At 52.2% G+C, this 58,219-nt stretch overlaps 1 protein-coding gene across 1 annotated transcript; it reads right to left on the reverse strand.

Annotated features, from left to right (window-relative positions):
* Nucleotides 1–21,740: 21,740 nt before the first annotated feature.
* LOC138801947 (cytochrome c oxidase subunit 6A, mitochondrial-like) lies at nucleotides 21,741–30,516 on the reverse strand. The gene is made up of 3 exons (XM_069985043.1): nucleotides 30,408–30,516; nucleotides 23,785–23,927; nucleotides 21,741–21,840 (listed from the first exon to the last, which is right to left on the reverse strand). Exons 1-3 carry the CDS (start codon nucleotides 30,514–30,516, stop codon nucleotides 21,745–21,747), a joined length of 348 nt encoding a protein of 115 aa, XP_069841144.1. The 3' UTR covers nucleotides 21,741–21,744.
* Nucleotides 30,517–58,219: the final 27,703 nt, after the last annotated feature.

Below are 58,219 nucleotides of genomic sequence, written 5' to 3' on the forward strand. Positions count from 1 at the left end.
TCCAGTGAGCGGCCGTTCTGTGGGCGGAAATGCCTTGTTGATGCCAGAGGTCAGAGGAGAATGGGCAGACTGGTTCCAGCTGATAGAAAGGCAACAGTGACTCAAATAGCCAACCGTTACAGCCAAGGTAGGCAGAAGAGCATCTCTGAGCGCACAGTACGGCCAACTTTGAGGCAGATGGGCTACAGCAGCAGAAGACCACACCGGGGGCCACTCCGCTCAGCTAAGAACAGGAAACTGAGGCTACAATTTGCACAAGCTCATCGAAATTGGACAGTAGAAGATTGGAAAAACGTTGCCTGGTCTGATGAGTCTCGATTTCTGCTGCGACATTCGGATGGCAGGGTCAGAATTTGGCGACAACAACATGAAAGCATGGATCCATCCTGCCTTGTATCAACGGTTCAGGCTGGTGGTGGTGGTGTCATGGTGTGGGGAATATTTTCTTGGCACTCTTTGAGCCCCTTGGTACCAATTGAGCATGGTTGCAACGCCACAGCCTACCTGAGTATTGTTGCTGACCATGTCCATCCCTTTATGACCACAATGGACCCAACATCTGATGGCGACTTTCAGCAGGATAATGCGCCATGTCATAAAGCTAGAATCATCTCAGACTGGTTTCTTGAACATGACAATGAGGTCACTGTACTCCAATGGCCTCCACAGTCACCAGATCTCAATCCAATAGAGCATCTTTGGGATGTGGTGGAACGGGAGATTGGCATCATGGATGTGCAGCCGACAAATCTGCGGCAACTGTGTGATGTCATCATGTCAATATGGACCAAAACCTCTGAGGAAGCTTCCAGCACCTTGTTGTATCTATGCCACCAAGAATTGGGGCAGTTCTGAGGGCAAAAGGGGGTCCGACCCGTTACTAGCATGGTGTACCTAATAAAGTGGCCAGTGAGTGTATATATATATAAACCTATAATCATACACATATATATATATACACCTATAATCATACACATATATATATACACCTATAATCATACACATATATATATATACACCTATAATCATACACACGTATATATATCAGGGGAGTTTCTATAACCGGGCGGGCCAGGCCACCGCACGGGGCGCCGAACGCTAGGGGGCGCACGGCAGGGCTTGACAAGCCACCCGGACTCACGGCATCATCAGCACCCCTGCTAACCCCCTTCCCTAAGGGCGGTAAAACGGACCCCCCGGCGGCGCCCCCTCCTTCTGGATCTCCCCGCTCACCTCCCACATCTCCCCCCTCACCTCTAGGTGCCGCTTCTGCGGTCCTGGAGGGGGCGGCAGATTCTCAGGCAGTGTTCCCTTTAAGCTGCGCGGTGTGCGGCCACACAGCTGAAAGGGAAGCCCTGCACACTGCCGCCACACACGGCTGCCCGCTCAGCCGCTCAAAACTGTAAAAGTAAGTGGCAATGCGTACAATGTACTCACTACAGTACAGGAGGAGCGAAATCCCTGCTCCTGTACGTACATTTCGTAGCTTATTACGTAATGTGCGTACAGAAGCAGGGTCTCCCTGCTCCTGTACAGAAGAACGGCGCACGTCCGCGGGCCGTGCGTGATGACGTCATTTCATCATGCACCACCTGTAGGAGAAGACCTGTAAGCCGCAGACTACAGGAGGATGAGGCCGATCAGCGCTGGAACAGAGAACAGGTGAGTGTTTTTGTTTTTCTTTAAACGTAGACTTATTATTCGGACTTTGGGCATTACTGTGGAGACTGAGGGGTTAATGCAAGGGGTCCGAGGGGGGTAATTTAATATACATACAAGGGGGAGGTGGAGTTATATTGGGGGCAACCAAAGGGGAGTATGTATGGTGATATGGGGGGAGTACAGGAGGACATTACTACTATATGGGGGCAATGCTGGGGGACATTACTACTATATGGGACAATGCTGGGGGACATTACTACTATATGGAGACAATGCTGGGGGACATTACTACTATATGGAGACAATGCTGGGGGACATTACTACTATATGGGGACAATGCTGGGGGACATTACTACTATATGGGGGCAGTGCTGGGGGACATTACTACTATATGGGGACAATGCTGGGGGACATTACTACTATATAGGGACAATGCTGGGGGACATTACTACTATATGGAGACAATGCTGGTGACATTACTACTATATGGGGGCAATGCTGGGGGACATTACTACTATATGGAGACAATGCTGGGGGACATTACTACTATATGGGGACAATGCTGGGGGACATTACTACTATATGGAGACAATGCTGGGGGACATTACTACTATATGGGACAATGCTGGGGGACATTACTACTATATGGAGACAATGCTGGGGGACATTACTACTATATGGGGACAATGCAGGGGACATTACTACTATATGGAGACAATGCTGGGGGACATTACTACTATATGGGGGCAATGCTGGGGGACATTACTACTATATGGGGACAATGCTGGGGGACATTACTACTATATGGGGACAATGCTGGGGGACATTACTACTATATGGGGGCAATGCTGGGGGACATTACTACTATATGGGGGCAGTGCTGGGGGACATTACTACTATATGGGGACAATGCAGGGGACATTACTACTATATGGAGACAATGCTGGGGGACATTACTACTATATGGGGGCAATGCTGGGGGACATTACTACTATATGGGGACAATGCTGGGGGACATTACTACTATATGGAGACAATGCAGGGGACATTATTACTATATAGGAAGTGCAGGGGGGCATTACTACTATATGGGGGCACAGCATACTAAGGGTAACTCTCATACCTACTGACTACTGCACCAAACAGCACAATTATTACATTTTGAGACCCTATAAGTGGGAAAAGGGAAGAAAGTTGCTGAAGAAGTGCAAAGATTGAGATGTTTGTGTCGCAGGTTCTGAAGAGACGAATTCTAACTGCAAGAAATCATCATGGAGGTCCGGGCCAGAAGGAGAGGAAAACGAAAGTGACGCCTCAGATCAAGGAAGACTTCACCTGTGAGTCACTGAATGATGTTTTTCTATTCAGGAGAACATTATTTGTCAGGGGTGCGGAACTGCTCTATTCCATAATACACACACTGCTTCTTCCTATCAACCCGAATCTTGATAATAGCCCCCCTTTCTTCCCCAGGACTGAAGGGGGGGGGGGGGGGGCGTTTTTATCAAGAGTCGCCCTGTTGCCAAAAAGACCTAGAAACTGCCTGTCAGAAGGGACAAACACAACCAGACAGTGGGCCCTGAACTGAACCCGCCCACTGTCACCTGCCTACTTGCCTCAGTCGACCCTAGGCGGTCGCGGACAACCACGGAGACGTTCCCTACACTGCGTACGTGACACACTAAACAGGACAGACAGACAAACACAATAAGGAGTAACGGAACAAGCCAGGTCAAACCACACGGACAACGCAGTACAAAGTCAGGAACCCAAGGATAGTCAAAAAGTCAGGCGGAGGTCAGAACACGAGTAATCAGGCAGAAGGAATCAGGACGGGGTGCGCAGGAATAGGACGGGGGGAGCTGGGATCAGATGAACTAATAGCCAGCGATTACCTACTGGCACTGCTTGAACTTTATACTGGACCAGGAGCCCGGACCAAAGGCTAATTGGTCCGGCCTCCTGAGTCCAGTCCATCTGCAGCTGGTGCACTGCAGGCTGAGTGGCCGGGCGACCTGTCACTCAGCCTGAGTGCAAGACACAGCAGCTGCGTGTCGGCCGGCCGGCTGTCAGTCACGTGAGACCACGACGTCCCCGGTTGCTAGGGACGCCGTCGGGTCTCCGTGACGTCACTCGGCTCCGGCGGGCGGAGCAACGGCGCGCTCCCGAGCCGACCGCCGGAGCCGAGCTAGGCTGAGACGCCGCTGGAGCCAGGTAAGGTAAGTTCCTGACACTGCCCTGATATATATACACCTATAATCATACACATAGATATATATACACCTATAATCATACACACACACACATATATATATATATATATATATATATATATATATATATATATATATATATATATATATATATATTGTGGCACGGTTGGGCTGTAAGAACAGTTCTGGGCCTCTGGAGTGGGAATTGGAGTTCAGGTGGAGCTCCTGGTGCAGATACTTCACTCCAGCCTTAAGGCCCTATTCCACCAACAGATCTGACAACAGATTATCTGCCAAAGATTTGAAGCCAAAGCCAGGATCAGAGAACAGGTCATAAAGGAAAGACTTGATTTCTCCTCATTTTAAATCCACTCCTGGCCTTGGCTTCAAATCTCTGGCAGATAATCTGTCGTCAGATCTGTTGGTGGAATAGGTCTATAGAGCTAATGAGGCTCTGAGACCACCTGGTGATGGCGGCTCCCAGGTGATGGTGGCTCCCAGGTGATGGCGGCTCCCAGGTAATGTCTCCCAGGTGATGGCGGCTCCCAGGTGATGGTGGCTCCCAGGTGATGGCGGCTCCTAGGTGATGGTGGCTGCCAGGTGATGGCGGCTCCCAGGTGATGGCGGCTCCCAGGTAATGTCTCCCAGGTGATGGCGGCTCCCAGGTGATGGTGGCTCCCAGGTGATGGCGGCTCCCAGGTAATGTCTCCCAGGTGATGGCGGCTCCCAGGTAATGTCTCCCAGGTGATGGCGGCTCCTAGGTAATGTCTCCCAGGTGATGGCGGCTCCTAGGTGATGGTGGCTGCCAGGTGATGGCGGCTCCCAGGTGATGGCTCCCAGGTGATGGCGGCTCCCAGGTGATGGAGGCTCCTAGGTGATGGTGGCTGCCAGGTGATGGCGGCTCCCAGGTGATGGAGGCTCCTAGGTGATGGCGGCTCCCAGGTGATGGAGGCTCCTAGGTGATGGTGGCTGCCAGGTGATGGCGGCTCCTAGGTGATGGTGGCTGCCAGGTGATGGCGGCTCCCAGGTGATGGCGTCTCCCAGGTGATGGCGGCTCCCAGGTGATGGCAGCTCCCAGGTAATGTCTCCCAGGTGATGGCGGCTCCCAGGTGATGGCGGCTGCCAGGTGATGGCGGCTCCCAGGTGATGGCGGCTCCCAGGTGATGGCGGCTCCCAGGTGATGATGGCTCCCAGGTGATGGCGGCTCCCAGGGTGGGAGAACACTGGAGTGCTAGGCCTGTGGGAGCTGCAGACAAGAAGTCTGGGTGAGACCAGTGGATCTGGTAGTGTTGAGCAGAAGTGACAGCTAGGGAAGTTGTGGTGTTAGTCAGTGGCTAGTTGGCCTAGGTTTTATTTTATTTGCAGTGTTGCTTATGTCTTGTGTTTTTCTTTGAACCAATAAATAAAGTGACTGAGGTCAGTATAAAACCGTACAGCGCTGACTGGACTGCAATTTATGATGTGCCAACCGTCTCAGAAGATGACGATCCCAGCAAGTGAGTAACCCCCAGATTGTCACTATATATATATATATATATACACTCAGCGGCCACTTTATTAGGTACACCATGCTAGTAACGGGTTGGACCCCCTTTTGCCTTCAGAACTGCCTCAATTCTTGGTGGCATAGATACAACAAGGTGCTGGAAGCTTCCTCAGAGATTTTGGTCCATAGTGACATGATGGCATCACACAGTTGCCGCAGATTTGTCGGCTGCACATCCATGATGCCAATCTCCGTTCCACCACATCCCAAAGATGCTCTATTGGATTGAGATCTGGTGACTGTGGAGGCCATTGGAGTACAGTGACCTCATTGTCATGTTCAAGAAACCAGTCTGAGATGATTCTAGCTTTATGACATGGCGCATTATCCTGATGAAAGTCGCCATCAGATGTTGGGTCCATTGTGGTCATAAAGGGGTGGACATGGTCAGCAACAATACTCAGGTAGGCTGTGGCGTTGTAACCATGCTCAATTGGTACCAAGGGGCCCAAAGAGTGCCAAGAAAATATTCCCCACACCATGACACCACCACCACCAGCCTGAACCGTTGATACAAGGCAGGATGGATCCAAGCTTTCATGTTGTTGACGCCAAATTCTGACCCCACCATCCGAATGTCGCAGCAGAAATCGAGACTCATCAGACCAGGCAACGTTTTTCCAATCTTCTACTGTCCAATTTCGAAGAGCTTGTGCAAATTGTAGCCTCAGTTTCCTGTTCTTAGCTGAGCGGAGTGGCCCCCGGTGTGGTCTTCTGCTGCTGTAGCCCATCTGCCTCAGAGTTGGCCGTACTGTGCGTTCAGAGATGCTCTTCGGCCTACCTTGGCTGTAATGGTTGGCTATTTGAGTCACTGTTGCCTTTCTATCAGCTGGAACCAGTCTGCCCATTCTCCTCTGACCTCTGGCACCAACAAGGCATTTCCGCCCACAGAACTGCCGCTCACTGGATGGTTTTTCTTTTTCGGACCATTCTCTGTAAACCCTAGAGATGGTTGTGCGTGAAAATCCCAGTAGATCAGCAGCTTCTGAAATACTCAGACCAGCCCTTCTGGCACCAACAACCATGCCACGTTCAAAGGCCTCAAATCACCTTTCTTCCCCATACTGATGCTCGGTTTGAACTGCAGGAGATTGTCTTGACCATGTCTACATGCCTAAATGCACTGAGTTGCCGCTATGTGATTGGCTGATTAGAAATTAAGTGGTAACGTGCAGTTGGACAGGTGTACCTAATAAAGTGGCTGGTGAGTGTATATATACACTTATTATCATACACATACGCGGTGACATCATACACATACGCGGTGACATCATACACATATGCGGTGACATCATACACATACGCGGTGACCTCATCATACACATAAGCGGTGACATCATACATGTACACTGTGGCCTCATGAGATATTCCGGAGCTTTGCTTCTTTATCGGCCCTGGAAGCTGGGGAGAACGTGTCCAGGAACCGAGAACAATGGAGCTGAAATTAGACATCAAACTGCTGATCCGGTCATGGAAGATTCCCCACTGAGCCGACCTCATGCCTGTTCTCCTGTGTCAGGGGGAGGAGCAAGGACCCCCACCACTAAGAAACCTGCCAGTAATTCACATGTATTGTACACTGGTGCACTGGGTAAATGCTCACCTCAGTAAGGTGACGGGAGAGGGGGGGGGGGGCGGGGAGAGGGGGGCATCCGGGAGAGGGGGGGGGGGCGGGGAGAGGGGGGCATCCGGAAGAGAGGGGGGGGGGGAGCGGGGAGAGGGGGGCGGTCCGGGAGAGGGGGGGCGGTACAAGAGAGGGGGGGGCAGTACGGGAGAGGGGCGGGGCGGGAAGAGGGGGGCGTCCGGGAGAGGAGAGGGGGCGGGGAGAGGGGGGCGTCCGGGAGAGAGGGGGGGGGCGGTATGAGAGAGGGGGGGGCAGTATGGGAGAGGGGCGGGAAGAGGGGGGCGTCCATGAAAGGGGGCGGGGAGAGGGGGGCGTCCGGGAGAGAGAGGGGGGGTGGTACGGGAAGGGAAGGGGGGCGGTACGGGAGAGGGGCGGGAAGAGGGGGGCGTCCGGGAGAGGGGGGCGTCCGGGAGAGAGAGGGGGGGCGGTTACGGGAGAGGGGCCTGAAGAGGGGGGCGTCCGGGAGAGGTGAGGGGGCGGGGAGAGGGGGGAAGTCTGGGAAAGGGGGGGTCCGGGAGAGGGGGGGTCCGGGAGAGAGGGGGGGGGGCAGTACGGGAGAGGGGAGGGGCGGAAAGAGGGGGGCGTCCGGGAGAGGGGGCGGGGAGAGGGGGGCGTCCGGGAGGGAGAGGGGGGCGTCTGGGAGAGAGGGGGGGGGGGGGGGGCGGGGAGAGGACCCCGGGGCTTCCACCAGATTAAACCCGGAAGCAGGTTCAGTCCATTAGGAGAGAGTGGGGAGAAGCTGTGTGCACCATAACCCTCCTTATACAGGTGCATATAAGAATGGAGAACATGCAGCATCCCAGTATGTGCTGCACATTCTCCATCTCCTGCTTCCTCCTTCCTTCACTGTCGGGTCAGAGAAGAGGGGGAGGGACTAAAAGTACGGCAGCCTGATTGGGCCAAACAGCAGCTCTGCTCCCTGAAGCCTCATGCTGCCTGCTCTGTGCTGTGCCTTCCCTGTCTTCTCCTCTCAGTGCCCCCCCCCCTCATCTCAGTGCCCCCCTCATCTCAGTGCCCCCCTCATCTCCTCTCAGTGCCCCCCTCATCTCCTCTCAGTGCCCCCCCTCATCTCCTCTCAGTGCCCCCCTCATCTCAGTGCCCCCCTCATCTCCTCTCAGTGCCCCCCTCATCTCCTCTCAGTGCCCCCCCCATCTCCTCTCAGTGCCCCCCCTCATCTCCTCTCAGTGCCCCCCCTCATCTCCTCTCAGTGCCCCCCCTCATCTCCTCTCAGTGCCCCCCTCATCTCAGTGCCCCCCTCATCTCCTCTCAGTGCCCCCCTCATCTCCTCTCAGTGCCCCCCCTCATCTCCTCTCAGTGCCCCCCCTCATCTCCTCTCAGTGCCCCCCCCATCTCCTCTAAGTGCCCCCCCCCATCTCCTCTCAGTGCCCCCCTCATCTCCTCTCAGTGCCCCCCTCATCTCCTCTCAGTGCCCCCCCTCATCTCCTCTCAGTGCCCCCCCCTCATCTCCTCTCAGTGGCCCCCCCCCCCCATAGTGCTGCCTGTGCTGCCCCCCCCCCCTCCTTCCCCCCCAGCTGTATTCCTGTTCCTGCTTCCTGCAGCCCCATGCTGGATGGAGAAGATCCAACATGACAGATCCAGCCCAGAGGTCAGTGTATAGCAGCGCTTCTCAAACGTTTTCTACTGGAGCCTCACCAGACTGACCAGGAGGGCGCCTGGGCCTCACTACATGTGGTGACAGTCCATTTATAAGCTGAAGATAGTGCCAGGGCCGCCTTTCACCTGTCTCTCAAGCTCGGTGTGTGTGTGTGCGTGTGTGTTGTGTGTGCGCGTGTGTGTCTGTGTGTGCGTGTGTGTGTGTGCGTGCGTGTGTTGTGTGTGTGTGTGTGCGTGTGTGTGTTGTGTGTGCGTGTGTGTGTGTCTGTGTGTGCGTGTGTGTGCGTGTGTGTGTGTGCGTGTGTTGTGTGTGTTGTGTGTGCGCGTGTGTGTGTGTGTGCGTGCGTTGTGTGTGTTGTGTGTGTTGTGTGTGCGCGTGTGTGTGTGTGTGTTGTGTGTGTGTGTGTGTGTGTGTGCGTGCGTGCGTGTGTGTGTGTGTGTGCTATTGTATGTGTGAGAAGTAGGAAGATATATTTGGGGTAGAGTCACTTGTGGTTTATCTGCTGCAAATTTTGCACATAAAATCTGTGTGTGGTAAATCTTCCCCATATACAGGAGCAGCAGATCTATACACCTATAGGCTATGTTCACACAACGTATATTTTCATAAAACCATGGCCGTTATACAACAGCGATGATTTATACGAAGATATATGTTACCTTGCTGTGTATGGGATCCCAGCCGGAGCGTATACACATATATACATACACAGGGTATACACTCCGGCCGGGATCCTTGGCGGCACCGCAAACAACTGACGTGTCAGTTTTCTGTGGCCGCTATTCACTGAATAGCGGCCACAGAAAACCATGTCAGTGCAGACTATGCCGCTCGCTCCATAATATGTTGTGGGGAGTTCTGACGCGGACGCATACGGATTTGCCCGCATCAGAACCCTGTGGCCCTAAAGATCATCCGTCTTGTACTGCAGTAGCGGCCAGGATGATCTTTTCAGAGACCGGCCGTTCTGTGACCCGGCCTGGTCATGGAACGGCCGGTCTCTTACAGAGTGTGCACATAGCCAAACACAGCATGACAGTTTTCATCTGGGAAATACAGAGGATTTATTGGATTTAATTCCTAAGATTGTCAAAATCTGCAATAAATCCTGTGTGCTGCACCTTCTCCTGTAGAAAGACTGCAGATCCGCACTGCTAACAGCACGGGACGGCGCAGAGGTAACAGCCAGTGGGGGCAAGATGAATCCTACATGCTGACACTTCCCCTTTAAAGTTATTGTACCAATTCACGTGCTAATTTTTTTTTTACACCACCTGGTTGGCGCCAGCGCAGAGATCCTGTTGGCTCCGTCCATTTTTCAAAACACCTCTTAGTTTGCCGGTTTCTTCTTGTCCATCGGCCTGCTGTATGCACTAGAAGCGGACCCGGCGCCCCCAGTATAACACTATCCCCTCCCCTCAGTGATGTGCCCCCAGTGTAACACTATCCCCTCCCCTCAGTGATGCGCCCCCAGTATAACACTATCCCCTCCCCTCAATGATGCGCCCCCAGTATAACACTATCCCCTCCCCTCAATGATGCGCCCCCAGTATAACACTATCCCCTCCCCTCAGTGATGCGCCCCCAGTATAACACTATCCCCTCCCCTCAGTGATGCGCCCCCAGTATAACACTATCCCCTCCCCTCAGTGATGCGCCCCCAGTATAACACTATCCCCTCCCCTCAGTGATGCGCCCCCAGTATAACACTATCCCCTCCCCTCAGTGATGCGCCCCCAGTATAACACTATCCCCTCCCCTCAGTGATGCGCCCCCAGTATAACACTATCCCCTCCCCTCAGTGATGCGCCCCCAGTATAACACTATCCCCTCCCCTCAATGATGCGCCCCCAGTATAACACTATCCCCTCCCCTCAGTGATGCGCCCCCAGTATAACACTATCCCCTCCCCTCAGTGATGCGCCCCCAGTGTAACACTATCCCCTCCCCTCAGTGATGCGCCCCCAGTATAACACTATCCCCTCCCCTCAATGATGCGCCCCCAGTATAACACTATCCCCTCCCCTCAATGATGCGCCCCCAGTATAACACTATCCCCTCCCCTCAATGATGCGCCCCCAGTATAACACTATCCCCTCCCCTCAATGATGCGCCCCCAGTATAACACTATCCCCTCCCCTCAGTGATGCGCCCCCAGTATAACACTATCCCCTCCCCTCAATGATGCGCCCCCAGTATAACACTATCCCCTCCCCTCAATGATGCGCCCCCAGTGTAACACTATCCCCTCCCCTCAGTGATGCGCCCCAGTATAACACTATCCCCTCCCCTCAGTGATGCGCCCCCAGTATAACACTATCCCCTCCCCTCAATGATGCGCCCCCAGTATAACACTATCCCCTCCCCTCAATGATGCGCCCCCAGTATAACACTATCCCCTCCCCTCAATGATGAGCCCCCAGTGTAACACTATCCCCTCCCCTCAGTGATGTGCCCCCAGTATAACACTATCCCCTCCCCTCAGTGATGTGCCCCCAGTATAACACTATCCCCTCCCCTCAGTGATGTGCCCCCAGTATAACACTATCCCCTCCCCTCAGTGATGCGCCTCCATCAGGATGAAGTCTCACCGCCTCACCGAGGGGATATTGTTACACTGGGGCTCCGGATCTGCTTATAGTACATAGAACGGCCTGCTCAATGCACTAGGAACCAGGCCGTGTTTTTACAAAAATGGACAAAGTCACTGGGATCATTGCTAAAAAACTGACCAGGTTCCTTAAGGGGTTAGAACACATTTGGACACACAAGGAGATTCGATTACTACCCACACCAGGCAGGTGTATGATATATATAGATATGACTGTATGCGGTGTATGATATATATATATATATAACTGTGTGCAGCATATGGCATATAGCCTGTATGCGGTGTATGAGATATATGTATATATATATGACTGTGTGTGGCATATGCCATGTACCCTGTGTGCTGGCCGATTATCAGTGCATTACTCTATGGAGATAACACTGCTGTGTCAGGTCAGTATTGTATTGCTCCGACCGTTTGGGAACTCACTGCAGTATAGGTGTTGAATACATAATATTAGTCCAGCATATGGCTGTTGTATATCATGGGATGCCCACAGCTGTGTGTTTTAAGCCTTACGGTACAGTCACACATACCATATCTGCTACAGATTTTATACAGCCTTTAGGTGCTTTCTGTGATCTTTACTGCTTTAGAATTATTACAGGACTACAACAACCAGCATACCCTGATATCTGTAATATTAGAGGACTACAACCCCCAGCATAGCCTGATAGCTGATATATTATAGGACTACAACCCCCAACATACCCTGATAGCTGAAATAGAATAGGGCAATTTTAACCACAATTATTTAAAAAATGTAAACTTTTATTTTATTATGTTAAAACTAAAGGTCGCTGTCGTGTGTATGGAGGTAGTTGTTTGTATGGCTGGGGGCTGAGGGGGTAGTTGTTTGTATTGCTGGGGGGTAGTTGTGCGTCTGGAGGGGTGGGAGGCTGAAGTATCTTTATGTTACCTTGGGGGGCGCCGCCGAAAAAAGGTTTCGCACAGGGCGCCATTTACCCTAAGGCCGGCCCTGATGCTCACCTCAGTAATGTGACTGTCAGGGCTGCTGGATACTTGTGCGCTGGGTAAATGCTTCCCTCAGTAATGTGACTGTCATGGCTGCTGGGAGCTGGTGCAGTGAGTAAATGATCCCCTCAGTAATGTGACTGTCAGGACTGCTGGGAGCTGGTGCAGTGAGTAAATGATCCCCTCAGTAATGTGACTGTCATGGCTGCTGGGAGCTGGTGCAGTGAGTAAATGATCCCCTCAGTAATGTGACTGTCAGGACTGCTAGACACTGGTGCAGTGAGTAAATGATCCCCTCAGTAATGTGACTGTCATGGCTGCTGGGAGCTGGTGCAGTGAGTAAATGATCCCCTCAGTAATGTGACTGTCAGGGCTGCTGGGAGCTGGTGCAGTGAGTAAATGCTCCCCTCAGTAATGGCACTGTCAGGGCTGCTGGGAGCTGGTGCAGTGAGTAAATGTTCCCCTCAGTTATGTGACTGTCATGGCTGCTGGGAGCTGGTGCAGTGAGTAAATGCTCCCCTCAGTAATGGCACTGTCAGGGCTGCTGGGAGCTGGTGCAGTGAGTAAATGCTCCCCTCAGTTATGTGACTGTCAGGGCTGCTGGGAGCTGGTGCAGTGAGTAAATGCTCCCCTCAGTAATGGCACTGTCAGGGCTGCTGGGAGCTGGTGCACCTGAGATGGGGCATGCTATCTACAGGTGTGTATGTTGGTGGGGGGGGGGGGTTAATTAACAGGGGGGTATCTACAAGGTTATGGGGCATAGTACTTACTGAGGGGGATAACTATTAAGGGGGAAGCCTTATGGTGCGTTTACACAGAAAGATTTATCTGACAGATTTTGGAAGCCAAACCCAGGAATGGATGTGAAAAGAAGAGAAATCTTAATCTTTCCTTTATGACCTGTTCCCTGTATATAGTCTGTTCCTAGCTTTGGCTTCAAAGATCTGACAGATAAATCTTTCAGTGTAAATGCACCATTATGGGGGGGGGGGGGGGGGGGGGGGGGGGGGTTGGGGGAGCAGGCTATTTACCAGGGGGCTTACCAAGAGTTGGATTACCTACAGGGGGATGTCTACGTATCAGTGACTAATATATGGTGTGAGGTGCAGCGCTCTTTTCTCTCCTGTATTGCATTTTGCTTTCTCTCTTTTCTCCGTGTTTTGCACTCCTCCTGGAAGACCCACATGACCGCAATCAGCAGGAGACACCTGAGTGCATGTGCTTTTAATCCCTCCTGTTTGTCCTATTCTATCTGCAGCAGCTATGGTGAGTGCAATACCTTATCCAGACTCCAGGGGGCGACCTTCTCCGCCGGTGGTGCTGGCTGGGTTTTGGTGTGGCATTTTTGGGTCTGGTCCTGTGACATAGGGGCTGCAGGGCCGTTCCATGGCCTCCCTTCCCTGACTGTGCACGCCTGCGGGGTTGGTGGTCACTGACCGGCACAGTGTTGACTTAGTGTAGGGACCCATGTGTATCAGATACCTGCACGCGGTACATGGGGCAGTGTGGCTTGATCAATTCACATACAGAATTCTGATGTTTTTTATGCAGCCGAGAGGCACTAGTGTCAGCCATAGGGGTGAGGTGCAGCGCTCTTTTCTCTCCCGTATTGCGACTAATATATGGTGGCACAAAGGACTCCTAAATTCTATTTAATTGCACAGAAAGGGCCTAAGTATTGTATGAGGACACAGAGTCCCCAGAATACTATATGTGAGTACAGAGGGGCCTAACTGCTATATGGAGACAAAGAGAAGGCCTAAATACTGTGTGGGGGAAGAGAGAGCCTAACTACCTCTGTACATGGAGATAGAGGGGCCTAACTACTATATGGAGAGACAGAGGGGCCTAACTGCTATATGGAGACAAAGAGAGGGCCTAACTACCTCTGTATATGAAGATAGAGGGGCCTAACTACTATATGGAGAGACAGAGGAGCCTAACTGCTATATGGAGACAAAGAGAGGGGAAGAGAGGGCCTAACTATCTCTGTATATGGAGATAAAGGGGCCTAACTACTATATGGGGAGCACAGAAGAATCCTATTACTATATAGATGTGCAGAGGGGCCTAACTACTATTTGGAGGCACAGAGGAGTCTGACTACTGTGGGCCTTGAGGGACCTATCTTCTATATGGATATAAGGGAGGGGATAGTGGAGGCATTGCACAGTTCCTGTGGCTGGGCTTAGGGTGGGGCCGGTCCATACGTGGTGTTTTGTATGTTCTATAAGGTAACATGTCCTTATGTATCTCTCTGTAGCGGTGTACCTGGCCGTAGTGTAGAAAGCCCCAGGTGGAGTATAGTGAGTGGGGACGCTAGCAGGAGCCAATATTAGAGCAGGGGATAGCGTCGGGGGTGGGCTGTAGAACGGAGGTTATAAAGGGAGGGGGAGGGGCTTTACTCACCAGCTCCTCGTGTCCTGGACCTGGAAGCGCCCGCCCTGTTTGCTGTGTCGGTAGGTGGGTGGTTAGCGGAGCATTGTCTGACTTGTTGCGGCAGCTGGCGGAGGGTGGTCAGCACTGTGTGAGGAGGCAATCCCCTCTCCTTTATATGGTAGGGAGGTGGGGCATATGTGGCAGCCCAGAGCTGGTGCGGAGCCACTGGGACCTATAGTTCACCCTGCCATCCATGACCTTCCTGATGGGTATGTTGGTAGCTTGGGTGGAGTTATATGATATATTTGTCATGTTATTCATTGCTGTGGCCGTTATTCCAACGTGTCTTCATTTAGGTAAGGGGGAAGGTAAATGGTTGGGAGGGGGTAAGAAAGGGGTTAAGTCACCCCCCCTTAGACACCCCCGTAATCTGCCGTATCCCTAGTCGAGAGAGAGATAGTTTTTCAGGAGTCTCCACAGAGAGACAAGGGACTTCTCTCCTGCTAGTGGGAATCCTCAGGACAGGAGCCGTGGGGAGGGATATAAGGGGGAGGATGAGCAAGGACCTGGATGTAACTGCACTGTAATCACTTACATGGTGTGCATAGAAGTGTATGGCATTAAGGAAACATATATAACTTATAGGGGAAAACTATGGTAAGCAGATGAGTGGCCAGAAGGAGCTCAGGGAGTATATAGGTGTACGGGGGCGATGTGGTAGCCAGGGGGCATCATCGGGGGAGCCAAGCACCGGCACTGGGGGAGAGGAGACCACCTAAGGGGGTGTCAATCTTACAGGAGAAAACCAGATGTGGCCGCACCTGGCAGTGTTGCCATTAGTCGCGGTGATTGCACCTGATTCTTTCTTGTCTGGTCTTTTTTCTTTATCTTCCTCGGGATTCAAAACATCACCTGACTGCTGCCTCCGCCAGGTGGAAGTGGGAGGCGGGCACAGAGACCCCACAGCCTCACCATGAGGCCAATGTGCTGCCACCTCCCGGCAGAATAGTCAACGACCACCGGGAACCGAAGAGTCACAAGACGCCAGATGATGAGAGAACCGGACAAAGGCTCGGCCAGTCACTCCCGGTGGCTGAAGAAGTTGTATGCAGCTCTAGGGAGTGCTGGAAAACATGGAAACAGCCTAAGGCCCCATCATCACTGACCCCGCCCCATCATAGCTAACCCCGCCCCATCATCACTAACCCCGCCCTATCATTGCTAACCATACGCCCTAACATCATTGCTGACCCCGCTCCATCATCACTGACTCCGCCCCATTAGCACTGACCCATTCCCATAATTGCTGACCCCGCCCCATCATTGCTAACCATACGCCCTAACATCATTGCTGACCCTGCTCCATCATTGCTGACCCGCTCCATCATTGCTGACCCGCCACATCATCACTGACTCCGCCCCATTATCACTGACCACACCCCATACTTGCTGATCCCGCCCCACCATCACTGACCTCGCCTCATCATCGCTGATCTCGCCCCACCATCACTGACCTCGCCTCATCATCACTGACCCCGCCCCATTATCACTGACTTCACCCCATCATCACTGACCCCGCCCCATTATCGCTGACCCCGCCCCATCATTGCTAAACATACGTCCTAACATCATCGCTGACCCCGCCTCATCATTGCTGACCCCACCCCATCATTGCTGACCCCGCCCCATCATTGCTAACTATACGCCCTAACATCATCGCTGACCCCGCCCCATCATTGCTGACCCGCCGCATCATTACTGACCCCACCCCATCAGCACTGACCCATTCTCATTATTACTGACCCCACCCCATACTCGCTGACCCAGCTCCATCATCACTGACCCCGCCCCATTATCACTGACCACACCCCATTATCAATGACCCACCCCATACTCACTCGCTGACCCTGCCCCACCATCACTGACCCGCCCCATTATCATTGACTTCACCCCATCATTGCGGCTGACCCGCCCCACCATCACTGACCCGCCCCATTATCATTGACTTCTCCCCATCATTGCGTCTGACCCGCCGCATCATCACTGACCCGCCCCATAATTGCTGATCCCGCCCCATTATCATTGACTTCACCCCATCATCACTGACCCCGCCCCATTATCGCTGACCCCGCCCCATCATTGCTAACCATACATCCTAACATCATCGCTGACCCCGCCTCATCATCGCTGACCCCGCCCCATCATTGCTGACCCCGCCCCATCATTGCTAACTATACGCCCTAACATCATCGCTGACCCCTCCCCATCATTGCTGACCCGCCGCATCATCACTGACCCCACTCCATCAGCACTGACCCATTCCCATTATTACTGACCCCACCCCATACTCGCTGACCCAGCTCCATCATCACTGACCCCGCCCCATTATCACTGACCACACCCCATTATCAATGACCCCCCCCACACTCACTCGCTGACCCCGCCCCACCATCACTGACCTGCCGCATCATCACTGACCCCGCCCCATATTCGCTGATCCCGCCCCATTATCATTGACTTCACCCCATCATCACTGACCCCGCCCTATCATCGCTGACCCCACCCCATTATCACTGACCCCACCCCATACTTGCTGACCACTCTTCATCATCACTGACCCCGCCCCACATTCACTGACCCTGCCCCATCATCACAGACCCCACCCCATTATCAATGACCCATCCCATACCCGCTGACCCTGCCCCATCATCACTGACCCTGCCTCATCATCGCTGATCCCGCCCCATTATCATTGACTTCACCCCATCATCACTGACCCCGCCCCATCATTGCTGACCCCACCCCATACTTGCTGACCGCTCTTCATCATCACTGACCCCGCCCCACATTCACTGACCCTGCCCCATCATCACAGACCCCACCCCATCATCGCTGACCACACCCCATTATCAATGACCCATCCCATACCCGCTGACCCTGCCCCATCATCACTGACCCTGCCTCATCATCGCTGATCCCGCCCCATTATCATTGACTTCGCCCCATCATCACAGACCTCGCCCCATCATCGCTGACCCCGCCCCATTATCGCTGAACCACCCCTTACTCTCTGACCCCGCCCCATAATCGCTCACCCCGCCCCATCATTGCTGACCCAGCCCCATCATCCCAGACCTCGCCCCATCATCGCTGACCCCGCCCTTTGATCACTGACCCCATCCCATCATCACTGACCCTGCCCCATCATCTCTGACCTCGCCCCATACTCGCTAACCCTGCCCCATCATTGCTGACCCCGCCCCATCATCTCTGACTCCGCCCCATACTCACTGGCCACGTTCCATCATCGATAACCCCGCCAAATACTCATTGACCGTATCCAATTATTACTAACCCCGTCCCATTATCTCTGACTCCACCCCATCATCACTGACCCCGCCCCACACTTACTGACCCCACCCAATGTTTACTGACCCCGCCCCACACTCACTGACCCCATATTTACAGACCCCGCCACTTCATCTCTGGCGTCTCCGATCCCGGCAGATGAATTCTGGCTTTTATTGTACTTCACATAGATAACAGTGTTTCTTAAAATTCAAACACACCTCATCTGAGGAGATGGCACCAGTACTCAGCGGACCCCCGGGGAGATGGCACCAGCACTCAGCGGACCCCCGGAGAGATGACACCAGTACTCAGCGGACCCCCGGGGAGATGGCACCAGTACTCAGCGGACCCCCGGGGAGATGGCACCAGTACTCAGCGGACCCCCGGGGAGATGACACCAGTACTCAGCGGACCCCTGGGGAGATGGCACCAGCACTCAGCGGACCCCCGGAGAGATGACACCAGTACTCAGCGGACCCCCGGGGAGATGGCACCAGTACTCAGCGGACCCCCGGGGAGATGGCACCAGTACTCAGCGGACCCCTGGGGAGATGACACCAGTACTCAGCGGACCCCTGGGGAGATGGCACCAGTACTCAGCGGACCCCCGGGGAGATGGCACCAGTACTCAGCGGACCCCTGGGGAGATGACACCAGTACTCAGCGGACCCCTGGGGAGATGGCACCAGTACTCAGCAGACCCCCGGGGAGATGGCACCAGTACTCAGCGGACCCACAGGGAGATGGCACCGGTACTCAGCGGACCCCCGGAGAGATGACACCAGTACTCAGCGGACCCCCGGGGAGATGGCACCAGTACTCAGCGGACCCCCGGGGAGATGGCACCGGTACTCAGCGGACCCCCGGGAATATGGCACCAGTACTCTACAACAACTATAACAGCTATGAACACTACAACTCCCAGCATTGCAGACAGTCTGCAGCCCTGAGGATATGCTGGGGGTTGTAGTACAGGCAATCATCTGATATCAACTGGGACTGTAGAAGGATTTATCGCTGGACCTTCGGGGCTGATGATTTGACCCATGGATTGCAGCCACCACGAGCCTCTACACAACCATCATATATTAAAGGGTTATCCTCTGAGAAACTACAACTCCCAGCATCCTCTAAGAGCCTAATGTCTAAGGCATTCTATAAGTTGTAGTTATTCACAGAGTCGTGGTCAGCATGTCACTTCTCACTGGATCTTCCAAGGTCAGCTGCACTGGGGGTCTCCAGGGTTAGCTCCACTGGTGGTCCCCAGGGTCAGCTCCACCGGTGGTCCCCAGGGTCAGCTCCACCGGTGGTCCCCAGGGTCAGCTCCACCGGTGGTCCCCAGGGTCAGCTCCACTGGTGGTCTCCAGAGTCAGCTCCACCTGTGGTCCCTAGGTTCAGCTCCACCGGTGGTCCCCAGGGTCAGCTCCACCGGTGGTCCCCAGGGTCAGCTCCACCGGTGGTCCCCAGGGTCAGCTCCACTGGTGGTCTCTAGAGTCAGCTCCACCATTGGTCCCCAGAGTCAGCTCCACTGGTGGTCCCCAGAGTCAGCTCCACCGGTGGTCCCCAGGGTCAGCTCCACTGGTGGTCTCTAGAGTCAGCTCCACTGTTGGTCCCCAGGGTCAGCTCCACTGTTGGTCCCCAGGGTCAGCTCCACCGGTGGTCCCCAGGGTCAGCTCCACCGGTGGTCCCCAGGGTCAGCTCCACCGGTGGTCCCCAGGGTCAGCTCCACCGGTGGTCCCCAGGGTCAGCTCCACTGGTGGTCCCCAGGGTCAGCTCCACCGGTGGTCCCCAGGGTCAGCCCCAGTCCCACACTGCACAGAGCCCTGAATGGTTGGTAACGGTAAGGCCCTGGGTGGCTCTGCCGTTAGGCTGTGGTCTTCCTCAGCAGGTGACAGGAGACATTTGTGCTGTGGTTTGGGTGGAGAAGGTTTCGGTCACAGAGAAAGCAGGAAAGCAGCAGCTTGAGGTGTAACGACCACGACATCCGCAGACGTGTATCACACCTAATCCAGAATCTTCTCTGTGTGACCCCCGACCTTCCATCACCTACATGTAATCCCCACCCGTCCTGCGTCACATCTAGAGAGCGGCCAGGCCGTGACCGCTGACCACATACCACCGTGGGCACCACATACACAGCCCCCCCCCCCCGCCCCAGTCACACACACTCAAACCTTCCCCCCCAAGGGGTGCACCACACACACACATCCCCCCCCCGGACTGCGCTCCTGGGAGAAGAAGGCAGCACAGTCCTCCAGGCTACCTCTGGTGAACATGTAGCCGATCTGAACGGGGGACTAGGTGAGTAGTCAGATGCAATGTCATCTCTGGCGGGATGGGGGGAGCGTCAGGCAGCGGGGAGGGGATCTACCACAGATCATGTGAATGGCCGCATTCACTTTAATGGTACCTAAAAGCAGCATAAGGGTGGATGCAGCTGAGCTGGGGAGCGGTGAGTAGTTCAGTCTATCAGACAAGTCTGGAGCTCTGTTCCTGTGGATGTGAGCCCAGCTGTATCCTGAGCCAGAGCGTCAGCTTCCAGGGGCCTGTGCTGCTGCTGAGCTATTACTATTCTGCCGCTGTGCTACTACTGCTGTGCTACTACTGTGCTGCTGCTGGGCTACTACTGTGCTGCTGCTGGGCTACTACTGTGCTGCTGCTGGGCTACTACTATGCTGCTGCTGGGCTACTACTGTGCTGCTGCTGGGCTACTACTGTGCTGCTGCTGGGCTACTACTGTGCTGCTGCTGGGCTACTACTATGCTGCTGCTGGGCTACTACTGTGCTGCTGCTGAGCTACTACTGTGCTGCTGCTGTGCGACTACTATTCTGCTGCTGTGCTACTACTGTGCTGCTGCTGTGCTACTACTGTGCTGCTGCTGTGCTACTACTGTGCTGCTGTTGTGCTGCTGTCTGTTCCAGTTCTGTGTTCCTGCCTCCTTCTTAGTTCCCAGACCTTCTATATACCGCCATCTAGTCCCAGACCTTCTTTATAACACCATCTAGTCCCAGACCTTCTTTATACCGCTATCTAGTCCCAGACCTTCTCTATACCGCCATCTAGTCCCAGACCTTCTCTGTACCGCCATCTAGTCCCAGACCTTCTATATACCGCCATCTAGTCCCAGACCTTCTATATACCGCCATGTAAGGAGGCTGCTGACACCTCCCCGATTCATCGCAAATGTAAGGGGAACCTGTCACGTTGAGCGCAGAAAAACATTATGGATCGGTGGGAAAAGATTTAGCAGAGATTTTTTTAGGACTTTGCCCATTCTGGGTTTAGGAGTCCAGTGGGCGGTACTACTCAGTGATTGACAACCTTCCATATATGAACATGCACACAATGATGACTGTCAATTACTGATCAGGACCGCCCACTGGACTCCTAAACATAGAGGCTTTTCCTGCTCTATAACATGATGGCAGGCTGGCCTGTGCTCGGTACGGCAGGTTTCCTGGGGGGATGGCGTCTTCTTCGGGCCTTTTCTTCCCCCTGGTGAGACCCTCATCTGCCTGGAGTCCCAGTCAGGGGCCCCTGTCCATATGGGGCCCAGGACAGGAGGTGGGGTAACAGGGATGAAGGGTCCGGCGCTCCAGTAACACAGACCACGCTCCAGGCCACCACTCTTTATTATAGATTCTGTGGGATTCTGGAAGCTGCCGGCTGGAGGTCGGCCTCAGGGCTTGTGCTCCGCCTCCTCAGGGCTTGTGCTCCGCCTCCTCAGGGCTTGTGCTCTGCCTCCTCAGGGCTTGTGCTCCGCCTCCTCAGGGCTTGTGCTCCGCCTCCTCGTATCCGCTGGGGAGAGGGTTGGTGTGAGGATTATGGAACAGGCTGTGATTCCCATCACCCCACGGGAAACGCTGCGGAGAAGACCGGAAGTCAGAAAGATGGATCCAAAAGAGAGAACGGAGGTGGAGCCCGCGCCTGCTGCCCCCCTGGATGCTGTGCCAGTCTGCTGCCCCTAACCTCAGCCCCCCTGAATGCTGTGCCCGTCTGCTGCCCCCCTGGATGCTGTGCCCGTCTGCTGCCCCTAACCTCAGCCCCCCTGGATGCTGTGCCCGCTGCCCCTAACCTCAGCCCCCCTGGATGCTGTGCCCGTGTGCTCCCCTAACCTCAGCCTCCCTGGATGCTGTGCCCGTGTGCTCCCCTAACCTCAGCCCCCCTGGATGCTGTGCCCGCTGCCCCTAACCTCAGCCCCCCTGGATGCTGTGCCCGTGTGCTCCCCTAACCTCAGCCCCCCTGGATGCTGTGCCCGTGTGCTCCCCTAACCTCAGCCCCCCTGGATGCTGTGCCCGTGTGCTCCCCTAACCTCAGCCTCCCTGGATGCTGTGCCCGTGTGCTCCCCTAACCTCAGCCTCCCTGGATGCTGTGCCCGTGTGCTCCCCTAACCTCAGCCTCCCTGGATGCTGTGCCCGTGTGCTCCCCTAACCTCAGCCCCCCTGGATACTGTGCCCGTCTGCTGCCCCCCTGGATGCTATGCCCGTTTACTGCCCCTAACCTCAGCCCCCCTGGATGCTGTGCCCGCTGCCCCTAACCTCAGCCCCCCTGGATGCTGTGCCCGTCTGCTGCCCCTAACCTCAGCCCCCCTGGATGCTGTGCCCGTCTGCTGCCCCTAACCTCAGCCCCCCTGGATGCTGTGCCCGTGTGCTGCCCCTAACCTCAGCCCCCCTGGATGCTGTGCCCGTGTGCTGCCCCTAACCTCAGCCCCCCTGGATGCTGTGCCCGCTGCCCCTAACCTCAGCCCCCCTGGATGCTGTGCCCGTGTGCTCCCCTAACCTCAGCCCCCCTGGATGCTGTGCCCGCTGCCCCTAACCTCAGCCCCCCTGGATGCTGGGCCCGCTGCCCCGATGCCTACATGGGAGACATTACGGCGGGCGCTCAGTGTACAGACTGGTCCTCGCAGACATTACGGTGGGCGCTTAATGTATGGACACGAACATTACGGCGGGGCGCTCAGTGTGCGGACGCGTTCCTCGCAGACATAACAGTGGAGGCTCTGTGTACGGACACGGACATTACGGCAGAGGCTCTGTGTACGGACCCAATCCTTGTGGACATTACGGCAGAGGCTCTGTGTACAATTCCGGTCCTCCCAGACATCACGGTGGAGGCTCTGTGTACGGACACGGACATTACGGCAGAGGCTCTGTGTACAGACCCAATCCTTGTGGACATTACGGCAGAGGCTCTGTGTACGGACAATGACATTACGGCAGAGGCTCTGTGTACAATTCCGGTCCTCCCAGACATCACGGTGGAGGCTCTGTGTACGGACCCGACCAGTAGTGGATTATAATAGGTCCGTTTCGGCCGGTAGCCCATGGCCCCCCAAACAGACTTATACTTTCAGTGGTGTATTATCTCCTGGCTACAGGTCTGCCATGATTTGTATAACAATCGCTGCTTTTTACCACAATTTTGCACAAATCAGGGCAAAGCTGCAGCCAGGAGACAATGCAGTAACATTAGAGAACATACTGAAGGACCTTATCATGTGACAATGATGTCACCACAGGTCCTTTACAGGCTGCATTATGGAGTAAAAAGACTAAAGCTAGTGTCACCATAGTTACAGTGGGTTGGGGGGGGGGGGGGGCCCACTCGGCAAAGGCTCTGTGTACAGACTCGGTCCTCGCAGACATTACGGTGGAGGCTCTGTGTACGGACGCGGACATTACGGTGGAGGCTCTGTGTACGGACGCGGACATTACGGTGGAGGCTCTGTGTACGGACGCGGTCCTCGCAGACATAACAGTGGAGGCTCTGGGTACGTACATTGTGGTGGTTGTTTTGGACGCACTCACCTTAGTACGTATACGCAGGTGGTCGTAGGCTCGGAACTCAGGGCTTCCCTGTGGGTGGTTGTGGTGCTGGAGCCAGGTGTTCAGCATACAGACCCCGACCCCGGGAAGGGCCACAAGGAAGGTCAGGATCTTCCACGTACGAGCTGAGAAACGGACAAATCGGAGTTACTATTACATGTTCTAAAGAATAGGGGGCCGCACACCGGTGACTGTACAGAGGGGGCCGCACACCGGTGACTGTACAGAGGGGGCCGCACACCGGTGACTGTACAGAGGGGGCCGCACACCGGTGACTGTACAGAGGGGGCCGCACACCGGTGACTGTACGGAGGGGGCCGCACACCGGTGACCGTACACAGGGGGCCGCACACCGGTGACTGTACAGAGGGGGCCGCACACCGGTGACTGTACAGAGGGGGCCGCACACCGGTGACTGTACAGAGGGGGCCGCACACCGGTGACTGTACAGAGGGGGCCGCACACCGGTGACTGTACAGAGGGGGCCGCACACCGGTGACTGTACAGAGGGGGCCGCACACCGGTGACTGTACAGAGGGGGCCGCACACCGGTGACTGTACAGAGGGGGCCGCACACCGGTGACTGTACAGAGGGGGCCGCACACCGGTGACTGTACAGAGGGGGCCGCACACCGGTGACTGTACAGAGGGGGCCGCACACCGGTGACTGTACAGAGGGGGCCGCACACCGGTGACTGTACAGAGGGGGCCGCACACCGGTGACTGTACAGAGGGGGCCGCACACCGGTGACTGTACAGAGGAAGCCGCACACCGGTGACTGTACAGAGGAAGCCGCACACCGGTGACTGTACAGAGAGGGCCGGACACCAGTGACTGTACAGAGGGGGCCGCACACCGGTGACTGTACAGAGGGGGCCGCACACCGGTGACTGTACAGAGGAAGCCGCACACCGGTGACTGTACAGAGAGGGCCGGACACCGGTGACTGTACAGAGGGGGCCGCACACCGGTGACTGTACGGAGGGGGCCGCACACCGGTGACTGTACGGAGGGGGCCGCACGCTGGGTGTGGGGTAACAGGCACAGGGCACAGGTATCAGTGTATGGGGTATCTGGAGCAGTGGTGTGGTCGGGGGTAACAGGCAGAGGTATCAGTGTATGGGGTATCTGGCGCAGTGGTGTGGCGGGAGGGGGGTAACGGGCAGAGGTATCAGTGTATGGGGTATCTGGAGCAGTGGTGTGGTCGGGGGGGGTAACGGGCAGAGGTATCAGTGTATGGGGTATCTGGAGCAGTGGTGTGGTCGGGGGTGGGGTAACGGGCAGAGGTATCAGTGTATGGGGTATCTGGAGCAGTGGTATACTCGGGGGGGGGTAACGGGCAGAGGTATTAGTGTATGGGGTATCTGGAGCAGTGGTGTGGTGGTGGGGGGGGGGTAACGGGCAGAGGTATCAGTATATGGGGTATCTGGAGCAGTGGTGTACTCGGGGGGGGGGGGGGGGGGTAACGGGCAGAGGTATCAGTATATGGGGTATCTGGAGCAGTGGTGTACTCGGGGGGGGGGGGGGGGTGGGTAACGCGCAGAGGTATCAGTATATGGGGTATCTGGAGCAGTGGTGTGGTCGGGGGGTAACAGGCAGAGGTATCAGTGAATGGGGTATCTGGCGCAGTGGTGTGGACGGGAGGGGGTAACGGGTACAGGTATCAGTGTATGGGGTATCTGGAGCAGTGGTGTACTCGGGGGGGGGGGTAACGGGCAGAGGTATCAGTGTATGGGGTATCTGGCGCAGTGGTGTGGACGGGAGGGGGTAACGGGTACAGGTATCAGTGTATGGGGTATCTGGAGCAGTGGTGTGGTCGGGAGGGGGGTAACGGGTACAGGTATCAGTGTATGGGGTATCTGGAGCAGTGGTGTGGTCGGGGGGGGTAACGGGTACAGGTATCAGTGTATGGGGTAATGGGGTATCTGGAGCAGTGGTGTGGTCGGGGGGGGGGGGGGGGGTAACGGGCAGAGGTATCAGTGTATGGGGTATCTGGAGCAGTGGTGTGGTCGGGGGTAATGGGCAGAGGTATCAGTGTATGCATACCTCCCAACTTTTGCAAGGAGCAAAGAGGGACATGTGCGCCGCGGTCCCAATAGCCACGCCCCCATATTGACCCTCCATAGCCACACCCCCATAGCAACCCTCCATAGCCACGCCCCTATATCAACCCTCCATAGCCACTACATGCTGCTGACTGAATAGTGCCCTATACAGTATCCAATCCCGCCAAAAATGCCCTATATGGTATCCAATCCCCCATTATAGTGCCCCACATAGAATCCAATCCCCCACATAGTGCCCCACATAGTATCCAATCCCCCACATAGTGCCCCACATAGTATCCAATGCCCCCACATAGTGACCAACATAGTATCCAATCCTCACATAGTGCCCCACATAGAATCCAATCCCCACATAGTGCCCCACATAGTATCCAATCCCCCACATAGTGCCCCACATAGTATCCAATCCCCCACATAGTGCCCCACATAGAATCCAATCCCCCATATAGTGCCCCACATAGTATCCAATGCCCCATATAGTGCCCCACATGGTATCCAATGCCCCATATAGTGCCCCACATAGTATCCAATGCCCCATATAGTGCCCCACATAGTAGCCATGCCCCCATATAGTGCCCCACATAGTAGCCAATCCCCATATAGTGTCCCACATAGTAGCCAATCCCCCCATATAGTGCCCACATAGTAGCCAATCCCCATATAGTGCCCCACATAATAGCCAAACCCCCAGAGTGCCCACATAGTAGCCAATGCCCCCATATATGCCCCACATAGTAGCCAATCCCCCACATAGTGCCCCACATAGTATCCAATCCCCCACATAGTGCCCCACATAGAATCCAATCCCCCATATAGTGCCCACATAGTAGCCAATGCCCCATATAGTGCCCCACATAGTATCCAATGCCCCATATAGTGCCCCACATAGTATCCAATGCCCCATATATATACAGAGTCCCCCCCCCCCCGACCTGTGCCCGTCCCTCACATCCCAGCAGAGTCCCCCCCCCCCCGGCCTGTGCCCGTCCCTCACACCCCAGCAGAGTCACCCCCCCCGGCCTGTGCCCGTCCCTCACATCCCAGCAGAGTCCCCCGTTCCCCCCCCCCCCCCCCCCCCCGGCCTTTGCTCGTCCCTCACACCCCAGCAGAGTCACCCCCCCCCCCCCCCCGGCCTGTGCCCGTCCCTCACATCCCAGCAGAGTCACCCCCCCCCCCCCCGGCCTGTGCCCGTCCCTCACATCCCAGCAGAGTCCCCCGTCCCCCCCCCCCCCCCCCCCCCGGCCTTTGCTCGTCCCTCACACCCCAGCAGAGTCACCCCCCCCCCCCCCCCCGGCCTGTGCCCGTCCCTCACATCCCAGCAGAGTCCCCCCCCGGCCTGTGCCCGTCCCTCACACCCCAGCAGAGTCACCCCCCCCCCCCGGCCTGTGCCCGTCCCTCACATCCCAGCAGAGTCCCCCCCCCCCCCCCGGCCTGTGCCCGTCCCTCACATCCCAGCAGAGTCCCCCCCCCGACCTGTGCCCGTCCCTCACATCCCAGCAGAGTCCCCCCCCGACCTGTGCCCGTCCCTCACATCCCAGCAGAGTCCCCCCCCGACCTGTGCCCGTCCCTCACATCCCAGCAGAGTCCCCCCCCGACCTGTGCCCGTCCCTCACATCCCAGCAGAGTCCCCCCCCGGCCTGTGCCCGTCCCTCACACCCCAGCAGAGTCACCCCCCCCGGCCTGTGCCCGTCCCTCACATCCCAGCAGAGTCCCCCCCCGGCCTGTGCCCGTCCCTCACATCCCAGCAGAGTCCCCCCCCGGCCTGTGCCCGTCCCTCACACCACAGCAGAGTCACCCCCCCCCCCCGGCCTGTGCCCGTCCCTCACATCCCAGCAGAGTCCCCCCCCCCCCCCGGCCTGTGCCCGTCCCTCACATCCCAGCAGAGTCCCCCCCCGACCTGTGCCCGTCCCTCACATCCCAGCAGAGTCCCCCCCCGACCTGTGCCCGTCCCTCACATCCCAGCAGAGTCCCCCCCCGACCTGTGCCCGTCCCTCACATCCCAGCAGAGTCCCCCCCCGGCCTGTGCCCGTCCCTCACACCCCAGCAGAGTCACCCCCCCCGGCCTGTGCCCGTCCCTCACATCCCAGCAGAGTCCCCCCCCGGCCTGTGCCCGTCCCTCACATCCCAGCAGAGTCCCCCCCCGGCCTGTGCCCGTCCCTCACATCCCAGCAGAGTCACCCCCCCCGGCCTGTGCCCGTCCCTCACATCCCAGCAGAGTCCCCCCCCGGCCTGTGCCCGTCCCTCACACCCCAGCAGGGTCACCCCCCCCCCCCACCGGCCTATGCCATCCTAAGGCCATACATTGTGAGCATACAGCAGGGGGCGCCATCCTAAGGCCATACATTGTGAGCATACAGCAGGGGGCGCCATCCTAAGGCCATACATCGTGAGCATACAGCAGGGGGCGCCATCCTAAGGCCATACATTGTGAGCATACAGCAGGGGGCGCCATCCTAAGGCCATACATTGTGAGCATACAGCAGGGGGCGCCATCCTAAGGCCATACATCATCAGTGTACAGCAGGGGGCGCCATCCTGAGGCCATACATCATCAGTGTACAGCAGGGGGCGCCATCCTGAGGTCATACATCATCAGTGTACAGCAGGGGGCGCCATCCTGAGGTCATACATCATCAGTGTACAGCAGGGGGCGCCATCCTGAGGTCATACATCATCAGTGTACAGCAGGGGGCGCCATCCTAAGGCCATACATCATCAGTGTACAGCAGGGGGCGCCATCCTAAGGCCATACATCGTGAGCATACAGCAGGGGGCGCCATCCTGGGGTCATACATCGTGATCATACAGCAGGGGGCGCCATCCTGGTGTCATACATCATCAGTGTACAGCAGGGGGCGCCATCCTGGGGTCATACATCGTGAGCATACAGCAGGGGGCGCCATCCTGAGGCCATACATCGTGAGCATACAGCAGGGGGCGCCATCCTAAGGCCATACATCGTGAGCATACAGCAGGGGGCGCCATCCTAAGGCCATACATCGTGAGCATACAGCAGGGGGCGCCATCCTGGGGTCATACATTGTGAGCATACAGCAGGGGGCGCCATCCTGAGGTCATACATCATCAGTGTACAGCAGGGGGCGCCATCCTGAGGTCATATATCGTCAGTGTACATCAGGGGGCGCCATCCTGGTGTCATAAATCATCAGTGTAAAGCAGGGAGCTCCATCCTGGGGTCATACATCGTGAGCATACAGCAGGGGGCGCCATCCTGGGGTCATACATCGTGAGCATACAGCAGGGGGCGCCATCCTGGGGTCATACATCGTGAGCATACAGCAGGGGGCGCCATCCTGGGGTCATACATCGTGAGCATACAGCAGGGGGCGCCATCCTGGAGTCATACATCATTAGTGCACAGCAGGGAGCTCCATCCTGGGGTCATACATCGTGAGCATACAGCAGGGGGCGCCATCCTGGTGTCATACATTGTGAGCATACAGCAGGGGGCGCCATCCTGAGGTCATACATCATCAGTGTACAGCAGGGGGCGCCATCCTAAGGCCATACATCGTGAGCATACAGCAGGGGGCGCCATCCTGGGGTCATACATCGTGAGCATACAGCAGGGGGCGCCATCCTGGAGTCATACATCATCAGTGTAGAGCAGGGGGCTCCATCCTGAGGTCATATATCGTCAGTGTACATCAGGGGGCGCCATCCTGGTGTCATAAATCATCAGTGTAAAGCAGGGAGCTCCATCCTGGGGTCATACATCGTAAGCATACAGCAGGGGGCGCCATCCTGGGGTCATACATCGTGAGCATACAGCAGGGGGCACCATCCTGGAGTCATACATCATTAGTGCACAGCAGGGAGCTCCATCTTGAGGTCATACATCGTGAACATGTGGTGTCCCACCACAGGTGTTGCTATTAGTTACACCCTTCGCAAAAGCCTGTACTTTTTGTCAGCAAATGGTGATGTAGCAGGGATAAAGAGTGATAAAGTTCCGCCACTAGATGTCGCTATTGTGAGTATATGCAGTTAGTTGCTGCACAGCTGAAGGATGGAAAGGGTTATTGTTTGCTTATATGTCACATGGATCTGTGAACCAATGAGAGCATCTTCTTCTTCTATCCTATCATCTCTTTCTTTGCTTCTTCACCCATATGCAGCACACCTTACAGGGGCTGTAGATAGGAAGTCACATGGGTAGAAGAAGTGTATGGGTTCTTTGATGTTTGACTTTGTAGGGGAAGGACGCAAGCTAGAACGCTCCCTACAGCAGTCTAGTTGGGCTCTGGTCCTCTGCCAGGTCCCCAGTCTCAGTGTGCAGTCCAGAAGCAGACCTAGGCACTTGAAGTTAACAGTTTCTCTTCAAGTAGCTTTACCCAGTCAGAGATCATCTCACCCCACGCCGTGGACAAGAAGAGTCACAGTGCAGGACAGTATCCACAAAGGCAGAAAGCTAGGAGCTGATCCGGATAGAGCAAAGTTGCTAGAAGCCTATGAACTCTATCTCGCAGCGTGGGTGTCAGCAGGGAACCCTCAGCATTCCGCTCATCCCAGGTAACAGGGTTTGGGGTTGGTCTCGCCCTCTAGGACAAGTCCGACAAGAGTCAGTGACCGGGCACAAGTATTCTCTCTCAAGTCTTCTTTTATTTCTACCTCGTTCTCCAACATCCCGGCAGAGCACAGTACTACTTGGTTTGAGATTCTCACGACATCCGACTCTTCCTTGTATCTAACACGTAACCTAGTCAGCACGATTGTACCACTCCTTACACTTTCATCCCAGATCTGGATCCTGTATTATTAAGTGTAAAGTATTCTGTCAATGCACAACACAGTATACACACACTCCTTGGGTCATCTCTTCTTTCTGTGGATGGCAATGCCTATATTCCAGGAGGGTCACTACTCCACTCCGGACCACCGTGACAACAGCCCAAAAGACCCCTCAGAAGCCCGGCAGGTCACTGACCACAGGGGAAAAAGGTGTATCCGGCCCTTTAAAATAAAAGCAGGTGTGCCACCATACCAACCGGCGCTGGCGTCACAACATAACATCACCATAGATCTGGCGTCACACCTCACCATGTGGCAAGTGACCAGTTGTCCCTCCCCCATAGCAGCGTGGGGGTACACCACAGAAGGGGCGTCACGAACAGGATTCAAGCCTTGTTGTTGCCTATGGTTTCTAGTGGTGCAGTCGTGCTGACTGGGTTACGTGAAAATCCCCCCCTTTTCGTTTTTTCCTTCCTTCAAATTTTTTATTTATAAATATAAATAAAGATAGATAGTAGTGATTAACGAATAGTGAAATATTCGAATCTCCAGAATATTCGAATATTCGATCGAATATTTAATCCCATTAAAGTAAATGGGAACAAGTATTCGATTATTGAAAAACATCTATTCGACCACTTGGAGGTAAAAACCGGAAGCTGAGGGATTCGAACGCTTATCGAATATTTATCGACTATTCTATAATATTCGAAAGATTCCTTACTATTCGATCGAATATCTATTCGATCAAACAGTATTCACTCATCACTAATAGATAGATAGATAGGAGATAGATAGATAGATAGATAGATAGATAGATAGATAGATAGGAGATAGATAGGAGATAGATAGGAGATAGATAGGAGATAGATAGATAGATAGATAGATAGATAGATAGATAGATAGATAGGAGATAGATAGATAGATAGATAGATAGATAGGAGATAGATAGATAGATAGATAGATAATAGATAGATAGATAGGAGATAGATAGATAGATAGATAGATAGGAGATAGATAGGAGATAGATAGATAGGAGATAGATAGATAGATAGATAGATAGATAGGAGATAGATAGATAGATAGATAGATAGATAGGAGATAGATAGATAGGAGATAGATAGATAGGAGATAGATAGATAGATAGATAGATAGATAGATAGATAGGAGATAGATAGATAGATAGATAGGAGATAGATAGATAGGAGATAGATAGATAGGAGATAGATAGATAGGAGATAGATAGGAGATAGATAGATAGATAGATAGATAGATAGATAGAAGATAGATAGATAGAAGGCAGCAGGGGGCGATTTACGCTCGAGTTACGGCCCGGGAGCAGGGCGTAAAGCGTGAGTGCATGAGGTAAATCGACCTGTAGGGCTAGAGCAACCCAGGGGAGTCCAGAGCCCCAAGTTCCTTTGATTCCCTTGTCTTGTCCTTCTCCCCCCCCTTTTGATCCTTGTTTTAGATCCTTTCCGCCTGGTGTGGTTAGGACTCCCCTCCCCCTTGTCAGGGCCGGCGCAGGTTGGCGCGCGTGGTCGTGACAAATAGATCCCGCCCAGCAGTCCAGGAGTAAGCAGCACTGAACATGAGCTCCTGAGTTTTCATCACTTTATACCTTGTAATGAGCAAATTCTAAGACGAAACCTGGGAAATACAAACTCCATGGGATACAGAAGCGAGCAGCACTAAAGCTCTTCATAAAAAGGAAAAACTTTTTTTGGATTTAAAGGACAAAACAAGAATCTTGCTTTGAGGACAGCCAACAATCATCAAGACAGACCACAAGGCTACAAGGACCATCAACCTCAAGAGTCCAAAGATCCTCAGCAGCCACAGGTAAGAGCTCCTGCTCCAACACCAACCCCTACCCCCTCACCAGAAACTGCTAGAGACCAAACTCCATAGAAATAAGGATAATATTTAAAACATGCAAAATCACAATTTAGACCACGTAAAGTCCAGCAACATAGATGAGCAGAGGAGCCCGGCAGCCTCAGCCAGCAGGGGGTCAGACATCCTGGAGATAACATACTCAGAAGGGCTGCGGAGCATTCAGGCAAGGAAAGCCATAAAAGATGCCACCACCAGACAGAATCCAGAGACCCTCTATGCCGACTTTACTTATAAAGAGCCAATTAGGAGGAAAACGGATGTGGTCTTCTTCACCGAGCAGCCCAATGCCTGGAACAAAGCCTTCTGCAACCATTATGAAAACATCTCAAAGGGCGGCATCAACCGGGGCCGGCAGATCAGGGTAAAGGAAACTGGGGATGAGGAGGACACAGTACTCACCATAAACATCTATAACACTGGCACCATCATGGTACAAGGAACTGAGGATAACCTCACTCAGTTTGAAAGAACATTTCCTGATATTAAAAACGAAGCTCAAAAACACAAGCAAGAGCAAAAACCAGAGACAGTCCCCAAGGACCCCCCTGTGTCTGTAGGTGAGGATGCTTCCCACCCAACACCCAACATTCTCAGAGACTGCTTATCTCAATTGGAGAGAGACTTTGTACAGTTCAAGGAGGAACTTCAAAGAAACCAAAGTGACAAAAATGCAAACGACAAAGCACTTAATGAAATAAACAAACTGAAATGTGAATTCACAGCAGCTCTAGGAGAAATGCAATGTAAAGTACAAGCCCTCCAACAAGAAAACAGCAAGCTACAACAGGAGATAACAGATCTAAAGAGACAAATCCAGAACCAGGACGGGGGCCCAGGGGGGAGCACAGGCACAATGGCAGCCAGCATCCAGGACTTTATATCAGAGATCCGGAACAGACCAACAACACCAGAAATAAATGTGACCATACCAACCAACGGCGGACTGATCCAGATGGAGACAGAGCCAACAACTATCAGAGCCGCTAGCACAGACCAGCACAAAGACCCAGCAACACAACCAAGTGGCACCCAGGAAACCATACAGCAAGCAGCCCGTAAGCCCCAACGCGGGGACACTGATACCGTACTAATCATAGACTCTAATGGGAAATACCTTAACATGAGGCGACTTTTCCCCAAAATTAGGGTTAAGAAAATTAATTGTGCAACCATTGAACAAGTCACAGCAGTTATCAATGAACCACACTTTACCAACCCAACCAATCTAGTCATACATACAGGTACAAACAATCTCCAAGACCAGCAGCAACAAATTGCTGAACAGCTGACCCAGCTGGCAAAAACTGCACAAAAGAAGTTCCCGACCAGTAAAATAATAGTGTCCACCCTGCTGCCTAGAAAGGATGTGGCCAGCGATACCATCCAGACCATTAACAACGACCTAGCAGCTAAGATCAGCTCAGTGCCAAACATCACCCTGGCACAACACCCCAACATCAACCACCGCCACCTATACGACAGCAAACACCTCAACAAGCAAGGGGTCAGCCTCCTGGCCAAAGAAATCAAGGACATTGTACTAAACAGAACCCCCCGTCCTAGACCCCACACAGGCCAAACCAGAGACAACAGGGAAACGCCACCAACAACCCAAACACCTCAAGCATCATGTGCCACACCACAAACTGGAAACATGGCCCCATACCCCAAATCAGACCACCAAAGGCAAAAAACCATGGAGAAAACCACCTGCCTCACACCGAGAAATAAAGAGCAGAGACCTAGACGAGATAAAGACCCTGCTCAGAACCCTTAGTAGGATACTCATGTGACTGGACAACACAAGCCTTGTCTACCATGCCAGAACCAGTCAGACCCCCAGCCCGTCCTACACATCCAGCTCATTACAAGGTATACAGACCCCCTATGACATCCTTTATTATCAGCAGTTGGAACATCCAAGGTCTGAACGCTTCAGCCTTTGGATGTAAAGTAAACGATCCGGACTTCACCCAGAGTCTGGAAAATAGTGACATCCAAATCCTCCTAGAAACCTGGACTAAAGCAGAGAGTGAGTCCCTGGTGCCCACTGGATACAGGGAAATCTTTGTCCCGGCCCTGAAAAACAAAACCACCAAACTAGGCCGCTGTTCAGGAGGAATACTAGTGTGGTACAAAGCGGAGTTCCATCAGCAGATCAGACCGGTGAAGCGAGGAGACAGCCACATCTGGATTAGAATAGACCGCTCCATCCTCACCGCCCAATCTGACATCTACCTATGCGCTGCCTACATACCACCGCCAGAGTCCCCTTACCACAACCCTGAAACCTTCGAAATCCTGCAAAGGGAAGCCGCCCACTATCAAACCCGCGGAAAAGTCCTCATAACTGGAGATCTCAATGCCAGAACAGGTAGGGAAAGAGACTACCTGACCGCAGACGGAAACATCTATATATATGGGGCAGAGACTGAATGTGATAGCTCAGTACACATGGAGAGGAACAGCTATGACAGCACAGTGAACAAGAGCGGCAAAAAATTGTTGAATCTCTGCCGAAGTTTGGGGCTTCACATCCTCAATGGTCGCACCAAGGGAGACTCCCTAGGAAGGACTACCTTAAACTCCCATGTGGGCAGCAGTGTAGTGGACTACGCCATCACAGATATGGGCCATTCAGACATTGGGGCCTTCATAGTCAATCCACAATCACACCTGTCGGACCATAACCAGATAGTCCTTTATATTAAGTCCACAAACAAACCACCGGGACAAAAACCCCATCAGGCCGGACTTTTCCCATTACATCCATCCTACAAGTGGTCCAAGATGTCGTCTCTCAAGTATAAAGAGATACACACTGAACCAAAAATCCAAGGGATGCTCAACAACTTTAACAACAAGGTGTACCAGAGTAACCCAGAAGGAGTGGACCAAGCGGTAAGGGATCTTAATAATATATTCTACACCATGGCAGAAATGGCTGACCTGCAAAAGAGTAGCCACAAGAAGACAAAAGAAAAAAATCCTAGCGCTTGGTTTGATAAGGAGTGCAAAGGTGTACGGAAGACCCTAAGATCGGCCTCAAATAAAAAGCACAGGGACCCCAACAACACCAAACTGCGGGAGGCCTATGACACAATACAAAGGCAATACAAAACCCTTCTCAGAAGGAAAAAACAGGAGTACACCTTAACCAAGCTCACCCAGCTCCAAGACGCCCTCCAAGAAAACTCCTTCTGGGAACTATGGAACCACCTGGGCACAAAGGGGAAGAAAAACACCCTCCACATTCAGAGCGGCAACATCTGGCTCCAATATTTCAAAAACCTCTATGGAGACATCCCGAAAGAGGAACCTGGACCAAGAACAAATTATAACAAAACTGAAGACCATGGAGGAGATACTGAAGGACTTCCAAAACCCTCTGGATTTACCTATAACACCGCAGGAGATTTCAGAGAGACTATCAACTATAAGGTGTAAGAAAGCCAGCGGTACTGACGGCATCCCCCCCGAAATGATCAAGTACAGCCCACCAGCAATACAGGCGGCCATAGCAAAACTGTACAACATTGTGCTGAGCTCTGGCTACTTCCCTCGTGCCTGGAACCAAGGTGTCATAACCCCAATACACAAGAGCGGGGACAGGTACGACCCGGCCAACTATCGGGGGGTATGTGTCAGCAGCAACCTGGGGAAACTCTTCAACAACATCCTGAACCAGAGAATCCTCAGCTTCCTCACCCAGCACAATATCCTCAGCAAAAGCCAAGCAGGGTTCATGCCGAACCACCGCACCACGGACCATGTCTATACCCTGCACCGCCTCATCCAGAGCCACGTCCACAACACAAAGAAAGGAAAAATATACGCCTGTTTTGTGGACTTCAAAAAGGCTTTCGATTCGGTGTGGCACCCAGGATTGCTTCTAAAATTGCTGGAGAGTGGAATAGGGGGAAAGACCTATGATGTTATCAAAAGTTCCTACACTGGGAACCAATGCTGCGTGAAGGTAAATGGGAAGAGAACGGCTTATTTCCAGCAGAGCCGAGGAGTCAGGCAGGGCTGCTGCCTCAGCCCAACACTCTTCAACATTTATATCAATGAGCTAGCAGTAGCCCTGGAGTCCTCCCCAACACCAGGTCTCACCCTCCATGACACCGAGGTGAAATTCCTTCTGTATGCGGATGACCTTCTCCTCCTATCATCATCTGAGAAAGGTCTCCAAGACCAGCTAGCCATCCTGGAGAAGTTCAGCACCACATGGGCTCTACCCATCAACCTCAAAAAGACCAACACTGTGGTGTTCCAGAGAAGGAAAACAAAGTCAGCCGGGTCCCCTACCTTCACGCTACACAACCAGCCCCTTACAGCCACCAGCAGCTACACCTACCTGGGCCTGATAATAGAACAGACGGGGAGCTTCAAATCTGCCATCGAGATGCTGAGAGACAAAGCCTGCAAAACCTTCTACACCATCAGAAGACAATTCTACCACCTTAAGCCACCTGTCAGGGTTTGGCTTAAAATCTTTGACTCCATTATTGCACCAATTCTCCTGTATGGCAGCGAGGTCTGGGGTCCTCACACATACCCCGACTGGTCAAAATGGGATTCCAGCCCAACGGAAATCTTCCATTTGGAGTTCTGTAAGCATCTCCTCCAGGTCCATCGGAGCACCTCTAACTGTGCCTGTAGAGCAGAGCTGGGCAGATTCCCCCTACACCTAACTATCCAGAAGAGGGCGCTGTCATTCTGGGGTCACCTACATGGTAGTAGTGAAGGTTCCTATCACCATAAAGCCTTGCTACACCAAGGGGCCCCAGGCAAAGCAGAGCCCCAAAACATACCCTCTGGAACCCAGCCCAACCAGACAATCCCACCATACCAGCTCACAAAAGCCGGGATCAGGAACATAATAACCAGGAGACAAGAAGACTACGTCCAAGAATGGAGAGAGGAGGTCAGGGCATCCCAGAAGCTGGCCGTGTACCAGAGCCTGCAGAGGGAGTATAGACTGGCCCCATATCTGGAGGAGCTTCCCAACCCCAGAGACCGGAAGATCCTGAGCCGCTACAGACTGAGCGCCCACAACCTGGCCATTGAAACTGGGCGGCACCGACAGAGCTACATCCCCAGGGAGAGCAGACTGTGCCAGCAGTGCGACCAGGAGGCCGTGGAGGATGAGGCCCACTTCCTGCTACACTGCTCCAAATACTCAGCAGTGAGGGACACTCACTATAGGAGACTCTCCAACCTCCTCCCAGGCTTCTCCACCATGGAGGAGGAAGAGAAACTACCCATCCTGCTGGGAGAAGAAGAGACCACAGCGACTATAGTGGCACAATACGTCACTGCCTGCCATAGACTGAGAGGAGCGTGATACGTCATGGACTCCGATACCCCAACCCCGATAGGTCATGGACTCCGATACCCCGACCCTGAATGTATTCCCCCCCCCCACCATCATGATACATCATGAACCCCTGTACACCGACCCCGGGTGAATCCCATTTCCTCAACTCCCTATTCTCCCCATGCTTTGGCAATGCTAATGTGTAACTTGGACCTGCCAATAAAGCTTTTTTGATTTGATTTGATGATTTGATTTGATAGATAGATAGGAGATAGATAGGAGATAGATAGATAGATAGATAGATAGATAGATAGATAGATAGGAGATAGATAGATGGATAGGAGATAGGAGATAGATAGATAGATAGGAGATAGATAGATAGATAGGAGATAGATAGATAGGAGATAGGAGATAGATAGATAGATAGGAGATAGATAGATAGGAGATAGGAGATAGATAGATAGATAGATAGGAGATAGATAGATAGATAGATAGATAGATAGGAGATAGATAGATAGATAGATAGATAGATAGGAGATAGATAGATAGATAGGAGATAGATAGGAGATAGATAGGAGATAGATAGATAGGAGATAGATAGATAGGAGATAGATAGGAGATAGATAGGAGATAGATAGATAGATAGATAGATAGAAGATAGATAGATAGATAGGAGATAGATAGATAGATAGGAGATAGATAGATAGATAGATAGATGGATAGGAGATAGATAGATAGATAGATAGATAGATAGATAGGAGATAGATAGATAGATAGATAGATAGATAGATAGATAGATAGGAGATAGATAGATAGATAGGAGATAGATAGATAGGAGATAGATAGATAGATAGGAGATAGATAGGAGATAGATAGGAGATAGATAGATAGATAGATAGGAGATAGATAGATAGATAGGAGATAGATAGGAGATAGATAGATAGATAGATAGATAGGAGATAGATAGGAGATAGATAGATAGGAGATAGATAGGAGATAGATAGATAGATAGATAGATAGGAGATAGATAGATAGATAGATAGATAGATAGGAGATAGACAGATAGATATATAGGAGATAGATAGATAGGAGATAGATAGATAGGAGATAGATAGATAGATAGATAGATAGATAGGAGATAGATAGATACGAGATAGATAGATAGATAGATAGATAGATAGATAGATAGATAGGAGATAGATACCAGCCAGACACCGAGGAGGAAGCATCTCTGAAGATGAGCTCCTGAGACAACATAAGATTATACCTTGTAATGAGCAATTTGGAGGACACTTCTAGGAAATCTTCAATATGGGACCACAAGACAAGACCCACTACATCAAAATTTAAAGGATTTCTAAACTAAAACAACAAAACAACCAAAGAAAAGATAAAAACCTGAAAACAGCCCAGGATTGCACAGGAGACTATACAGAGGAACAGCAGAGGAGAGGAGCCCAGCCACACCTGAGAGGAGCCCAGCCACACCTGAGAGGAGCCCAGCCACACCTGAGAGGAGCCCAGCCACACCTGAGAGGAGCCCAGCCACACCTGAGAGGAGCCCAGCCACACCTGAGAGGAGGCCAGCCACACCTGAGAGGAGGCCAGCCACACCTGAGAGGAGGCCAGCCACACCTGAGAGGAGCCCAGCCACACCTGAGAGGAGCCCAGCCACACCTGAGAGGAGCCCAGCCACACCTGAGAGGAGCCCAGCCACACCTGAGAGGAGGCCAGCCACACCTGAGAGGAGCCCAGCCACACCTGAGAGGAGCCCAGCCACACCTGAGAGGAGGCCAGCCACACCTGAGAGGAGGCCAGCCACACCTGAGAGGAGCCCAGCCACACCTGAGAGGAGGCCAGCCACACCTGAGAGGAGGCCAGCCACACCTGAGAGGAGGCCAGCCACACCTGAGAGGAGCCCAGCCACACCTGAGAGGAGCCCAGCCACACCTGAGAGGAGGCCAGCCACACCTGAGAGGAGGCCAGCCACACCTGAGAGGAGGCCAGCCACACCTGAGAGGAGGCCAGCCACACCTGAGAGGAGCCCAGCCACACCTGAGAGGAGCCCAGCCACACCTGAGAGGAGGCCAGCCACACCTGAGAGGAGGCCAGCCACACCTGAGAGGAGCCCAGCCACACCTGAGAGGAGGCCAGCCACACAGCAGCCCAAGGTAAGGGCCTCCGCCATCACACTGCAAGATCTGAATAGACTGTATATAACATCACACATAGCAAAAGGAAGAAAGTATTATTTAAACATAATCAAGCAAATAACATTACAAGCAATTGTGAGCATTGTGGAATGCAGGAGAGTGGAATGGCAGCGCTGGGCAGCCGGGGGTCAGAGGTGTCGGAGATAACATTCCCGGAGACAGCCAGGTCTAAGGAGGCCAAGAAAGCCATAAAGAAGGCCCAGATAATGCAGAGCCCAGAGCAGCTGTTTGTGGACTATGATAATCAGAGGGTGAAAACAAACTTATTATTCTATACAGAACGCCATAGTGCCTGGTCTGACGCCCTGTGTGACCACTACAAGAACATCACAAAAGGTGGAATTAATAGCGGGAAGCAGATTAGAATAAGAGATATAGATGGAGAAACCTCCCTCACCATTAACATCTACAATAATGGAACCATCATGGTACAAGGAATTGAAAGTAAATGAGAAGAATTCCAGGTTGCCTTCCCCCACATAAAGCAACAAGTAAAGTCAGTGACAACCATAAATAATCCCACCAAGAAGAGCAGCCATGCCCCAGCTCTCCCCCCACCTCACAGCTCGGAACCAGGCCCAAGTACCTCACACCCCAATGCCCCAGCTCTCCCCCCACCGCACAGCTCGGAACCAGGCCCAAGTACCTCACACCCCAATGCCCCAGCTCTCCCCCCACCTCACAGCTCGGAACCAGGCCCAAGTACCTCACACCCCAATGCTCCAGCTCTCCCCCCACCTAACAGCTCGGAACCAGGCCCAAGTACCTCACACCCCAATGCCCCAGCTCTCACCCCACCTCACAGCTCGGAACCAGGCCCAAGTACCTCACACCCCAATGCCCCAGCTCTCCCCCCACCTCACAGCTCGGAACCAGGCCCAAGTACCTCACACCCCAATGCCCCAGCTCTCCCCCCACCTCACTCCTCGGAACCAGGCCCAAGTACCTCACACCCCAATGCCCCAGCTCTCACCCCACCTCACAGCTCGGAACCAGGCCCAAGTACCTCACACCCCAATGCCCCAGCTCTCCCCCCACCTCACACCTCGGAACCAGGCCCAAGTACCTCACACCCCAATGCCCCAGCTCTCCCCCCACCTCACACCTCGGAACCAGGCCCAAGTACCTCACACCCCAATGCCCCAGCTCTCCCCCCACCTCACAGCTCGGAACCAGGCCCAAGTACCTCACACCCCAATGCCCCAGCTCTCCCCCCACCTCACTCCTCGGAACCAGGCCCAAGTACCTCACACCCCAATGCCCCAGCTCTCCCCCCACCTCACTCCTCGGAACCAGGCCCAAGTACCTCACACCCCAATGCCCCAGCTCTCCCCCCACCTCACAGCTCGGAACCAGGCCCAAGTACCTCACACCCCAATGCCCCAGCTCTCACCCCACCTCACAGCTCGGAACCAGGCCCAAGTACCTCACACCCCAATGCCCCAGCTCTCCCCCCACCTCACACCTCAGAACCAAATACCTCACACCCATCTCTACAGACACTGACAGAATGCCTCTCAGTACTAGAAAGGATAATTTTTTACTCACTGTAAATTTTCTTTCCTGTAGTCCGAAGCAGCAGCACGAATGGGGAAGATCCTATCTTCCTGCAATGGTAGGACAGATGGTACTAATAAAAGAAGATTGATTAGGAGCCCTATAAGAAGGCCATACAGACCCCTCCTCCTTGTGTCAATTCTAACGACAAAAAAGATTTAAAATTCATAATAAAATCTTAGTTAATAAGGCATTAAAACAATCAAGGTATGCTGCATAAATAATAGTTTGTTTAAATCAGGGCGGGAAGTCCGTGCTGCTGCTTCGGACTACAGGAAAGAAAATTTACAGTGAGTAAAAAATTATCCTTTCCCTTACGTCCTCAGCAGCAGCACAAATGGGGATATAGCAAGCTATGAAAACAGACTAGGGAGGGCCATTACATTACAGAAGACAGAATGGCTGAGCCAAAAACTGGTTGACTTGTGAATATCTAGTCTATAGTGCTTGACAAAAGGTATTGACGGACGACCATGAAGCAGTCCTGCATATTTGTTCCAAGGGTACAGATCTTTTTCCAGCCCATGTGGATGATATTGCCCTCATTGAATGTGATTGCATCAGGTACTTGTAATCCAGCTTCTTGGTAGCATATGGAGATGACTTCCCTTATCCATATGGACAGAGAAGCTTTGGATGACCTGCATCCTTTGTTTTTCCCTGCAAAGGATAAAACCAAGTGGTTAGATTTCCTGAAGGAGTTTGCCCGTTCAATATACATGCTCCAAGCCCTTCCCACATCTAAGGGATGAAGCTCCTTCTCTCCCGTGTTGGCAGGAGTAATGGATTGTAACAATGGAGATGTGGAAGAGACATCACCCACCAGGCTTCTTTACCTTCAGGTAGGTTCTGTAGGCGGCTGCGGCTCTGGACTGCAGAAGAGTGGTCACCACTTTGACAGCATATTAATTCCCACCTTGTTGACGGCAGTCAAGCTTCGGACAAGCCTGCCCTCTTGAGTTATTAACTGAGGGTATACAGAAGCCTCCAGATTATTCCTATGGAATTAGCGCCATGCTTTTAGATAATAAGAGGCCATCATGGAACCAGACTTGCTACTTGCAGGGACGCTGGGAGTAATCTCTGCTGCTCTGTGTCAGTAGCTGGGGAGACTGGGAGACTTCCCAGAAGATTCTTAGGCAGGGGGCTCACCATTGTAAACCATGCCCTCTTGGGTCAATAGGGGCAAATGAGGCTGACCAAGGCCCAACCTTGTCTCAGATTCTGCAAGACTCTGGGCTTTTTAGGGGTGAGGAAAAAAGGTTTTCCAATTTGAACCTTGAATAGGAATAGGTCTATCCTCCATGCGATTTACCACAAAGCTTCTGGTCCAGAGACTGTTCCTCCGACAGGGTTACATCGCAGCATAGATTGCCAGCAGACAAAATGCCCCTGCCTCCAGTAGTAATGCTGCTAGTGCCCCTATAAATGCCCCTGCCCCCAGTAGTAATGCTGCTAGTGCCCCTATAAATGCCCCTGCCCCCAGTAGTAATGCTGCTAGTGCCCCTATAAATGTCTCTGCCCCCAGTAGTAATGCTGCTAGTGCCCCTATAAATGTCTCTGCCTATAGTAGTAATGCTGCTAGTGCCCCTATAAATGTCTCTGCCTATAGTAGTAATGCTGCTAGTGCCCCTATAAATGCCTCTGCCCCCAGTAGTAATGCTGCTAGTGCCCCTATAAATGTCCCTGCCTATAGTAGTAATGCTGCTAGTGCCCCTATAAATGCCCCTGCCTCCAGTAGTAATGCTGCTAGTGTCCCTATAAATGTCTCTGCCCCCAGTAGTAATGCTGCTAGTGCCCCTATAAATGTCCCTGCCTATAGTAGTAATGCTGCTAGTGCCCCTATAAATGCCCCTGCCTCCAGTAGTAATGCTGCTAGTGTCCCTATAAATGTCTCTGCCCCCAGTAGTAATGCTGCTAGTGCCCCTATAAATGTCTCTGCCCCCAGTAGTAATGCTGCTAGTGCCCCTATAAATGTCTCTGCCTATAGTAGTAATGCTGCTAGTGCCCCTATAAATGTCTCTGCCCCCAGTAGTAATGCTGCTAGTGCCCCTATAAATGCCCCTGCCCCCAGTAGTAATGCTGCTAGTGCCCCTATAAATGTCTCTGCCCCCAGTAGTAATGCTGCTAGTGCCCCTATAAATGTCTCTGCCCCCAGTAGTAATGCTGCTAGTGCCCCTATAAATGTCTCTGCCCCCAGTAGTAATGCTGCTAGTGCCCCTATAAATGCCCCTGCCTCCAGTAGTAATGCTGCTAGTGCCCCTATAAATGTCTCTGCCTATAGTAGTAATGCTGCTAGTGCCCCTATAAATGTCTCTGCCCCCAGTAGTAATGCTGCTAGTGCCCCTATAAATGTCTCTGCCCCCAGTAGTAATGCTGCTAGTGCCCCTATAAATGTCTCTGCCTATAGTAGTAATGCTGCTAGTGCCCCTATAAATGTCTCTGCCTATAGTAGTAATGCTGCTAGTGCCCCTATAAATGTCTCTGCCTATAGTAGTAATGCTGCTAGTGCCCCTATAAATGTCTCTGCCCCCAGTAGTAATGCTGCTAGTGCCCCTATAAATGTCTCTGCCCCCAGTAGTAATGCTGCTAGTGTCCCTATAAATGTCTCTGCCCCCAGTAGTAATGCTGCTAGTGCCCCTATAAATGTCTCTGCCTATTGTAGTAATGCTGCTAGTGCCCCTATAAATGTCTCTGCCTATAGTAGTAATGCTGCTAGTGCCCCTATAAATGTCTCTGCCCCCAGTAGTAATGCTGCTAGTGCCCCTATAAATGTCTCTGCCCCCAGTAGTAATGCTGCTAGTGCCCCTATAAATGTCTCTGCCTATAGTAGTAATGCTGCTAGTGCCCCTATAAATGTCTCTGCCCCCAGTAGTAATGCTGCTAGTGCCCCTATAAATGCCTCTGCCCCCAGTAGTAATGCTGCTAGTGCCCCTATAAATGTCTCTGCCCCCAGTAGTAATGCTGCTAGTGCCCCTATAAATGCCCCTGCCTCCAGTAGTAATGCTGCTAGTGCCCCTATAAATGTCTCTGCCCCCAGTAGTAATGCTGCTAGTGCCCCTATAAATGTCTCTGCCCCCAGTAGTAATGCTGCTAGTGCCCCTATAAATGTCTCTGCCTATAGTAGTAATGCTGCTAGTGCCCCTATAAATGTCTCTGCCCCCAGTAGTAATGCTGCTAGTGCCCCTATAAATGTCTCTGCCTATAGTAGTAATGCTGCTAGTGCCCCTATAAATGTCTCTGCCCCCAGTAGTAATGCTGCTAGTGCCCCTATAAATGCCCCTGCCCCCAGTAGTAATGCTGCTAGTGCCCCTATAAATGTCTCTGCCCCCAGTAGTAATGCTGCTAGTGCCCCTATAAATGCCCCTGCCTCCAGTAGTAATGCTGCTAGTGCCCTATAAATGTCTCTGCCCCCAGTAGTAATGCTGCTAGTGCCCCCTATAAATGTCTCTGCCTATAGTAGTAATGCTGCTAGTGCCCCTATAAATGTCTCTGCCCCCAGTAGTAATGCTGCTAGTGCCCCTATAAATGTCTCTGCCCCCAGTAGTAATGCTGCTAGTGCCCCTATAAATGCCTCTGCCCCCAGTAGTAATGCTGCTAGTGCCCCTATAAATGTCTCTGCCCTATAGTAGTAATGCTGCTAGTGCCCCTATAAATGTCTCTGCCCCCAGTAGTAATGCTGCTAGTGCCCCTATAAATGTCTCTGCCCCCAGTAGTAATGCTGCTAGTGCCCCTATAAATGTCTCTGCCCCCAGTAGTAATGCTGCTAGTGCCCCTATAAATGTCTCTGCCCCCAGTAGTAATGCTGCTAGTGCCCCTATAAATGTCTCTGCCCCAGTAGTAATGCTGCTAGTGCCCCTATAAATGTCTCTGCCCCCAGTAGTAATGCTGCTAGTGCCCCTATAAATGTCTCTGCCTATAGTAGTAATGCTGCTAGTGCCCCTATACATGTCTCTGCCCCCAGTAGTAATGCTGCTAGTGCCCCTATAAATGTCTCTGCCCCCAGTAGTAATGCTGCTAGTGCCCCTATAAATGCCCCTGCCCCCAGTAGTAATGCTGCTAGTGCCCCTATAAATGTCTCTGCCTATAGTAGTAATGCTGCTAGTGCCCCTATACATGTCTCTGCCCCCAGTAGTAATGCTGCTAGTGCCCCTATAAATGTCTCTGCCCCCAGTAGTAATGCTGCTAGTGCCCCTATAAATGTCTCTGCCCCCAGTAGTAATGCTGCTTGTGACCCTATAAATGTCTCTGCCTCCAGTAGTAATGCTGCTAGTGCCCCTATAAATGTCTCTGCCCCCAGTAGTAATGCTGCTAGTGCCCCTATAAATGCCCCTGCCCCCAGTAGTAATGCTGCTAGTGCCCCTATAAATGTCCCTGCCTATAGTAGTAATGCTGCTAGTGCCCCTATAAATGTCCCTGCCTATAGTAGTAATGCTGCTAGTGCCCCTATAAATGCCCCTGCCCCCAGTAGTAATGCTGCTAGTGCCCCTATAAATGTCTCTGCCCCTAGTAGTAATGCTGCTAGTGCCCCTATAAATGTCTCTGCCCCCAGTAGTAATGCTGCTAGTGCCCCTATAAATGTCTCTGCCCCCAGTAGTAATGCTGCTAGTGCCCCTATAAATGTCTCTGCCCCCAGTAGTAATGCTGCTAGTGCCCCTATAAATGTCTCTGCCTATAGTAGTAATGCTGCTAGTGCCCCTATAAATGTCCCTGCCTATAGTAGTAATGCTGCTAGTGCCCCTATAAATGCCCCTGCCTCCAGTAGTAATGCTGCTAGTGCCCCTATAAATGCCCCTGCCTCCAGTAGTAATGCTGCTAGTGCCCCTATAAATGTCTCTGCCTATAGTAGTAATGCTGCTAGTGCCCCTATAAATGTCTCTGCCTATAGTAGTAATGCTGCTAGTGCCCCTATAAATGTCCCTGCCTATAGTAGTAATGCTGCTAGTGCCCCTATAAATGCCCCTGCCTCCAGTAGTAATGCTGCTAGTGCCCCTATAAATGCCCCTGCCCCCAGTAGTAATGCTGCTAGTGCCCCTATAAATGTCTCTGCCCCCAGTAGTAATGCTGCTAGTGCCCCTATAAATGTCTCTGCCCCCAGTAGTAATGCTGCTAGTGCCCCTATAAATGTCTCTGCCCCTAGTAGTAATGCTGCTAGTGCCCCTATAAATGTCTCTGCCCCCAGTAGTAATGCTGCTAGTGCCCCTATAAATGTCTCTGCCCCCAGTAGTAATGCTGCTAGTGCCCCTATAAATGTCTCTGCCCCTAGTAGTAATGCTGCTAGTGCCCCTATAAATGTCTCTGCCCCCAGTAGTAATGCTGCTAGTGCCCCTATAAATGTCTCTGCCTATAGTAGTAATGCTGCTAGTGCCCCTATAAATGTCTCTGCCCCCAGTAGTAATGCTGCTAGTGCCCCTATAAATGTCTCTGCCCCCAGTAGTAATGCTGCTAGTGTCCCTATAAATGTCTCTGCCCCCAGTAGTAATGCTGCTAGTGCCCCTATAAATGTCTCTGCCTATAGTAGTAATGCTGCTAGTGCCCCTATATATGTCTCTGCCTATAGTAGTAATGCTGCTAGTGCCCCTATAAATGTCTCTGCCTATAGTAGTAATGCTGCTAGTGCCCCTATAAATGTCTCTGCCCCCAGTAGTAATGCTGCTAGTGCCCCTATAAATGTCTCTGCCTATAGTAGTAATGCTGCTAGTGCCCCTATAAATGTCTCTGCCCCCAGTAGTAATGCTGCTAGTGCCCCTATAAATGTCTCTGCCTATAGTAGTAATGCTGCTAGTGCCCCTATAAATGCCCCTGCCCCCAGTAGTAATGCTGCTAGTGTCCCTATAAATGTCTCTGCCCCCAGTAGTAATGCTGCTAGTGTCCCTATAAATGTCTCTGCCCCCAGTAGTAATGCTGCTAGTGCCCCTATAAATGTCTCTGCCTATAGTAGTAATGCTGCTAGTGCCCCTATAAATGCCTCTGCCCCCAGTAGTAATGCTGCTAGTGCCCCTATAAATGCCCCTGCCCCCAGTAGTAATGCTGCTAGTGCCCCTATAAATGCCCCTGCCTCCAGTAGTAATGCTGCTAGTGCCCCTATAAATGCCCCTGCCTCCAGTAGTAATGCTGCTAGTGCCCCTATAAATGCCCCTGTCTCCAGTAGTAATGCTGCTAGTGCCCCTATAAATGTCTCTGCCCCAGTAGTAATGCTGCTAGTGCCCCTATAAATGTCTCTGCCTCCAGTAGTAATGCTGCTAGTGCCCCTATAAATGTCTCTGCCTATAGTAGTAATGCTGCTAGTGCCCCTATAAATGTCTCTACCTATAGTAGTAATGCTGCTAGTGCCCCTATAAATGCCCCTGTCTCCAGTAGTAATGCTGCTAGTGCCCCTATAAATGTCTCTGCCCCCAGTAGTAATGCTGCTAGTGTCCCTATAAATGTCTCTGCCCCCAGTAGTAATGCTGCTAGTGCCCCTATAAATGTCTCTGCCCCCAGTAGTAATGCTGCTAGTGCCCCTATAAATGCCCCTGCCCCCAGTAGTAATGCTGCTAGTGCCCCTATAAATGTCTCTGCCCCCAGTAGTAATGCTGCTAGTGCCCCTATAAATGTCTCTCCCCCCAGTAGTAATGCTGCTAGTGCCCCTATAAATGTCTCTGCCCCCAGTAGTAATGCTGCTAGTGCCCCTATAAATGTCTCTGCCTATAGTAGTAATGCTGCTAGTGCCCCTATAAATGTCTCTGCCCCCAGTAGTAATGCTGCTAGTGCCCCTATAAATGTCTCTGCCTCCAGTAGTAATGCTGCTAGTGCCCCTATAAATGTCTCTGCCTATAGTAGTAATGCTGCTAGTGCCCCTATAAATGTATCTGCCCCCAGTAGTAATGCTGCTAGTGCCCCTATAAATGTCTCTGCCCCCAGTAGTAATGCTGCTAGTGCCCCTATAAATGTCTCTGCCCCAGTAGTAATGCTGCTAGTGCCCCTATAAATGTCTCTGCCCCCAGTAGTAATGCTGCTAGTGCCCCTATAAATGTCTCTGCCCCCAGTAGTAATGCTGCTAGTGCCCCTATAAATGTCTCTGCCCCCAGTAGTAATGCTGCTAGTGCCCCTATAAATGTCTCTGCCCCAGTAGTAATGCTGCTAGTGTCCCTATAAATGTCTCTGCCTATAGTAGTAATGCTGCTAGTGCCCCTATAAATGTCTCTGCCTCCAGTAGTAATGCTGCTAGTGCCCCTATAAATGTCTCTGCCCCCAGTAGTAATGCTGCTAGTGCCCCTATAAATGTCTCTGCCTATAGTAGTAATGCTGCTAGTGCCCCTATAAATGTCTCTGCCTATAGTAGTAATGCTGCTAGTGCCCCTATAAATGTCTCTGCCTATAGTAGTAATGCTGCTAGTGCCCCTATAAAGGTCTCTGCCTATAGTAGTAATGCTGCTAGTGCCCCTATAAATGTCTGTGCCCCCAGTAGTAATGCTGCTAGTGCCCCTATAAATGTCTGTGCCCCCAGTAGTAATGCTGCTAGTGCCCCTATAAATGCCCCTGCCCCCAGTAGTAATGCTGCTAGTGCCCCTATAAATGTCTCTGCCCCCAGTAGTAATGCTGCTAGTGCCCCTATAAATGCCCCTGCCCCCAGTAGTAATGCTGCTAGTGCCCCTATAAATGTCTCTGCCTATAGTAGTAATGCTGCTAGTGCCCCTATAAATGTCTCTGCCCCCAGTAGTAATGCTGCTAGTGCCCCTATAAATGTCTCTGCCTATAGTAGTAATGCTGCTAGTGCCCCTATAAATGTCTCTGCCCCCAGTAGTAATGCTGCTAGTGCCCCTATAAATGCCCCTGCCCCCAGTAGTAATGCTGCTAGTGCCCCTATAAATGTCTCTGCCTATAGTAGTAATGCTGCTAGTGCCCCTATAAATGTCTCTGCCTCCAGTAGTAATGCTGCTAGTGCCCCTATAAATGCCTCTGCCCCCAGTAGTAATGCTGCTAGTGCCCCTATAAATGTCTCTGCCCCCAGTAGTAATGCTGCTAGTGCCCCTATAAATGTCTCTGCCTATAGTAGTAATGCTGCTAGTGCCCCTATAAATGTCTCTGCCCCCAGTAGTAATGCTGCTAGTGCCCCTATAAATGTATCTGCCCCCAGTAGTAATGCTGCTAGTGCCCCTATAAATGCCTCTGCCCCCAGTAGTAATGCTGCTAGTGCCCCTATAAATGTCTCTGCCCCCAGTAGTAATGCTGCTAGTGCCCCTATAAATGTCTCTGCCCCCAGTAGTAATGCTGCTAGTGCCCCTATAAATGCCCCTGCCCCCAGTAGTAATGCTGCTAGTGCCCCTATAAATGTCTCTGCCCCCAGTAGTAATGCTGCTAGTGCCCCTATAAATGTCTCTGCCCCCAGTAGTAATGCTGCTAGTGCCCCTATAAATGTCTCTGCCCCCAGTAGTAATGCTGCTAGTGCCCCTATAAATGTCTCTGCCCCCAGTAGTAATGCTGCTAGTGCCCCTATAAATGTCTCTGCCCCCAGTAGTAATGCTGCTAGTGTCCCTATAAATGTCTCTGCCTATAGTAGTAATGCTGCTAGTGCCCCTATAAATGTCTCTGCCTATAGTAGTAATGCTGCTAGTGCCCCTATAAATGTCTCTGCCTATAGTAGTAATGCTGCCAGTGCCCCTATAAATGTCTCTGCCCCCAGTAGTAATGCTGCCAGTGCCCCTATAAATGTCTCTGCCTATAGTAGTAATGCTGCTAGTGCCCCTATAAATGTCTCTGCCCCCAGTAGTAATGCTGCTAGTGCCCCTATAAATGTCTCTGCCCCCAAGTAGTAATGCTGCTAGTGCCCCTATAAATGTCTCTGCCTATAGTAGTAATGCTGCTAGTGCCCCCTATAAATGTCTCTGCCTATAGTAGTAATGCTGCTAGTGCCCCTATAAATGTCTCTGCCCCCAGTAGTAATGCTGCTAGTGCCCCTATAAATGTCTCTGCCTATAGTAGTAATGCTGCTAGTGCCCCTATAAATGTCTCTGCCCCCAAGTAGTAATGCTGCTAGTGCCCCTATAAATGTCTCTGCCTCCAGTAGTAATGCTGCTAGTGCCCCTATAAATGTCTCTGCCCCCAGTAGTAATGCTGCTAGTGCCCCTATAAATGTCTCTGCCTATAGTAGTAATGCTGCTAGTGCCCCTATAAATGCCCCTGCCCCCAGTAGTAATGCTGCTAGTGCCCCTATAAATGCCCCTGTCTCCAGTAGTAATGCTGCTAGTGCCCCTATAAATGCCCCTGCCCCCAGTAGTAATGCTGCTAGTGCCCCTATAAATGCCCCTGCCCCCAGTAGTAATGCTGCTAGTGCCCCTATAAATGTCTCTGCCTCCAGTAGTAATGCTGCTAGTGCCCCTATAAATGTCTCTGCCCCCAGTAGTAATGCTGCTAGTGCCCCTATAAATGCCCCTGCCCCCAGTAGTAATGCTGCTAGTGCCCCTATAAATGTCTCTGCCTCCAGTAGTAATGCTGCTAGTGCCCCTATAAATGTCTCTGCCCCCAGTAGTAATGCTGCTAGTGCCCCTATAAATGCCCCTGCCCCCAGTAGTAATGCTGCTAGTGCCCCTATAAATGTCTCTGCCCCCAGTAGTAATGCTGCTAGTGCCCCTATAAATGCCCCTGCCTATAGTAGTAATGCTGCTAGTGCCCCTATAAATGCCCCTGTCTCCAGTAGTAATGCTGCTAGTGCCCCTATAAATGCCCCTGCCCCAGTAGTAATGCTGCTAGTGCCCCTATAAATGCCCCTGCCCCCAGTAGTAATGCTGCTAGTGCCCCTATAAATGTCTCTGCCTATAGTAGTAATGCTGCTAGTGCCCCTATAAATGTCTCTGCCCCCAGTAGTAATGCTGCTAGTGCCCCTATAAATGTCTCTGCCCCCAGTAGTAATGCTGCTAGTGCCCCTATAAATGTCTCTGCCTATAGTAGTAATGCTGCTAGTGCCCCTATAAATGTCTCTGCCCCCAGTAGTAATGCTGCTAGTGCCCCTATAAATGTCTCTGCCCCCAGTAGTAATGCTGCTAGTGCCCCTATAAATGTCTCTGCCCCCAGTAGTAATGCTGCTAGTGCCCCTATAAATGTCTCTGCCTATAGTAGTAATGCTGCTAGTGCCCCTATAAATGTCTCTGCCCCCAGTAGTAATGCTGCTAGTGCCCCTATAAATGTCTCTGCCCCGAGTAGTAGTAATGCTGCTAGTGCCCCTATAAATGTCTCTGCCTCCAGTAGTAATGCTGCTAGTGCCCCTATAAATGTCTCTGCCCCAGTAGTAATGCTGCTAGTGCCCTATAAATGTCTCTGCCCCCAGTAGTAATACTGCTAGTGCCCCTATAAATGTCTCTGCCTCCAGTAGTAATGCTGCTAGTGTCCCTATAAATGTCTCTGCCCCCAGTAGTAATGCTGCTAGTGCCCCTATAAATGTCTCTGCCCCCAGTAGTAATGCTGCTAGTGCCCCTATAAATGTCTCTGCCCCGAGTAGTAATGCTGCTAGTGTCCCTATAAATGTCTCTGCCCCTAGTAGTAATGCTGCTAGTGCCCCTATAAATGCCCCTGCCTCCAGTAGTAATGCTGCTAGTGCCCCTATAAATGACTCTGCCCCCAGTAGTAATGCTGCTAGTGCCCCTATAAATGTCTCTGCCTATAGTAGTAATGCTGCTAGTGCCCCTATAAATGTCTCTGCCCCCAGTAGTAATGCTGCTAGTGCCCCTATAAATGTCTCTGCCCCCAGTAGTAATGCTGCTAGTGCCCTATAAATGTCTCTGCCCCCAGTAGTAATGCTGCTAGTGCCCCTATAAATGCCCCTGCCCCCAGTAGTAATGCTGCTAGTGCCCCAATAAATGTCTCTGCCTATAGTAGTAATGCTGCTAGTGCCCCTAAAAATGTCTCTGCCTATAGTAGTAATGCTGCTAGTGCCCCTATAAATGCCCCTGCCCCCAGTAGTAATGCTGCTAGTGCCCCTATAAATGTCTCTGCCCCGAGTAGTAATGCTGCTAGTGTCCCTATAAATGTCTCTGCCCCTAGTAGTAATGCTGCTAGTGCCCCTATAAATGCCCCTGCCTCCAGTAGTAATGCTGCTAGTGCCCCTATAAATGACTCTGCCCCCAGTAGTAATGCTGCTAGTGCCCCTATAAATGTCTCTGCCCCCAGTAGTAATGCTGCTAGTGCCCCTATAAATGCCCCTGCCCCAGTAGTAATGCTGCTAGTGCCCCTATAAATGTCTCTGCCCCAGTAGTAATGCTGCTAGTGCCCCTATAAATGCCCCTGCCCCCAGTAGTAATGCTGCTAGTGCCCCTATAAATGTCTCTGCCTATAGTAGTAATGCTGCTAGTGCCCCTAAAAATGTCTCTGCCTATAGTAGTAATGCTGCTAGTGCCCCTATAAATGTCTCTGCCCCCAGTAGTAATGCTGCTAGTGCCCCTATAAATGCCCCTGCCCCCAGTAGTAATGCTGCTAGTGCCCCTTAAAATGTCTCTGCCCCCAGTAGTATTTGCTGCTAGTGCCCCTATAAATGTCTCTGCCCCCAGTAGTAATGCTGCTAGTGCCCCTATAAATGTCTCTGCCTATAGTAGTAATGCTGCTAGTGCCCCTATAAATGTCTCTGCCTATAGTAGTAATGCTGCTAGTGCCCCTATAAATGTCTCTGCCTATAGTAGTAATGCTGCTAGTGCCCCTATAAATGTCTCTGCCCCCAGTAGTAATGCTGCTAGTGCCCCTATAAATGTCTCTGCCTATAGTAGTAATGCTGCTAGTGCCCCTATAAATGCCCCTGCCTCCAGTAGTAATGCTGCTAGTGCCCCTATAAATGTCTCTGCCCCAGTAGTAATGCTGCTAGTGCCCCTATAAATGTCTCTGCCTATAGTAGTAATGCTGCTAGTGCCCCTATATATGTCTCTGCCCCCAGTAGTAATGCTGCTAGTGCCCCTATAAATGTCTCTGCTTATAGTAGTAATGCTGCTAGTGCCCCTAAAAATGTCTCTGCCTATAGTAGTAATGCTGCTAGAGCCCCTATAAATGTCTCTGCCCCCAGTAGTAATGCTGCTAGTGACCCTATAAATGTCTCTGCCCCAGTAGTAATGCTGCTAGTGCCCCTATAAATGTCTCTGCCCCCAGTAGTAATGCTGCTAGTGCCCCTATAAATGTCTCTGCCCCCAGTAGTAATGCTGCTAGTGCCCCTATAAATGTCTCTGCCCCCAGTAGTAATGCTGCTAGTGCCCCTATAAATGCCCCTGCCCCCAGTAGTAATGCTGCTAGGGCCCCTATAAATGCCCCTGCCCCCAGTAGTAATGCTGCTAGTGCCCCTAAAAATGCCCCTGCCCCCAGTAGTAATGCTGCTAGTGCCCCTATAAATGTCTCTGCCCCAGTAGTAATGCTGCTAGTGCCCCTATAAATGCCCCTGCCCCCAGTAGTAATGCTGCTAGTGCACCCTAAAAATGCCCCTGCCCCCAGTAGTAATGCTGCTAGTGCCCCTATCAAATGTCTCTGCCCCCAGTAGTAACTGCTGCTAGTGCCCCTTATAAATGTCTCTGCCCCCAGTAGTAATGCTGCTAGTGCCCTATAAATGTCTCTGCCCTATAGTAGTAATGCTGCTAGTGCCCCTATAAATGCCCCTGCCCCAGTAGTAATGCTGCTAGTGCCCCTATAAATGTCTCTGCCCCCAAGTAGTAATGCTGCTAGTGCCCCTATAAATGTCTCTGCCTATGTAGTTAGTAATGCTGCTAGTGCCCATATAAATGTCTCTGCCCCCAGTAGTAGTGCTGCTAGTGCCCCTATAAATGCCCCTGCCCCAGTAGTAATGCCTGCTAGTGTCCCTATAAATGTCCTGCCCCAGTAGTAATGTGCTAGTGCCCCTATAAATTGCCCCTGCCCCCCAGTATTAATGCTGCTAGTGCCCCTATAAATGCCCCTGTCTCAGTAGTACTGCTGCTAGTGCCCCTATAAATGTCTCTGCCCCCAGTAGTAATGCTGCTAGTGCCCCTATAAATGTCTCTGCCCTCTCAGTAGTAATGCTGCTAGTGCCCTATAAATGCTCTCTGCCCCAGTAGTAATGCTGCTAGTGCCCCTATAAATGTCTCTGCCCCCAGTAGTAATGCTGCTAGTGCCCCTATAAATGTCCCTCTGCCCCCAGTTAGTAATGCTGCTAGTGCCCCTATAATGTCCCTCTGCCCCAGTAGTAATGCTGCTAGTGCCACTATAAATGTCTCTGCCCCCAGTAGTAATGCTGCTAGTGCCCCTATAAATGTCTCTGCCCCCCAGTAGTAATGCTGCTAGTGCCCCTATAAATGTCTCTGCCCCCAGTAGTAATGCTGCTAGTGCCCCTATAAATGTCTCTGCCCCCTAGTAGTAATGCTGCTAGTGCCCCTATAAATGCTCTCTGCCTCTAGTAGTAATGCTGCTAGTGTCCCTATAAATGTCTCTGCCCCCAGTAGTCATGCTGCTAGTGCCCCTATAAATGTCTCTTCCCCCAGTAGTAATGCTGCTAGTGCCCCTATAATGCCCCTGCCCCCAGTAGTAATGCTGCTAGTGTCCCTATAAATGTCTCTGCCCCCAGTAGTAATGCTGCTAGTGCCCTATAAATGTCTCTGCCCCAGTAGTAATGCTGCTAGTGCCCCCTATAAATGTCTCGCCTATAGTAGTAATGCTGCTAGTGCCCTCCTTATAAATGTCTCTGCCCTATAGTAGTAATGTGCTAGTGCCCCTATAAATGTCTCCTGCCCCCAGTAGTAATGCTGCTAGTGCCCCTATAACTGTCTCTGCCACAGTAGTAATGCTGCTAGGCCCTATAAATGTCTCTGCCCCCAGTAGTAATGCTGCTAGTGCCCCTATAAATGTCTCTGCCCACAGTAGTAATGCTGCTAGTGCCCCTATAAATGTCTCTGCCCCCAGTAGTAATGCTGCTAGTGCCCCTATAAATGTCTCTGCCCCCAGTAGTAATGCTGCTAGTGCCCCTATAAATGTCTCTGCCCCTAGTAGTAATGCTGCTAGTGCCCCTATAAATGTCTCTGCCTATAGTAGTAATGCTGCTAGTGCCCCTATAAATGTCTCTGCCCCCAGTAGTAATGCTGCTAGTGCCCCTATAAATGTCTCTGCCTCCAGTAGTAATGCTGCTAGTGCCCCTATAAATGTCTCTGCCCCCAGTAGTAATGCTGCTAGTGCCCCTATAAATGTCTCTGCCCCCAGTAGTAATGCTGCTAGTGCCCCTATAAATGTCTCTGCCCCCAGTAGTAATGCTGCTAGTGCCCCTATAAATGTCTCTGCCCTATAGTAGTAATGCTGCTAGTGCCCCTATAAATGTCTCTGCCTCCAGTAGTAATGCTGCTAGTGCCCCTATAAATGTCTCTGCCCCAGTAGTAATGCTGCTAGTGCCCCTATAAATGTCTCTGCCCCAGTAGTAATGCTGCTAGTGCCCCTATAAATGTCTCTGCCCCCAGTAGTAATGCTGCTAGTGCCCTATAAATGTCTCTGCCTCTAGTAGTAATGCTGCTAGTGCCCCTATAAATGTCTCTGCCCTATAGTAGTAATGCTGCTAGTGCCCCTATAAATGTCCCTGCCTATAGTAGTAATGCTGCTAGTGCCCCTATAAATGTCTCTGTCCCTAGTAGTAATGCTGCTAGTGCCCCTATAAATGTCTCTGCCCCCAGTAGTAATGCTGCTAGTGCCCCTATAAATGTCTCTGCCCCCAGTAGTAATGCTGCTAGTGCCCCTATAAATGTCTCTGCCCCCAGTAGTAATGCTGCTAGTGCCCCTATAAATGTCTCTGCCTACTAGTAGTAATGCTGCTAGTGCCCCTATAAATGTCTCTGCCTCCTAGTAGTAATGCTGCTAGTGCCCCTATAAATGTCTCTGCCCTCTAGTAGTAATGCTGCTAGTGCCCCTATAAATGGCCTCTGCCCCAGTAGTAATGCTGCTAGTGCCCCTATAAATGTCTCTGCCTATAGTAGTAATGCTGCTAGTGCCCCTATAAATGTCTCTGCCCCAGTAGTAATGCTGCTAGTGCCCCTATAAATGTCTCTGCCCCTAGCAGTAATGCTGCTAGTGCCCCTATAAATGTCTCTGCCCCAGTAGTAATGCTGCTAGTGCCCCTATAAATGTCTCTGCCCTATAGTAGTAATGCTGCTAGTGCCCCTATAAATGTCTCTGCCTATAGTAGTAATGCTGCTAGTGCCCCTATAAATGTCTCTGCCTATAGTAAGTAATGCTGCTAGTGCCCCTATAAATGCTCTCCTGCCCCCAGTAGTAATGCTGCTAGTGCCCCTATAAATGTCCTCCTGCCTCCAGTAGTAATGCTGCTAGTGCCCCTATAAATGTCCTCTGCCTCCATAGTAGTAATGCTGCTAGTGCCCCTATAAATGTCCTCTGCCTCTCAGTAGTAATGCTGCTAGTGCCCCTATAAATGTCTCTGCCCCCAGTAGTAATGCTGCTAGTGCCCTATAAATGTCTCTGCCCCATAGTAGTAATGCTGCTAGTGCCCCTATAAATGTCTCTGCCCTATAGTAGTAATGCTGCTAGTGCCCCTATAAATGTCCTCTGCCTCCTAGTAGTAATGCTGCTAGTGCCCTATAAATGTCTTGCCTATAGTAGTAATGCTGCTAGTGCCCCTATAAATGGTCTCTGCCCCCAGTAGTAATGCTGCTAGTGCCCCTATAAATGTCTCTGCCTATAGTAGTAATGCTGCTAGTGCCCCTATAAATGTCTCTGCCCCTAGTAGTAATGCTGCTAGTGCCCCTATAAATGTCTCTGCCTCCAGTAGTAATGCTGCTAGTGCCCCTATAAATGTCTCTGCCCCAGTAGTAATGCTGCTAGTGCCCCTATAAATGTCTCTGCCCCCAGTAGTAATGCTGCTAGTGCCCTATAAATGTCCTCTGCCTATAGTAGTAATGCTGCTAGTGCCCCTATAAATGTCTCTGCCCCCAGTAGTAATGATGCTAGTGCCCTATATAAATGTCTCTGCCCCCAGTAGTAATGCTGCTAGTGCCCTATAAATGTCTCTGCCCCCAGTGAGTTAATGCTGCTAGTGCCCCTATAAATGTCTCTAGCCCCCAGTAGTAATGCTGCTAGTGCCCCTATAAATGGTCTCTGCCCTCCAGTAGTAATGCTGCTAGTGCCCCTATAAATGTCCCCGGCCCCAGTAGTAATGCTGCTAGTGCCCCTATAAATGTCTCTGCCCCCAGTAGTAATGCTGCTAGTGCCCCCTATAAATGTCTCTGCCCCCAGTAGTAATGCTGCTAGTGCCCCTATAAATGTCTCTGCCCCCAGTAGTAATGCTGCTAGTGCCCCTATAAATGTCTCTGCCTCTAGTAGTAATGCTGCTAGTGCCCCTATAAATGTCTCTGCCCCCAGTAGTAATGCTGCTAGTGCCCCTATAAATGTCTCTGCCCCCAGTAGTAATGCTGCTAGTGCCCCTATAAATGTCCTCCTGCCCCCAGTAGTAATGCTGCTAGTGCCCCTATAAATGTCTCTGCCCCCAGTAGTAATGCTGCTAGTGCCCCTATAAATGTCTCTGCCCCTCAGTAGTAATGCTGCCTAGTGCCCCTATAAATGTCTCTGCCCCCAGTAGTAATGCTGCTAGTGCCCCTATAAATGTCTCTGCCCCCAGTAGTAATGCTGCTAGTGC

The sequence above is a fragment of the Dendropsophus ebraccatus genome, chromosome 9 (assembly GCF_027789765.1).
Source record: "Dendropsophus ebraccatus isolate aDenEbr1 chromosome 9, aDenEbr1.pat, whole genome shotgun sequence".
In the NCBI taxonomy this organism is placed as follows: domain Eukaryota; kingdom Metazoa; phylum Chordata; class Amphibia; order Anura; family Hylidae; genus Dendropsophus; species Dendropsophus ebraccatus.

Excerpts from the sequence above, each read along its gene's own strand:
- LOC138801947 (XM_069985043.1), bottom strand. The coding sequence starts at position 30,516 with ATGTTGGAGAACGAGGTAGAAATAAAAGAAGACTTGAGAGAGAATACT. Across the intron at positions 23,928-30,407 it reads CGAGACCAACCCCAAACCCT|CTCGTACGTGGAAGATCCTG; the intron begins GTTACCTGGGAT and ends TCCGTTTCTCAG. Across the intron at positions 21,841-23,784 it reads ACCTGCGTATACGTACTAAG|CGTTTCCCGTGGGGTGATGG; the intron begins GTGAGTGCGTCC and ends TCTTCTCCGCAG.